Source organism: Piliocolobus tephrosceles, chromosome 5 (genome assembly GCF_002776525.5).
Source record: "Piliocolobus tephrosceles isolate RC106 chromosome 5, ASM277652v3, whole genome shotgun sequence".
NCBI lineage: Eukaryota > Metazoa > Chordata > Mammalia > Primates > Cercopithecidae > Piliocolobus > Piliocolobus tephrosceles.
Window position 1 is genome coordinate 160,208,616 of NC_045438.1, and position 64,583 is coordinate 160,273,198.

General features: G+C 41.2%; 1 protein-coding gene across 2 annotated transcripts; it reads left to right on the forward strand.

Moving 5' to 3' along the window:
• Positions 1-35,921: 35,921 nt before the first annotated feature.
• EEF1E1 (eukaryotic translation elongation factor 1 epsilon 1) lies at positions 35,922-59,368 on the forward strand. 2 transcript variants are annotated; one of them, XM_023221171.2, is made up of 4 exons: positions 35,922-36,094; positions 41,030-41,230; positions 48,144-48,239; positions 58,720-58,764. In XM_023221171.2, the coding sequence occupies exons 1-4, from the start codon at positions 36,008-36,010 to the stop codon at positions 58,741-58,743; spliced, it is 408 nt and encodes a 135-aa protein (XP_023076939.1). In that variant the 5' UTR covers positions 35,922-36,007; the 3' UTR covers positions 58,744-58,764. The 2 variants fall into 2 exon arrangements, with proteins under 2 accessions (XP_023076939.1, XP_023076938.1); XM_023221170.2 differs by having other exon boundaries at positions 35,924-36,094; positions 58,739-59,368.
• Positions 59,369-64,583: the final 5,215 nt, after the last annotated feature.

Below are 64,583 nucleotides of genomic sequence, written 5' to 3' on the forward strand. Positions count from 1 at the left end.
TATCACAAGAAGAGAAAACCAAACACCGCATGTTCTCACTCATAGGTGGGAACTGAACAATGAGCTCACTTGGACTCGGGAAGGGGAACATCACACAATGGGGCCTGTCATGGGGAGGGGGGAGGGGGGAGGGATTGCATTGGGGAGTTATACCTGATATAAATGATGAATTGATGGGTGCTGACGAGTTGATGGGTGCAGCACACCAACATGGCACATGTATACATATGTAACAAACCTGCACGTTATGCACATGTACCCTAGAACTTAAAGTATAATAAAATAAATAAATAAATAAAAAAAATAAAAAATAAATAAAAAAAAATACAAAAATCTAGCCGGGTGAGGTGGCGGGCGCCTGTAGTCCCAGCTACTCAGAAGGCTGAGGCAGGAGAATGGGGTAAACCTGGGAAGCGGAGCTTGCAGTGAGCTGAGATCCAGCCACTGCACTCCAGCCTGGGCGACAGAGCAAGACTCCGTCTCAAAAAAAAAAAAAAGCCTATAATACAAAATTTAAAGTTCTACAAATATGGACTGTTATCTATACAAATAAGCAGTGCAATTTTCTAATATGTGTATTAGAAAATTATATATATATCATTTTATATGTATATAATAATATATAATAATTTTAAAATTATATATATTTTAGGAATCAAAAGCTTAGTTCTTCTATTGACATCTGTGTGACCTTGGACAAGTGATTTAACCCTTTTGAGCCCAGTGTTTCCTCAGTTGTAAAATGAGAGGAATGATACAGACATCAAAGGAAACGCTTAAGGCATAGTAAACATTAAATGAACCTGAAGGCTCTTCACTCTTTGGTCCCCAATGGGAGTCCAAGAGGAAAAAGAAATCACTTTGAAGAGAATGGAAGTGGATCTGTTAACACAATGGCTTCTTCCATCCAGATTGCGTGTTGTGACGCTCATGTTGTTGAAATGGTTAGTGTTTCCATAGGAAAGGCAGTTCTTCATTCCTTTCTCCCTGCTCTCATCCCTCTTCAGCTGCAGGATGAGTGAAGATGGACTATTTCTCCCAACCACTGCTCTTTACTGAAGCCCATAGAGCAGAGACAGAACCTGGCTAAATGTCTCTAGAATTCGAGCTAAAAAAGAGTCCTTTATCCATGTGCCTCTGTTTCCCAAGTGCCAAAACTGCTGTACACAGTGAACTTCCATCCCATAAGTGACAAAATGCATGACCAGAGAGAGAGAACAATCACATTACAACACAGGGCAGTGCAGCACATTTAATGGTGATGTGTTTATTGATTAAACCTTGGTTAACCAAATAAAAGTGGTTTTATTTGGTCGTTGTTCAGTGTTGAGAACATTCTTTCCCAAAACTCACATCAAATTAGGCTGACTTGATGATAAAAACATAGTTGCCCAGATAATATTAGTCAAGCCTGGGCTATAACAAACATCCGTCACTGTTCAAGATGACGGGCGCTGCTTGTTGGCTACAGTCCTGTCAGTTGGTGTTAATAGCAAAGAGAGAGAAATTCTTTTAAAGTCAAAACAAGGCCACTCTTTTGGTTAAATCAAGGAATCACAATATTTTGTCCTTCAATAAAATGAATCAGATGTGAGAATTAGGAATATCAATAAAATATGTTATTTTACATGTGTATTATTTTTACTTGTTCAAAAAAATACAAGGGCATATTCCAACACGTAGATAACAAGCACTCAAATAAATTAAATGTAAAATAAAACTCTCTGGGGTTAGACGTAGGGCCTTTGCTGTTAAGAGTTAAGGAAGAGGTTTTCCTTAAAAATGTGTTTGAGTTTCAGAGATATTTGATAATCATAATAAGAAATAAATAGAACAACAAAACTTCCTCCTAAGTAGAAGCAACCTTAACTGAAAGCAAAGTAAGCAATCATACCTGTGATGGTTTAAGTATCCCTGCACAGCCCTCAGGAGGGGAGAAGGATGATGGGGGAGGAGGATGGAAATCAAGTTATTCATTTAAGGATAATGACCTGAAATCCATGTGTAAAAAATATATATATATTTTTTACCTCAAAGCACTGATCCCAGTTAAAATGCAAACATTTCAGAAGGGTTGTACTTCAAGGCTTTTATTAGTCGTTTATCACTTAGTATAAGCTAGCTCCCAAAAGCAAAATTTGAAAACACAAATGGGCCTGACACGGTGGCTCGTGTTTGTAATGCCAGCACTTTGGGAGGCTGAGGCAGGCAGATCCCTTGAGTTCAGGAATTTGAGACCTGCCTGGCCAACGTGGTAAAACCCCATCTCTGCTAAAAAAAAAAAAATGTGAAAACTAGCTGGGTATGGTGGGCACCTGTAATTCCAGCTACTCGGGAAGCTGAGGCAACATAATCGCTTGAACCTGGGAGACAGAGGTTGCAGTGAGCCAAGATCACATCATTGTGCTCCAGCCTGGGCAACAGAACAAGACTCTATCTCAAAAAAAAAAAAAGAAAAAAAAATGAAAAGAAAAAGAAAACGCAAATGTGTAGATGGGGGGAGAGCAGGGAAAGGATGGGGTGAAGGAATTAGAGGCACTAGTTCCTTCAAAGGTTATATCCACAACACTAAGAGGAAATTTATCCGAAATGATATTTGGCCTTCTGAAGGTCAACTTCTTTAGTTTTACATTTTTGCCAAGGCCCAATACAAATGTTAAAAGAATTAAACAATTCTCAGGTCTTAAAAATCAATTTAATACTGTCCACTTATTTTTTTCAAATATTGCTTAAATGAGTGATGAAAAATGCTCACACACTTCCTGACACATTGCACATTACTTTTTATTAGTTGGGCAGAGAAAGCAGAAAGAACCAGAAAAAGTCCCCTGGATACGTGAGGGAAACTGGAACGGAATGTCATCAAATGCTATCCCCTGAAGGAGTGGTACCATCTCTGCCTTCTTCAGTGCTATACTCCCAGCGCCAAGCACAGACCCGCGGGATGGTCTTAGGTGACCTTCGTTACCCATAAATCATCTGACCATCATTTCACCCCCTACCAAATAAGCAGGATGGCATCATTTGGCCAATGGGAAAGCTGAGACTGGGAGAAATTTAAGGATTTCCCCCAGAATCACACAGGAACTTCACAAGAGAGCCAGGATGAAAACACAGGCGCTCCCGATTCTGCAGGCAGACCCGAAGCTGAGTTCCACATCCCACCATGCAAATTACTTCGACCAGCTGGGTGCTTCCAAGTTTACCTTACATTTATCTGATCCACTTATCACTGCCTAATGGACCACCATATTTCATAAAATCTAAGACACTGTGGATTGTGGCACGCAGCCACATTTTATATACCACTAAGAGAAAAACCACTACTAACTCTACAAGGACACCGTGCTTTCTTACTACATAGAAAATCATTTTATGCTCATTGAAAGAGCTTTTTTAGAGCTGACTGGGGATAGATTTTATCATGTAGCACCCCTGTGCATGCCTTTTGAAGACATGAAATAGATCAGTTAAGATATTCCTAAAACAGTCCGGGTGCAGTGGCTCACGCATCTAATCCCTGCACTTTGGGAGGCCGACGTGGGTGGATCACCCGAGGTCAGGAGTTCGAGACCAGCCTGGCCAACATGGTGAAAACTCATCTCTACTAAAAATATAAAAATTAGCCAGGTGTGGTGGTGCATGCCTATAATCCAAGCTACTCGGGAGGCTGAGGCAGGAGACCTGCTTGAACCTGGGAGGTGGAGGTTGCAGTGAGCGGAGATCATGCCACTGACTCCAGCCTGGGCAACTAGAGCAAAACTCCATCTCAAAAAAAAAGAAAAAAGAAAAAAAGGTATTCCTAAAACTTTCTCACAGAATCCCACTCATGTGACTCATTTTTTGACTTAGAGCCGTCTTATGTTTACATTTTGCCAAACAATGTCACCTTCGGTACCTTAAGATCATTGGTTTTGCAGCATTTCTTAAAATAAATTCATAAGAGACCATAAAGTCACCAATGCTGGCCTCCTGGCCGGCTACACACGATGCAGTGCAGGACAACTCAACTCCCACTTCCAGGAGGTTGCTACGTTCTGCTAATTCATTGCTGCCCTGACTTCCACCCCCGAACCATTTGTTCATAGATGCTAAGAGAGTGGGCCACGTTGTCTCTGGGATTTTCCTCCATGCTCTTGATACCTATCTGAAGTTTTGGTGTCACACGTTTTCAGGCAGTGACCACTACAGACCAACAGTGACCCTAAGATGCGTCCCAATATCAGACGTACTCTAAAAATGTGTATGCATTTGGAATCCATGAAATGCTGCACGTATTGATTTGCTACTTGTTGTTTATGTCTCTCCACTAGAATGTGAGTGCAGGGAATGTGCCTATTTTGTTCACCCCCATGTCTCCAGCCCTAGAACAGTGCTGGTATGGTAGGCAAGCAATATTTATTGTATACATGACTGGATTCATTAATTCCATTAAGTTGCTAATTTGGGTGGGGGGGTTCTCTTTGTTAAAAAGCAGTATTATAAGCCGGGCACAGTGGCTCACACCTATAATCCCAGCTCTTTGAGAGGCCGAGGTGAGTGGATCACCTGAGGTCAGAAGTTCAAGACCATCCTGGCCAACATGGCAAAACCCCGTCTCCACTAAAAATACAAAAATTAGCTGGATGTGGTGGCACATGCCTGTAATCCCAGCTACTCGGGTGGCTGAGGTGAGAGAATCACTTGAACATGGGAGTTGGAGGTTGGCACCACTGCTCTCCAGCTTGGGCGACAGAGCAAGATTCCACACCCCCCCCCCCAAAAAAAAGCAGTATTATAGTATAATCTTTCTCTCTATATATATATTTTTGTAAAATATGTTTACACCTAAAAAGAAGTAAAGAAGAGATAAATAACTCTATATTAAGAGCTGCATATAATTGGTTTTTCTTCCTTTTGTTTATACTTTCTAAATTCTCTAGCATGAACATTATTACTTGCTAATTTGATAAGAGCATAACATCGGCACATTATTTTAATTTGTATTGCTTTATTTTTATGTGGTAAAAGGTGAAAGCTTTCTGTACTGCATAGCAAAAATACATTGTGAATTCAATTATTTTTACATCAATTCTGTTTTCAATAAGTTAACCTTACAACATCTTGGCAGAAGAATTTCTTTAAAATACATATCTAAAGCCTGAAGACTGGTCGCAGTGGCTCACACCTGTAATCCCAGAACATTGGGAGGCTGAGGTGGGCAGATCTCTTGAGGCCAGGAGGTCAAGACAAGCCTGGCCAACATGGTGAAACCCCATGTCCACTAAAAATACAAAAATTAGTTGGGTGTGGTGGCAAATGTTTGTAATCCCAGCTACTAGGGAGGCTGAGGCACAAGAATCACTTGAACCCCGGAGGTAGCGGCTACAGTGAGCTGAGATCACATCACTGCACTCCAGCCTGGGCAACAGAGCCAGATCCCGTCTTGAAAAATAATAATAAAACAAAATAAAAGCCGAGGAGACACACTTCAGTCAGAGAATCAGCATCTCAAACTGATCAACTTCAATCCAGACCAGTGAAGGGATGGGGACAGGGGTAGAGGCTAAATTATGTTTCCCCCAAATTCTTATGTTGAAGCCCTAACCCCTAGTACCTCAGAATGAGACATATTTAAGATAGAGCCTTTAAAGAGGTGATTAGGTTAAATGAGACCACTGGGGTGAGCCCTAATCCAAGCTAACTGGTGTCTTTATAAGAAGAGGAAATTCGGACAAGGAAGGGGTAGCAGGGGTGGGAGCACACAGAGGGAAGACCACATGAGGAGAGAGTGAGAAGGCGCCACCTACAAGACAAGGACAGAGGCCTCACCAGAACCCAGCCCTGCCTGCACCTTCCTCTTGGACTTCCAGCCTACAGAACTGTCAGGAAATAAATGTCTGCTGTTGAAGCTGCTCCGTCTGTGGTACTTTACGATGGCAGCCTCGGCAAACTGGGGATAGCCAGTTAATGACCCTGGGTCAGCAGGACTCTTCTTTTAACAAAATTTAAACTCAGAGAGCTTTATCTGATCACCTGTGGTCCATGAAAGACTGTACATGATTCTCAGTAGTGACAGGAAAGGCAGGCAGAAATGCCTTCCACCTGCAGTGAATTCCAAAGCACTTCTTACTTTTATTCTCAAGCTTCTCCCATATCAAACCTCCATAATTTCTAACACTTGGTGACTGAGAGACTGATTTGAAACCCGCATTTCACCTGGGACTCCTTGATGGTCCAACTAGATGAAGGGCAGGTGGCAGAAAGGACATGGGAAATGAGAAGCTTGGAAAAGGCACTGCTTGGTTAATCAACCCCTTATAGATAGTGCTGAGTTCATTGTACCTAACAAGATGTAACGGAAGCTTATTGCATAGGAAAAGGAACTGATGGATTATTAGCCTGACACTCTCCATTTGCTAAACGTACAGAACAGATTCATTACCTTTGTCCCCCCGCCTCTTAACAGTATGGGTTTGATTGCCCTCTTGCCTACAGGTAATTCTCCATCAAAATTAAATCCGTCAGCTAGTTCTCAATTTTACAAACGATGCAGGCAGGGGGAGAGAGGAGGTCGGGCGGAAGCCGGCGCTTGGTGGGAGGAAGGGCATCTTTCCCAGGGCTACAACGCCAATCCAAAATTCTTCTAATCCAAGGGCGCCTGAAGATGCCTGTATTCACGGTCCCATAGTGACACCAGCTGGTCAGTTTCCAAACAACAGCTTAGATGGAGAGGAAATGGCTCAGCCCCCTGCTCCATGCTCAGATGATAAATTGACACTCTGCCTGTTCCAATTTAAATGACATATGCCATATAAGGCATAAATACATTTATAGAATAAATACATAATACATAAATGTGTAGATACTTTGGCTGTTACAAGCTCCTCTTCTCTTCCCCAAAAGATCAATGACACTGTTGATCCTTAATTGTCAACCAGCGTTTTCCTCCGTAGCAATTACACACCCAGTCCTATGAGCTGGTGCAGACTACATCGGGGGAGGTCCTTGCCGGTTTACCAAGGTAGGGAAGGTGCACCTTTGGGAGAGAGAATGAGGCCTGAAGTTCAGATAGTATGTGACAGATGTGGATTGCGAAGGCCAAAAGCACCTCTAGATTTGTCCATTTCAGGGCTGCTGGAGCTCCAGAGTCTCTCTCCTGTGAAAGTGTCTTCCCCAAAATGGGGCCTTAGGGATGTATTCCCTTAAATATTCACTTTGGCTCCTGATTTTGTATTCTTAATCGTGTAGTCTTTTCCTTTAAGGAAAAGGCTCCTTCAAATTGTGTGAGCTTCAGACTTTGAAAAGCTGGGGTCCATAACTGCAATACTGTATACAGTGGATGTACTGGTACAAGTGTTGGATACCTACTATATCCTCAGCACTGTGCTAGGTGCTGGGACATGTCCCCGGGAAGGAGCAGGAAGCTTCCTACTCGATCAGTTAACCACACCAGCATGCAAAATAACTAGCCAGCGTTGCAATGCAATATGTAATTAAAGACTAAATTGTGTAATCCAAATTATGTGCACGGTAGCCTGGAAATTCACAGGGGGAAATAGAGATTATTAAAGGATGTCAAGGAATTCTGGAATGCTTCATTGAAGAAGTTTTAAGTGGAGCCAGAAAAGTGTGGGAGAAAGTAAAAAGAAGTATCTAATCAAGGGGGAGAAGGGAAGTGAAAGCCTTGATGTGGGAATGAGGCTTTTTTGTTTTGTTTTGTTTTGTTTTGAAAGAGTCTCGCTCTTTTGCCCACGCTAGAGTGCAGTGGTGTGATATCAGCTCACTGCAACCTCCACCTCCTGGATTCAAGCGATTGTCCTTCCTCAGCCTCCTGAGTAGCTAGGATTACAGGTGCATGCCACCACATCCATCTAATTTTTGTATTTTTAGTAGAGATGGGGTTTCACTATGTTGATCAGGCTGGTCTCCAACTTCTGACCTCATGATCCGCCCACCTCGGCTTCCCAAAGTGCTGGGATTACTGACGTGAGCTACCGCACCCGGCCAAGGGAATTAGGTCATTTTTAGTGAGCAAGAATGAGAGCAGCTTGACAGAGCCAAGCTGCACATTAGGAAGTCGTGGGAGACATTGGGCTGAATGAGGTGGGAATCAGTTACCAAGGACAAGGACAGCCCCTCAATAATTTTGACTCGACTTTGAGATCTCAAGTGAGAAAAACCAACAAAGGTCACTCTGTTGGCATTTTACACAATGCTTGTGCACGTTTTTCTCATAACTGGCTGGAAATAGAATGAGCATTGCAGCACCATCAGACAGGTGCCTGACTCGTTGTAGATGTCTGGACAGTGCTGTGATCATCCTCGCCCGCTGTGGCAATAGCAACCTGGATCCTGCAGCCAGAAGAAGGATCCAATCATCACCTCATCCTCATGCTGTGCTGATGAGCCTCCGTGCAAAACTATTGACCTGTTTTGGGCAGGGCAGATAAGTCCCAGCTACAGAGCTCATGACACACAATTTTTACCTGAAATTCTACTTTTATCCACGATACCTATTCCCCTTTCACAGCCTTCCTAACTTCTTGGCTCTTAGAATGTCCCAGCTTCATGCCCTTTTTAAATACCTGTATAAGGAATCATGTCTTTAAATAAGGAGAGGGTGCTTTACATGTTACCATGTAAAGGTTTGTAAATAGTCCCTTAAAGAAAACGTAAATATCTCTCTTAGTAGCCTATCAAAATGCCAGACTTCTCAGCATTTCGTGTCATTTCCTGTGGGTTAACCCAGTATCAACGTCAAGCTTCTTGAAGACAGAATGATGCCATTTCCTAGCATATCCCAATGCTTTGAATTTGCCTAGCACATAGGAGGTGCTCCATAAATGTTTGTTGGATGGATGGATAGATGGATAGGTGAGTGGGTGGGTGGATGGATGAATCTTCTGTTGGATACATTTAAAGTAAAATGAGACATCTTGGCTAACATGGTGAAATCTCGTCTCTACTAAAAATACAAACAATTAGCCGGGTGTGGTGGCATGCGCCTGTAGTCCCAGCTCCTTGGGAGGCTGAGGCAGGAGAATTGCTTGAACCTAGGAGACAGAGGTTGCAGTGAGCCAAGATCGCACCACTGCACTCCAGCCTGGGAGACAGAGGGAGAATCTGCCTCAAAAAAAAAAAAAAAAGTATAATGAGAAATTGGAAATATGTATATGTCGGTTCTGATAGGAATGGACCCATCCCATTGCCATTGTTGTCAGGATCTGCTTCAGCAAGACATTGGCCAACTGGGATAAAGAGAAGAATAAGACTCAAACACTGACAGGAAGAACCAAATACTCCTGAAGACCAACTTCACTGCTCAAAGTGGCCTGGTGCCAGTCCTATTCAGGAATTAGATGAAACTGCAGCATCACTGAACCACCTCACAATTCCATGTGCAGACAGGAATGCCCCAGCAGATCCCAACAGGATGCTCACCCCATGGAGGGACAGGGTGGGCTGATCCAGCCAAGTAATAATGCTAACATTTCTACAGCGCTTTCTTAGGTGCCAGGCTCTGTTCTAAGTGCTCTACTTACATTAGCTCCTTTAGCTAGCCCTCGTGACTAACTTTAGAGGTATGTAGTACTATTTTAGAAATAGTCCATTTAACATTGAAACTCTGCAACACAGAGATGTGAAGTAGCTTCACCCGGGCTACACTCCTAGTAAGTGGTAGGAAAGAGAACGCCACTGGGAGCCTGGCCTTGGATACCTGGATTTTCCCCATCTGCCATGCCGCTCTTGGGTCCTAGCTAAGGGTAGTGCAAAGATAGAGGGCCTCGGGCCAGGCGCAGTGGCTCATGCCTGTAATTGTAGAACTTTGGGAGGCTGAGGTGGGCAGACCACGAGGTCAGGAGTTCGAGACCAGCCAGGCCGATATGGTGAAACCCCATCTCTACTAAAAATATAAAAAAATTAGCCAGGCATGGTGGTGGGCACCTGTAGCCCCAGTTACTCAGGAGGCTGAGGCAGGAGAATTGCTCGAACCTGGGAGGCAGAGGTTGCAGTGGGCTGATGTCATGCCACTAACTCCAGCCTGGGCAACACAGCGATATCCCATCTCAAAAAAAAAGAGAAAAAAAAAGAAAGATAGAGGGCCTTGCGCAGTGAGGCCAGGCGCAGTGGCTCATGCCTGTAATCACAGCACTTTGGGAGGCTGAGGTGGGCAGACCACGAGGTCAGGATTTCGAGACCAGCCTGGCCAATATGGTGAAACCCCGTCTTTACTAAAACTACAAAAAAATTAGCCAGGCATGGTGGTGGGCACCTGTAGACCCAGTTACTCAGGAGGCTGAGGCAGGAGAATCACTTGAACCCAGGAGGCAGAGGTTGCAGTAGGCCGAGGTCGTGCCACTGACTCCAGCCTGGGCGACACAGTGATATTCCATCTCAAAAAAAAAGAAAAAAAAAAAAGATAGAGGGCCTCAAGTACACAAAACCACTCCACATCCAACCACACCTGAAGCTAACTACAGCCAAGAATCACCAGGTAAATGTATTTTTCCAACCTTCACATAAGCTACGTTCTCAAAGAGTATTTTATAATGATTCCTTCAAACAGGTAATATTGGTAGTTGGTAGTCAGTGCAAGTTGAAACTAAGCTTTCAGAAATGGGAATTTTTAAACCTTCCAGGGACAAGTATGATCATGAGCCCAAATAAAGAGCGCGACTTTCATAGTTCATGAGTAAATTTTAATTTTACAATATAAGGTAGAGACTGCAGCTCAGTGTAGATGGATTCTCAGACAATATTAAGACATAAAAGGCTCCTTTTAGAGAGATGCACAGCTATGCCAGTTAGCCTAGGCCTGGTGTAAACTAAAAATACAAGAAAATTAACCACCTAGGCCCCATATAAACTAATAATACAAGAAAATTAACCATTCAGTAGTGTGGCCGTAAGAAAATATAGCTGAGTCGACCTTAGTCCAGACGTCCTCCTTCACTGACTTAACAGAGGAAGACCTTTTGATAGGAATTTTGACAAGGCGCTGATAGTTTCTTAACCCTGTGTTTTGCTTTTTTTTTTTTTTTTTTTTTTCTTTTGTCACCCAAGCTGGAGTGCAGTGGCATGATCTTTGTTCACTGCAACCTTGACCTCCCAGGCTCAGGTGATCCTCCCACCTCAGCCTTCCAAGTAGCTGGGACTACAGGTGTGCACCACCACGGCCAGCTAATTTTTTGTAGAGATGGGGTTTTACGGGGTTTTGCTATGTTGCCCAGGCTGATCTTGAACTCCTGGTCTCAAGAGATCCTTCCACATCAATCTCCCAAAGTGCTGGGATTACAGGCATGAGCCACCATACCTGGCCCACTGTCCTAACAATATGGGAGAGTCTGATTGAAGCAGAACATAAATGCAGGAACAGGAGGCTGACAGGTAGGGAAAGAAAAATGGTGAGTATCATGCTTATACCCTGAGGAGGGCAGAGAGGAGATGGGGGAAAATTGTTGGGATCATTGGATTCATTGGATCCCAAGAAACAGTCTAAAACCACCTACTATATTTTTTAAAAGATGGGATCTCCCTATTTTGCCCAGGCTGGCCTTGAACTCCTGGGCTCTATCGATCCTCTCACCTCAGCCTCCCAAGTACCTGGAACTACAGGCATACACCATCATGCATGTCCTAAAACGTCCTCGTATCCTGAGGAGAAGAAATCAGATGACCAAGTCTTGGTTTTTTAGATCCAGGGGTACATGTGCATGTTTGTAACATGAGCATATCGCGGGATGCTGAGGTTTGGGGTATGATTGATATCATCCAGGTAGTGAGCCTAGTTCCCAATAGGTAGTTTTTCCACCCTTGCCCTCCCTTCCCCTTTTTGGAATCCGCAATGTTTATTGTTCCCATCTATGTGTTTGTGTATATCAAATGTTTAGCTCCCACTTATAAGTAAGAACATGTGGTATACGGTTTTCTGTTTCCGCATTAGTTCACCTAGGATAATGGCCTCCAGCTACATCCATGCTGCCGCAAAGGACATGATTTCATTCTTTCTAATGGCTGTGTAGTATTCCATGGTGTCTATGTACCGCATTTCCTTTCTCCAGTCTACCACTGATGGACATCTGGATTTATTCTATGTCTTTGCTATTGTGAATAGCACTGTGATAAACACGCACGTGCAGGTCTCTTTGGGGGTATATATATTTACCTTTGGGTATATACCCAGTAATGGGATTGCTGGGTTGAATGGTAATTCTAGTTTTAGAAAGAATTCTCCAAACTGCTTCCCACAAAGGCTGAACTAATTTATATTTCCACCAACAATGTATAAGCATTCCCTTTTCTCTTTAACCTTGCCAGCATCTGTTATTTTCTGACTTTTTAATAATAGCCATTCTGACTGGTGTGAGATGGTATCTCATCGTGGTCTTGATTTGCATCTCTGTGATGATTACTGATGTTAAACATTTTTCATATGTTTTTGGTCACTTGTATAGGTAGCCAAGTATTAAATGAGATAAATGAGGCATGCAGGAAATTATTTATTTCTTAATTAAAGGTAAACTTGCTTTTAAAGGTGAAGAAAATATATTGGTAAAGGAAAATGGGGGGATGATTAAAACTGAAAAAGTCTTAAAAATGTAAAGTGCTGTCAGGCACAGTGGCTCACACTTGTACTCCCAGCACTTCGGGAGGCTTAGGTGGGAGCATCGCTTAAGTCAGGAGTTTGAGACCAATCTGGCCAACATAGCGAGACGCTGTCTCTGGAAAAAGATACAAAAATTATCCAGCCATGGTGGCATGTGCTTATGATCCCAGCTACTCAGGAAGGGGCTGAAGTGTGAGGATGGCTTGAGCCCAGAAGGCAGAGATTGCAGTAAGCCAATATTGTACCACTGCACTCCAGCCTGGCCAACAAAGCAAGACTCTGTCTCAACAACTATAAATAAATAAAATAAAATAATAAATTTAAGTGCATTGGCATGTTGTATTATCATCAAAACACAATAAATTATTGAATAATTGAAGAATTTATTTTCTCTTGCATGGAGTGACCAGGCTCTTATTTGTAACTACTGCCTACAGCAAAGATTTCCTGATCACTGTCTGTATCAGCCACGGGTCAACATTTGTTCTGATCTGAGTGCCTTCTTTCAAATACAGGCTGAAGAACCCCCACCCCAACCCCAATCTGGGGGCATAATGATCTTGTGGCAGAGAAAAAAGGTTTAAGGCCAAACCACCCAATAGCTCTTCAAGCTTCTTCTCACATTTCCTCAACGAAAGTAAGTCAAATGCCCACCCCTGACATAAGTAGGGCAGAAAAGTATAATCCTCACTTAGGGATGTACTGCAAGCCACATGGCTAGAGACAGGGATATATCGTCTTCTTATAAGGGAAGGCAGAAAACAAGTAGGAACAGTAATACAATCTACCCTTCCACTATATACTCACCATCTCACACATCTTGTACAAAGTAGATGTTCAATAAATGCTTTGAACTAATATATGAATGACTTAAGTTGACCATAGCCTCACAAATGTAGATTGATTCATCTTTTCTGGTGTAGAGTTTTATCCCCTGGTATGTTACTCAGTAACTTTCCCTTTTCTTCCGTAAATGTCCTACTAAGAATGAATCTCACAAGCATAATGTTAAGCAAAGGCAGCCACATGCAAAAAAGTACTAACAGAGGAGTGGATAAAGAAATTGTGGTGTGTCCAAACAACAGAATACTAAAGAGCAATAAAAATACAAACTACTGATACACGAAATAGCATGAGTGCATCTCAAAATAATTATAGGGAGCGAAAGACCAAAAAAAGAATACATTCCTTATGATTCCACTTCCATCAAATTCTAGAAAATGAACACTGATTTATGGTGACAGAAGCAGATCAGTGGTGGCCTGGGGAGAGTAGAGGAGGGGCAGGGAGAGGGTAGATAAGGAAACTTCGGGAGTGATGGATGTGGTCATTATCTTGATTGTGGTGATGGTTTCATGGGTATATTCACATGTCAAAACTCATCAAATTGTATCCTCTAAATATGTGGAATGTATCATACATCATGCCTGAACAAAGCTTTAAAAATAAATGCTTTAAAAAAGCTACTTACCATATAACTATGTTTATATAAAGTTTTAGCAACAAGCAAAACTAATCTATAGTATTTGAAGTCAAGGTGGTGGTTACTTTTAGGATCAGTAACTGGAAGGATTAGAAAGGGGTGCATGAGCGGACGCATTTTGATCTGGGTGCTGGTTACACAAGTGTGTTCTCTTTGTGAAATGTTGAGATGTATGTTTACAACTGGCACACTTTTCTGTGTGCAAGTTGTGCAGCAATAAAAACTGTTTAAATGTGCTATTGTTTTTTTTAGATGGAATTTCACTCTTGTTGCCCAGGCTGGAGTGCAGTGGCGCAATCTCAGCTCACTGAAACCTCCACCTCCTGGGTTTAAGCGATTCTCCTGCCTCGGCCTCCTGAGCAGCTGGCATTACAGGCGCCTGCCACCACGCCTGGCTAATTTTGTATTTTCAGGAGAGACAGGGTTTCTGCATATTGGTCAGGCTGATCTCGAACTCCCAACCTCAGGTGATCCGCCCGCCTCAGCCTCCCAAAGTGCTGGGATTACAGGCATGAGCCACAGCGCCTGGCCAAATGTGCTATTTTCTTTAAAATATCAACCATCTTAAAAAATATCAAAGACCATCCTCATAAATTGTTTATGATGACAGAAAAATAATTGTGTGATTGCATTCATTTATGATCTGCTTTTGAAATTCAAAGACTATGAGTGGATTGTTCCTGCCAGGGTCTATGACAGAGGACAGACCACAGGGCTTGTCAGTCATAGACACCAGGACCGAGCAGTTGCAGGGACAGTTGGAGAAGTGCATCAACTACTGACACTAAGGTGCCAGTGTTTGTCTCCAGATATGTGCCAGTTCTGATGCTTCTGTTCTCTCTTGTGCCCTTAATCTGAATTACTGTTGCCAGCACTCTCCTCTTGCACAGGGGCGTATGGGAAGCTACATATATGGACAAATGGCACATGTGCACATAAAACAACTGAAAAAGCAGGCAAGCTATGTCAAAGTCCCACAGTTGGGATTACACTGTTGCAGACAGCTGACCTAAGATAAGAAATGAAAATTCCTAGACACTTTTATGAAACCATCATTTTTACTGTTTAATATATTAAAAGAAAGAAAACCCTGTTCCTACTGATTGATTACTTTAATGAATAAATGTACAGTCAATGATTTGGTGGTTGGGATGGATTAAATTTCCCTTGCTGGCAAGAATGGCCCTAAATAAAAATGAATGAAAGGTTTATCTTTTTCAACAACCTCCCGTTATCTCCCCCCAAAAAGAGAGAAAATCAGTCTGAATTTCAAATGACTTTGGTCTCTGTGTTTATTTTATAAACTATTACCTGGCCCCTGTGAATGTCCTTGTGGAATAAAAACAAATTACAGTGTCTCAAATTGTGTGCTCAAGTAATTTTAAAAGAAAAATTTTTCAAAATGTCATTGATCTGTTGTAAAAACTACGACTCTCTTTTCATGCAGAAAGCTTTAAGATTCCCCACTGGACCCCATCTAATACGAAAACATGAAAATAACCATAACTACCTATGCCCATCATTTAAAATGTGAAAAAAGACAAAAATAAAGAACTGAAAAATATAATTCTACAGCAAATATCTGCGTCTACCAGGTGCTGTGCTACGGACTACATAGACAAGTTAAAAACAGATTTTGGGCCAGGCACACTGGCTTACACTTGTATTCCCAGCACTTTGGGAGGCTGAGGCTGATGCCTGGCTCTATTTGCCACTTACAGTAAAATGTAAGTAGAGAAACAAACTGAACTAAATAAAGTAAAGAAAGAATTGTTAATATAAAGGAGCTAGGTCTTGCTAGGTTTAAAAATAAAACTGTTTTCCTTCCTTGGCTTTCCAGATAACAATACAAAAAATACAAAAAGTAAGAAATACCTTCCAGACCCAACCCTCCCCTATGCAAAAACAAAACAAACAAACAAACAAAAACCTCCAGGGCACTATCAGGGAAGCATGAACTAAAGATGAAGCCAAGGATGTAACTGTAAAACCATGTGTTATGGTCTCGGAAGGCGTTGCCCTTCCAAACAGAAAAAAAGTCCCGTAAGATGAGTCTTCATGTCGTTGTCCCTCAGATGCTTTACATCTCTAGTCTAAGCTAGAGATATTTGGGAAGAGATTTGTGGCTTTTCTAATGGAATGAATTACAAATTGATTCACACAATAAAATACAACACTTTCAAAGGAATACCGTTACTTGAAATAAAAGGGATAGATAGTACAAAAGTAAAATGAAGCTTTTAAAACCTCAAATTTTGTGAGTAGGAAACAGAATGAGAAAATTACTCAAGTGTGCACAGGGGCCACATTTTATGAAAGAACAAAAAAAAAAAAAAAAAAAGAGGATTTCAGAAGATGGAGCCAAGAGCCACAGTGAATCCTAAGGCCTAGTGTTCGACCTAGACATTAGGATTGAGCCCTAATCACAGAGCTGGCAGCACATGCTGGATTTCAGAATTGTGTGCCAGAACTGCTGTGTGCCCTTACCCCTTTTTTCTTTTTCTTTTCTTTTTTTTTCTACATTTTAGAAAGCAGTTCTGTTGACGTAACTGACATAGAAAAACTACAGTACTTAAATTGGACAATTTGATAAGTGGCAACTGTGAAATCATCACCACAATCAAGATAATGCACATGTCTCCCTCATAGTGTGCTGTCAACACGTCTTCGTCACAAAGACATCCTTTCACACGGCAGCCATCATTTTTGTCTTGCTAGTAAGCCCAAGGAAGCCTCATCATCCTTTCCAAGTGATCCTGATCCACTAACTGTCCAACTGGGTGAAGTCTCCTCACCATACTGCAGAACCCCACACCTGCCCACTCCCCTGCCAGAGAAGTACTTTCCTTGAGTCTAACACTGAGATAAGGTAACACCTCCCTCACATCTCTGCATCCAGGTGAAAGGTGAGTTTCAGCCCACAGATGTTACAGTATCTTCAAATCAGACAGCTGCTTTGGAAAGAATGTGGTTAGGACCTTACCTCCCTGGTGAGGAAGCTTAAAGCCACATAATGACTAAAGTTCACTTTAGTTCTCTCTCTCTCTCTTTTTTTTTCTTGAGATGGAGTCTTGCTCTGTTGCCCAGGCTGGTGTGCAATGGTATGATCTTGGCTCACAGCAACTGCCACCTCCCAGGTTCTAGTGATTCTCCTATCTGAGCCTCCCAAGTAGTTGGGACCACAGGTGTGTGCCACCACACCCGGCTAATTTTTGTATTTTCAGTAGAGACCATGTTGGCCATGTTGGCTAGGCTGGTCTTGAACTCCTGACCTCAGGTGATCCACCCGCCTCAACCTCCCAAAGTGCTGGGATTACAGCCATGAACTGCACCCAGCCAGTTCTCTCTTTCACCAGCGCATTACAAGCACATTTCCTTCCCTCAAATAAGTCTAATTCAAAAATTATCTACCCTCCACTCCCTTGGTTTTCACCCAACCTGACCCAGCCTTTAGTCTTTGGGGAGATGGGATGGAGCAACGGGAGGAGCCAGATTTTAGTTACTTTCTGCTGTTGCTCTGAACAAGAGTTTCCCTGGAAATGGAGATTTTAGGATTCCAACTGAGGGCTAGAAAAAAAAGCAAGTTAGAAACGTTTCCTGAAGAAAACAAGATAAGATGGCTAAGGTTGGATTAAACATAAACCCTCTAAACTCAGATACTTCTTTTAAAGGGAGTCCCTTCACTCTTTCTGAACAGGAGTATCTATAGTGGCCATTCCAAACCTATCCCACCATTGCATGTTGAGAAAGTGAGACCCAGATAATGTGCCACCCTAGTTACAGGTCTTCCAATCAAAAGGAACAGCTCTCAAGGAGTTATTTGAGAGGAACAATATTTGAAGAACCTCATCCTCACTTGGACCTGATTTAAGTGTTGGGAGTCTAGACCTTGAGACACAGCCTGAAGTCCAAATGGGATGAAGCTTTAGGGCAAATGTGTTTTGAATGTGTGAGGGATATGCATTGCTGTGGCCAGAAGGTAGATGGTAGCAGATTGCATTTTTCAAAACTGGCTGAAACAATAGTTGTAGCCCCTTTGTGCCCTTCCAGAATCTTGCCACCACTCTTTCTTTTTTCTTTCTTTCTTTTTTTTTTTTTTTTCTTTTTTTGAGATGGAGTTTCACTCTTGTTGCCCAGGCTGGAGGGCAATGGTACGATCTCAGCTCAGTGTAACCTCTCCCTTCTAGGTTCAAGCAACTCTCCTGGTTGAGAGTAGCTGGGATTACAGGCGCTGGCCACCATGCCCAGCTAATTTTGTATTTTTAGTAGAGACAGGGTTTCACCACGTTGGTCAGGCTGGCCTCGAACTCCTCACCTCAAGTGATTCACCCACCTCGGCCTCCCAAAGTGCTGGGATTCCAGGCGTGAGCCACTGCATCTGGCTGCCACCACTCTTTCAAGAGGTAGAATCTATTTCCTTTCTTTTTAAATTTGGGCAGCCTCAGTGAACAGCATGTGACAGAAATGACACTGTAAGACTTCCACTTCTGGGTAATTTTACAAATAAATTTTGCAAAATGTCATCGATCTGTATAAAACAGCAACTTTTTTTCTCATGCATAATGCTTTCAGATTCCTCCAGTATTCCCCACCAGAAGAAAGAAAAAATCAAAACCATAGAACCATGATTGAAATGTGAAAAAGACAAAAATCAAACATTAAAAGTTCAGGCCTAGCACAGTGGCTCACACCTATAATCCCAGCACTTTGGCAGGCCAAGGCAGGAGGATCACTTGAGCCCAGGGGTTCAAGACCACCCTGGGCAACATAGCGAGAGTTCATATCTACAAATAAAAATTAAAAATTAGTCAGACACAGTGGCATGCACCTGTAGTCCAAGCTACTTGGGAGGCCAGGTGGGAGGATTACTTGAGGCCAGAAGGTCAAGGCAGCAGGGAGCCATCATGGTACCATTGCACTGTAGCCTGAGAGGAGAGCAAGACCCTGTCTCAAAAAAAAAAAAAAAAAAAAGTAAATGTTCAAGTTAGCTTTGGATATCTACCATTTATCTGGCACTGTTATAAGACCAGATATACACAGATAAATAACAGTCTCTATCCTCATGTAGTTCACCGACAGGCAAAGATGACATGATATAAGCCATTAATATAACATAATATAAGATGTGCTGGAGGCTGGGCATAGTGGCTCACGCCTGTAATCCCATCACTTTGGGAGGCCGTGGCAGGTGGATCACCTGAGTTCAGGTGTTCAAGACCAGCCTGGCCAACATGGTGAAACCCCGTCTCTACCTAAAAGACACAAAAAATAACCGGGCATGGTAGTGCATACCTGTAATCCCAGCTATTCAGAAGGCTGAGGCAGGAGAATCACTTGAACCCAGGAGGCAGATGTTGCAGTGAGCCGAGATCGTGCCACTGCACTCCAGCCTAGACAACAGAGTAAGACTCCATCCGAAAATAAAATATATAGATATATATGTGCTGGAAAAGATGGCTGCAAACAATACGTTAAACAAGAAATAGGAGAGTGAATAGTTCTATCGTGGAGAAGACAAAAAAGTAGTTAGAGAGTTTATACTGAGTTGAGTGTTGAAGAATAAATAAGATTTTGCCAGGTAGACAAAAGACATTCAAATAAAACCTTTGAGATAATTAGGACTAGGTTTAGCTACATATGTGGCAGAAAAAAAACCCACAAAACTAAATAGCATAAACAAAACACATTTTATTTCTTGATAACATAGAAAAAGCTTGTCCAACCTACGGCCCTCAGGATGCATTCGGACAGCATTAAATGTGGCTCAACACAAATTCATAAACTTTCTTAAAACTTATGAGATTTTTTTGCAATTCCTTTTTTTAGCTCATCAGCTCTTGTTAGTGTTAGTGTACTTTATGTGTGGCTCAGGACAATCCTTCTTCCAAAGTGACCCAGGGAAGCCAGAAGATTGACATGGAGGCATCTGGCACGTGATCAAGATCGGCATATTTCATCATATCAGCCAGGCCCATCCAACCTTTACTCTCTGGGGAACAGGGACAGGGGTAAGGAGGGGAGCTAGGTTTCAGTTGCTTTCTGCCCTTCCTCTAGATGGGGCTTTTCCTAACAATAATGGTTTTCAAATTCTCACTGGAGACTAGAAAGAAAACCATTTAGACACTTCTTGAAGAAAGCAAGATGTGGCAGCTCCACAGTCATGAGCGAGCCAGGCTTCTTCTCTTGTTTTTCTGCCACATTCATGTACGGCTTCCTCCTCATCGTCCAACATGGCTGTTGCGGCTCAAGCCATCACATCTGCTTTCCAGTCAGCAAAAGGAAGAAGGTCAGACAAGGGAGGGCTCATTCACATGACACTTTGGCCTAAATCCCACTAACCAGAACCAAGCCATATGCCTCACCTAGATGCATGGGAGTTGGGAAATGTAGTCTTTCTTATGGACAGTCATGAGTCCATGTATGAATCAGGGTTTCCATTACTAGGGAAGAAGAAGAGAATAGGGGAGGTAGCTGTGCTGGGAACTCAGTCTGATCTGGATCTTCCAGGAGCAGTGGTGACGAAGCTTTAGCATCTGGTCTTGAACGTCACAAGGGCCAAGTAGGATTGCAGTAGTATTGCTGGAGTAAATTCAGTTTTCTGCAGATAACCGTAACCAGTACAATATTCTCCTGATAAAAGGGAAGTGCCTTTTCCCGTTTGCACTCCTGGCCTAAAAAGGCACATGCAATGGAGGTACAGCAGCCATCTGTCAACCATGAAAACAAGAGCAACATGTTGGAATGACAGAGGCTGAAAACAGAAAGAGCCTGGGCTCTAAAGGCAAAGAAAAGCAACCATGGACTGCCATGGACTGTCATCAAGAGACTTCTTATTATGTGAGAAACCCCTTTGATGAAGCCAATGTAGTTGAGTTTATGACATAATCAGCCATTAGTATAACAATCCTAATCCCAAATGATAGACCAAGCTGTGTAATCCTACACCTGCACCCCGTGGATGGCTTGCAAATTCATTTCCCTGCAGCCATTCATTCTGCCCCACCATCCTTTCTTCACATGACTACCAGTATGATCTTTAAAAGTGTACAGCAAATTACATCATGCCCCTGCTTAAGGCTTCTGAAGGCTCCCCAGTGTATTTGAAATAAAACCCAAAGACCCCATCATGGCCCCTGATGTCCTGATCCTTACGCATCACTCTGACCTCATCCCCTATCTCTCCCCATCTCTATTCACCAGGTTCTCTTCAACCCCTTTTCAATCAACATCTGTTGTGCTTCAGAATCTTCTACTTGCTATACCACAGAAACCTTCTTTCATGTCATTTAGATCTCACTTCAATTGCCACCTTTTTAGAGACCTTTCCTGAACCCACCTCCTAACATAAATCTCTGTTTTATTTTCTCAACAGCACTTATCACTACGGAATCATTTAAATTATTTACTGTTTGCTTATTTACTGCCTCTATCCAGAAGACAAAGTCATGCTGCGTGTGGAGAAACTCATTCTTTCAAGAATAAAATTAAATGGAAATATTAATTCATTCTATTTCAGAGACCCCAGAAGCAAGCCATACATGGGTAGGGGTGATACCATGAATAGCTGAGGTTTTGAGTCATGTATTACTAAAAAATAAAGTCACTCCTTTCCCCTTAGTCTCTTCTCCCCAGATTGTACAGTTGATAATTTACTTTAGCTGAGAACCTCATGAAGTCATTTCAAAGTTTGTTACTCATTTAGGGATTTACAGAGGTGGGTCGTAAAGAGATATTTGCTCAGTAATGAGACTTTCAAAAAAAAAAATAGCTGCAGAACTGGGGAAGACAAATTTGAATGCATGGGGAGGATATTTTTTAAAACAGGACCTACACTTCTTAGGATAAGAAGCAGACAATAACACTGGGGTGCTAACAGAGCAGTCAGGAAAATATTGCTCTTCTTTATGGTTTAAATCAAGGCTCACAAATTCAAATGCCTAAGGGGCCAGGTAAGAAAGAGAAATGGGCTGGTGCAAGATGATAAAAAGTAACTAATTCACTGCCTTATTTCTGGGGAATACTAAGGAGAAAATGAGGTCTAAGTCGAACTAGAGAGATCACCCTTCTTCCAGAAGAAGTAGAACCCGCTCACCTGCAGACACTTGGTTCTAAAGCAGGAATGAACGCTCAGTGGCCAGGTTTTCCTATTCCTCAAGAAAAGCCAGAAATCTGGATTTTTATGTAAAATCTCTCAGCTTTAAGGGTTGCCAACTATTCCAATTTCTTTTAACTATATAAGCCAATATCATACTGGATAAACAAAACATATCCACATACTAGGTCCAATTTGCCGGCTACAGAGTTTGTGACCTTCAGTTTCAAGTATACAGCTTAAACGCTCCTTAGGAAATGGGTAATTACATTTGTTTATCCTTAGGAAATGAGTAATTATGTTTGTTTTAACAGTTACTCCTTGAATAAAATGGGGAATAAAGGGAGATAGTGGCCCCGCTGGTGAGGGTGGGCTTGGAACATTCCTATCTCTTTGAACTACTCCATGTCATTGGCAAGACAAGGCCAAAATCGACTGTCATCCTGGAGCCCTTCTTCTGGAGTGGTATTCTAAACTGAGTAAGTCAGACCAGCCTTGGCGAAATGAACTGACTGGAAGAGAGAGCTCAATCTTAGGGTGTTTAAGAGGTGGTTTTCTGAAAGACCAATGGACAACCACATCATGGAAGTTTAGCAAAAAGAAGCACCTTTATGAAATTGTGCAAATCTGTGGACAGAAGAAATGAAATTAGGGTCTGTGAATGTCCGTAAGAGGACCCCTAGGGACAGGTATAACTTCTGGATGGGGCCAGTTCTTGAGTGAAAGGGACAGTCAAATTTGGAAGGAAATTTTAGGCTTTTTCCTTTTGCTGTCATTCCCTGCAGTTGCCTTAACCCTTCAGTAAAGCCCAGTGGATTTTTTTTTATTGTATGGACATACTATGTTTATTCATTATCAGATGATAGACATTGAATGGTGTTCACTTTTTGGCTACTGTGAATAATACTACTATTAACATTCAGATACATGTTTTTGTGTGGACATACGTCTTCTGTTTTTCTTGGGTATACGTGCAGGAGTAGAACTGCTGGGGCTTATGGTCTTATGTTTTACTTTTTGAGGAGATGCCAAACAGTTTTCCACTGAAGCTGCCCCATTTCACATTCCCATCAACAGTATGTATGTGTTCCAATCTCTCCATATCCTCAACAATACTTATTTTTCCTTTCTAAAACAATCATAGCCATCCTAGTTACTGTGAAGTACACCTGTGATTTTCATTTGTATTTCCCAAGCAACTAGTGATGTGGAGCATATTTTCATGTGCTTCTTGGCCATTAGTACATCTTTTTTTTTTTTTTTTTTTTTTTGTGAGACAGAGTCTCACTCTGTCACCCAGACTGGAGTGCAGTGGTGCGATATGGGCTCAGTGCAACCTCTGCCTCCTGGGTTGAAGCATTGTCGTGCCTCAGCCTCCTGAGTAGCTGGAATTACAGGTTTGTCACCAAGCCCAGCTAATTTTTTTTTTTTTTTTGTATTTGTAGTAGAGATGGGGTTTGACCATGGTGGCCAGGCTGGTCTCGAACTCCTGGCCTCAAGTGATCTGCCCACCTCAACCTCCCAAAGTGTTGAGATTACAGGTGTGAGCCACCATGTCCAGCTTTGTATATCTTCTTTGGAGTGATGTCTGTTCAAATCCTTTGCCCACTTTTATGTTGGGTTATTGTCTTATTATTATTGAGTTGTAAGAGGTCTGTATTCTGGATTCTAGACTCTTTGCAGATAAATGATTTGCAAATAGAAAAAAAAAAAGTAAAGCCTGGTGGTGTGGAAGGAAACAAAGCAAGAGAGAGAAAAGGGGTGTGACGCCTGCTCCATCTTCCCCCTCCATGGTCACCATGGAGAAGGAGCAATATTTATCCAGGAGTTATATCTAGAACTTTTAGACATTAGCCAGCAGGGAAACAAGTAGTTGTCCCCAGCAAAGCTGGGAGTGGAGACTAAGAAGACCAGTGACCGAGAGGACAGCTCTGGGGGACAGGGGGAACAATCAAAATATCTTTCAATTTCCATTAAGAAAATGGCCTGCAAGACAGAAAAGCTGACCCTTATATTGCCTCTAAAATAGAATTTGGGGGACTTCAGACATCATCCAATCCAGAAGCTTCTAAACTTGTTTTTAGCGGTGGCACTGTTCTTTAAAAGAAATGTTCTCATTGCTGAAATTGGGTGATCAGTAATAAGGGTTCATTATATTGTTATCCCTACTTGTGTGTATATTAATTTTCCATACTATTTTTTAAAAGATTATGTTTATATTTAATATGTAAAACAGATTAATGTATGTAGTTTAAAAACTACAAAGTATTCTTCCAATATTCTGCGTGCTTGCAACGAATCATTTCCAAAGAATCTTGGCAGATGATCTCCAACTGCTTAAATACTTCCAATGACAAACAGTACACTAACTTTGAGGCAGTCATAGTTGGATGGCTCTGCCTGTGAGAAAATAATGTTTATATTGATACAAAATATGCCCCTTATAACTTTGAGTGAGAATCAGACAATTCCTCCACCATACAAGTATTTTTATCTTCTTTATTTTTATTTTATCTAGTGCCTTATCAAAGAATGCCAAATAACTGGCAGAGTTTGGTATTCTGTATCACACTAACATATGCTACACAGTCTGCTTGAGAGATGCTAAGGGCTATGTTCCCATCCTCTGGGTTAAAAAGATATGAGCAAAATATTTAAGTAAAATTAAGATACCTACAGGCAAAATCTGACAAAGCGTTGCACATTGTGCTACATAATAGATTGAGTTTTTTTTTAATATCATGGTTCTCTCCAGTTTCACCTGCCTGTCAGCTCTACATCATTTGTTATTAATTTAACACCAGAGAGCCTGGAAAAAGCTGCAAGCTAGTGAGCACACACAAATCAGGCACAGAGATGGCAAGTGCTTGGTCTTGTTCACAAACTTTAAGGGAATTTGAAAAATGCCCGCCAATTTGCAGGATGCGTGATATGAAATCAAACAAAGTAGAGAAACACCAGTTACAACTGCCTGATTTAACCGCAGAAACTGACAGCAAGATACGAGCAGCTGGGTCATCTGTGGAATTCCACGCAGCACTCTGGGAACACATACCTCTCCTCCTGACTCCCTTGGCATCTTCCTCCTTAATGACCTATTCCCAGCAACAGCTGATTCTGAGACACACACATCTACGTGCATCTCAGCAGGATGAATTGGAGAGGGAAATGCATCTAGTTTGTAGACTCATTTTTACAGCAGTACTCCTTCGCTAAGAATTACTTTGGGCTGGCTGAGAGCTGTGGCTCACGCCTGTAATCCCACACTTTGGGAGGCTGAGGTTAGGAGTGGTGGGGTGGATCACCTGAAGTCAGGAATTTGAGACCAGCCTGGCCAACATGGTGAAATCTCATCTTTACTAAAAATGAAAAAATTAGCCTGGTGTGGTGGCATGGCCCTGTAATCTCACCTACCAGGGAGGCTGAGGTGGAAGAATTGATTGAACCCAGGAGGCAGAGGCTGCAGTGAGCCAAGATTGTGACACTGCATTCCAGCCTGGGCAACAGAGCAAGACCCTGTCTCAGAAAAAAAAAGAAAAGAATTACTTTGGTCCCTACAGTGAAAATTTATATAAAGCATGTTTGTCCCCAGTTAGCCAAAGCCCAGTTTCAGATGAGTAGTCTTCATCCCAATGTTCAAATGCCATTTTAATCTCAAAAAGCATCTGAAAGCAAAATTTTTCAATATGAAAAAGACCCTCATCTACTAAATTTCCTCATAAAAGTCCATCTACTTTCATCAGTACATGTATTTTACATATATATAAGTATATTTATATAAGACAAATGATGTTGACCATATATATCCACATTCACTGCAAACCAAGGATAAAACTTAAAAATTGGCACTGACCATAATGTGGCAGCAATTGACTAAATGCTCACCAAACCAGTTCCCTCTTCTTCCCATATCCATCAGGTTTCCTGCAGGAAACAGAATCTGACTCTGATGCTTCAAGAGACTCTAAAGATAGTACTAGATACAGAAGCATGGAAAGCATTAAGAAAATCAATCCGGGAAGCTGAGGTGCCCATGGACTAGCAAGAACAGAAAGCCATTACCACTTCTAGGTTACCAACTGCTCTCTGATAACACAGCCTGTTTTCTGGTCATTCCACCAACAGGGTACGGACTTCTTCCCAATCAATAGATCAGATGTGGAGACTAATGACCCTCCTTCACGCACCAAGAGAGTAAGAAAGAAAATCTATTACTAACACACGGAGGACTTCTGGGGAAGGGCAGGTGCAAGCTGGATGAAGCTGAGGGGTTCAAACATACCACTACATCAAGAGTTCAGGAGCTTGGGGATGGCGAGTTCCTTACATGAAGTCCCAGATGCGTGATGGTGGGCAGGGCAAGGGTGGGTGGAGGCCTAAATGCTGTGAACAGTCAAACATTACAAACAGAGTCAGACTCTACTGCACAGCCAAATGCAGGAAGGGAGAGAGGCATAAATACTCCAAACTCGTGCTCTCCAATCTCTTAACTATGCCTCCCACACTGAACCTATCTGGAAGCCAGAAGGTAGGAGACCCTGGGTAATGTCATCCACAGAGTCAGTCTTCTGTGTCAAAGAGCAGGGCCAAGGAGAATGGAGAATAAAACTGTGTGGCAGGTGCAGAATAACCAGCAGACACACAGATCAGATCACTTCACTCAGCCTCCCTTTAGCCAGGTGTGTCTTCCTGACTGAGTTTCAGCCAATGAGACGTGGACAGAAGTGATGTGCAACATTTTCAGACCTAGCCCATAATACTTAGTTAGTCCTCAATGGTCTCCCTCTTGCCTCATCTATAGTTCAAATGACAAGAGCTTAGGGCCCAGAAAGGGACTTTGAGGCCTTAGAGGATGATGGAATCGCTAGACTGTAAGTCTGAGTTCCTAAAGGACTGGCAATCAGAGACCCACATTGAACTGTGGCATGAGTGTTCTATGTGCTAAGCCCCTGAGACAGTGGAAGTACTTGTTATCAAGACAACTGTAACTAATACACACATGAATGTTATGGAGAAAGAAAAAGTCTAAAATGAACTGAAGCTTACAAAAGATTCTAAGATAAGTCTTTAAAAGCCATTTGAAAAATTTTTAGCAGAGAAAGGCCATGAAAGAATAAGTTACCGACTTGGGACCAAAGTTATCAACCTTTGTTTTATAACCTTTGCCCCTGTACTTCCTGGCAGTAGTATGCAAGCTGTGCTCCATTATATGGTAAAAAGGAGAGGAAAATAGCTTTGGGGTAGGAAACCAACAGTCCCTGTCACAGATGGGAACACGTGGAGCCCTTCAACATCAGCGTGTGGATGGCTAGTCCTTGAGCCTCTATATTGCTTTGTTTCTTTTTCTTTTTTTCTTCTTCCTTTCTATTCTTTTTGTGTTTGTTTTGTTTTTTGGGTTTTTTGTTGTGGTTTTTGTTTTTTAGGACAAAGTCTTGCTCTGTTGGCCGGCTAGAGTGCATTGGCTATTCACAACACAACCATAGCCCACTGCAGCCTTAATCTCCTGGGCTCCTGCCTGAGCCTCCCAAGTAGCTGGGGCCACAGGTGCATGATACCATGCCCAGCTGCCTTTGCACCACTCTAAAGCCCATTTTCTTTTTCTTTTTTCTTTTTTTTTTTTTTTGAGACAGGGTATCACTCTGTCATCCAGGCTGGAGTGCAGTGGCATGATCTCAGCTCACTGCAACCTCTGCCTCCCAGGTTCAAGTGATTCTCGTGCCTCAGTCTCCCAAGTAGCTGGGATTACAGGCGTGCGCCACCACACCCAGCTAATTTTTGCATTTTTAGTGGAGACAAGGTTTCACTATGTTGGCCAGGCTGGCCTCAAACTCCTGACTTCAAGTGATCCACCTGCCTCAGCCTCCCAAAGTGCTAGGATTACAGGCGTGAGCCACCACACCCAGCCCCATTCTCTTTCAACACTCCTCTGTCCCTCTAATATTTCACCCGAATGATTACTATTCATTTAACCTTCATTTACTCATTCTAGAAATACTATTGAATGCCTACTCTGTCAGTTTCATCTCAAGTGACTTAGAGTCCATTTGGAAGAGTCCAAAATGTGAATAAATAGGAAGTATGGCAAATTTCTTTGTAGGGAGCAAATACAGGGTTTCAGCAGAACCCACAACACAGATGACCAGTGCTGCCTGGGTTGGGGGTGAGGGTAGGAAGGGATTAGGAAAGTCTTCAGAGAGAAGGTGACCCTGGGCACAGTCTGAAAGGAGGTAGTTCTCAGGACACATGTCCCTCCAATGGCCTGTGCTGCTCTTGATCAGAAAGAATTGGCCTGTCACCAGCCTGCTGGCCCCAGGCTGACTCTTCACCTGAAGGGTGGCACCAAGGACATGCTCCACCCTTGAGCCTTCCTCCAGAGAGCGTGGGCAAGATGTTCTGCTGCTAAAAATCCTGTGACTCTCTGCTGTCATTGTCCCCAGGGCTGTGGTTGGAGCTGTGCCGACAGCTCCCCTCACACCTCCTCTGCAACAATCTCAGTGACACTGTGCCGCAGGGTCCCCAGCGTGGCTCTCAAGCCAAGATCCACCCAAGCCTTGATGAACTGGCATCCCCCGAGTAGAGCCTGGAGTTCTAAATGGAGTCGCCGCTGAGTTGGAGAATTAGGAGGCTACAGAGAGGATGTCAGGGCAGGCCTCATCATCTGGGGGATACTTTGTTCTTTTCTAAGATATTTTTCTATCTGTAATGCTCTGAAAATTCATTTTCTTACCCTTCTTGGAGCCTCAATTTCCTCATCTATAAAATGGGGATAACAATGGTATCTGCTTCAAAGGCTGGTGCGATAATTCATGAGTTAATTCGAGAGCTTAGAACACAGTCCAGCACACAGCAATGATCAATAAATGCTTGATAGCCGGATACCGAGAGGGAGAAGAATGAGGATGATGGCGATGATGATGGTGATAATGTAGTAAATGGCCACTTCCTGAGCCCAAAGAAGGTGGTTTGGGGGATCAATGAATGAGTGTTTGGGAGACTAATGAAAGAAAACGATTTTTCTTTCAGTACATTGGTTGCCCATTCCTGACTTGTAGTTTTGAGTCATTTTCATTTGCACTGGTCAACCCATCACATAAGGGTTTTTTAATTTTTGGTTTTTAATGTTTGCTTAAAGATGAGACTGTATAATATCCTCACAGTTCGCCTGTTAGTTGTTTTGACCCACTGACCTGGCTTTCAACATCATTCCATATGTTTGCATGATTCTTTATTCATTCGGCAAATGAATGTATCCAGTGCTCACCCTGTTCCAAGGCTGGTGCCCGGTGCGATGACTCAGGAACAAACACGATGCGGTCTATATTCTCAGTCAGTGTGCCAGCCAGGGCAGGCAGATACCAAGAAGGCAGCCTCAGCACACTGGGGTCTGTCTTGTATCGGGAGCATTCCCAAGGCTGTTTTGAGTGCTCAGATTCAGCCCTAATAGAGGAAGGGGGGCATTCCTGCTGGAGTGAACCAGAGACAGAAAGGCCCAGAGACAAGAGAATACTTTGGGCTCCTAGGAACTGTGAGGAGATGGCCAGGGCTCGGGCACAAAATGCCAGGCAGGAAGTGTCTAGAAGTGAGTGTGAAAAAAGCACAGAGATCAGGTTACAAAGGACCTTAGCTCCCAGATGAAGGAGTCTGGACTAAATTCTAAGTGCTGTGAAGAACCACAGGCATGTTTTCTGGAAGGAGTCACCAAATAGATTGGCAGCTAAGAAAGATCACCTGAGGCCAGGCATGGTGGCTCACACCTGTAATCCCAGAACTTTGGGAGGCTGAGGTGGATGGATCACTAGGTCAGGAGTTCGAGACCAGCCTGGCCAACATGGTGAAACCCTGTCTCTACTAAAAAATACAAAAAATTAGCTGGGTGTGGTGGTGCGTGCCTATAATCCCAGCTACTCAGAAGTCTGAGGTAGGAGAATCACTTGAACCTGGGAGGCAGAGGTTGCAGTGAGATGAGATCACACCATTGCACTCCAGCCTGGGTGACATAGCAAGACTCTGTCCCCTGCCCCCCGCAAAAAAAAAAAAAAAGTTTTTTAAAAAAAGAAAGAAAGAAAGATCACCTGAGCTGCAGAGTGAAGGATGGATGAGGCAGGGTACTAAATAGATATTGGGACCTCGGGTGGGAGACCACTGACAAATTTCAGATGGCCCGTGATGGTGGGTGTGCTAAGGCATGAGCAGTAGGGATGGGAGATGTGACTGTAAAGGCAGCCATCAGAGGATCCACAGAAATCAGAGGAAGTCTGGGCCCAAACACAAATCCAGTGTACAGACTTCTAGCCAGTCTTTCCATGCTGGGGTGGCAGGATGAGGAGGATTTCTTTGTCATGGGGCTTGAGTCCATTCACTGTTGCCTGCATATAGGACGTGATGGAGGAGAAGAGTTAAGGATGGCATGTAGACTTCTGATGTGAGGAACTGGTTGAATGTCAGTTAGCAAGATCAAGACTAGCGCAGAAGGAGCAGCTTGGGGGAAAATAATAGTTCAGGTCATACATGAGTCTGAGATGCCTAGGAGGCTTTAGAGTCCCCCAAAGAAACAGAACTAATAGGAGATACAAACGGCGAATGCAATACCTAAAGATATAGATACATAGAGATAGGTGTATATAAATAATATGATTGTAGACAAGAATTGGCTCACGCAATTATGGAGGCTGAGAAGTCCAGTGATCTGCGATCTGGAAGTTAGAGACCCGGGAAAGATGGTGTGATATGGTTTGGCTGTGTCACCACCCAGCTCTCATCTTGAATTATAACTCTCACAGTTCCCACATGTTGTGGGAGGAACCTGGTTGGAGGTGATTGAATCATAGGGGTGTGTCTTTCCCATGCTGATCTTCTGACAGTGAATAAGTCTCACGAGATCTGATGGTTTTAAAAACGGGAGTTTCCCTGCACAAGCTCTCTTCTTTTGTCTGCCACCACGTGAGATGTGCCTTTCACCTTCCGCCATGATTGTGAGGGCTCCCCAGCCATGTAGAATTGTAAGTCCCATAAACCTCTTCCTCTTGTAAATTGCCCAGTCTCAGGTATGTCTTTATTAGCAGTGTGAAAACAGACTAATCCATGGGGGTACCATTCAAAAGCCTGAGAGCTGGAGAGCAATGGTGCAGATTCCCATCTGAGTATGAAGACCTGAGAACCAAGAGCACTATGGGCAAGAGAAGATCAGTGTTCCGGCTCAGCAGTCAGGTCGGGAACAAATTCCACCTTCCTTCATTCTTTTGTTTCATCCAGGTCCTCACAGACCAGATAATGGCCACCCACACTGGTGAGGGTGGTCCTCTTCATTCAGTCCACCAACTCAAATGCTCATCATTTCTGGAAACACCCTCACAGACACACCCAGAAATGATGTATAACCAGATATCCAGTCATCCTGAAGCCCAGTCAAGGTGACACACAAAATTAACCACCAAAAATAAAGGATGCCCAGATGCCTCTAAAAATTTTTAGAGGCATCATTCAAGGACCTTTCCGATCCAGCATCTGCTTACCTGTCTAGCCCGAACAGTTACTCCAAAGAATCATGCTCTCTTCCACTTTACAGCCTTTGCACATGCAATTCCCATTGCTCAGAACTCTCCCTCAGTTTTCCACCCCACCTCTCACCTGACCAACTCATTCATCCTTCAAGTCTCAACTTGAACACCATGACCTCCTGGAAGCAATCTTTTTTTTTTTTTTTTTTGGAGACAGAGTCTCACTCTGTCACTCGGGCTGGAGTACAGTGGCACCACCTTGGCTCACTGCAACTTCCCAGTGAGGTTGAACCACCTCCCAGGTTCAAGCAATTCTCTGCCTCAACCTCCCGAGAAGCTGGGATTACAGGTGCCCACCACCACACCTGGCTAATTTTTGTATTTTTAGTAGAGACGGGGTTTCGCCATCTTGGCCAGGCTGGTCTTGGACTCCTGACTTCATGATCCACCCACCTCAGCCTCCCAAAGTACTGGGATTACAGGCATGAGCCACCACACCTGGCCGGGTGCCTTCTCTGCATTCTTATCATGCCTTCCACTTCCTGATCGTTGCCTTATCACAAAATTTTTCTAGTGTCTTTCCTCTCAAGATACTCTAAGCTTGATGGGGGTTGTTCATCAATGGGTCCCCAGTGCATTGTACAGTGCCTGGTGCATAGTAATGGCTCAATAAACAAGTGTGATAAATGCAAGACATACATAGATATGAGAGGTATCTATAGAGAGAACAAAATGCATGTATGGCACCTGCATCACTTCACTTACCACATATTTAATATCATTCACACCTAAGTTTAAAACCCTACCATATTCTGAAACAGAAAGTTAAACTCTTCTAAAACTGAAAATTTGCAGATGATGGCATTGCTAAGAGCAATCTGATACAGTAACAGTTTCTGGCGTATGCAGCTCATTTTAACGGATGCCTGTATGACATACAGAAAGCTGTCAGGCATGCTCCAAAAAGAAAAGCCATCCAGTTCATGTTCCACTTGCCAAATTAATTTCATTTGACATTTAATTTATATCCTAAGGTACTGTGGATTTAAAACTTGACTATGATAATAGCAGATTAGAGAAGTGTTCTATTTGACAAAATCAATTCATCAAGTTACTTTTATTATGAGTAAGGCTGTCTTGATATAGATATCTCTGGATCAAATATGCAGATCATCTAAAAATACATTTATTGATTCTTTCTAATAAAATATAATCTTTCTCCTCTTTCTTATGTCTAATGTTATGTGAAGTAAAGCTTGTACCCGCTCACCATAACAACAGAGAAAGGAGACATTAGAAAGTCAGAATGGTGTGGGTTTAAAAGCCAGAAAGCAGAGTTGAAATTCTCCATCAGCCATAGGGGGTTTCAACCCCGGCCACATATTAGACTCAAGTGGGGATTAAAAAAATAATAATAATAGCGCTTGGTCCCACCCCAGATAAAGTGAGTCAGAATCTCCAGTATGACATGGATTATTTTTTTAAATCCCCAGATGATTCATGCACAGATCTATTAGTTATGTGAATTTGGGCATGTAATTCAATATCCATAGTATATAAAATGGAATGTAATAGACATCGGCCACAATCATGACGTGACAACCCACTTTAAAAAAAAAATTAACAGTTCATTAGTTGGAATCAGACTTGAAAAAAAAGATTTATACGTTGCAATTGGTTGACAGTTCCTTTATAACGCTTTCAACTTACAGGTTCACCTCTCTCTGCCTTTTCTTTTTGCTTTGCAATTTACTTGTTGAAACAACTGGATCATTTGTCCCATAGTTTTCATGAACTAGAATTTGCTCATTGCATGTCCATGACATCATTTAACATGATCCTTTTTCCCACTATTATTTCTTGTAAATTGACTGTTAGATCAAAAGGCTTGGTCAAATTCACATTCCATTGGCAAGACTGGGCAATGATCTACCCCTCTCTCAGAAGCACTTTATGTCTGCTTGTCTCTGTTTTTATGATGTGAATAGTTATTGATAATTGTTACCTAGATTCATTATTATATCAGTAGCTGCAAAACAATGATATTCTATTGTTCTGTTGTTATTAGTTAGAATTCTATAAAGACATTTTTCTCATCAGAGTTTAGTTTCCCTGAGAATAATCATGAAAAAAAAGTTGGTTTCTTTATGTGTTTTCTTTATAATTTTTCAAAATAATGAATTGGATCTCTAGTATCCTCCAAAGGTGACCAATGAGGGTTATTTTGATTTTGTTCTTGTTTTTCTTAGTATCATTATGAACTATAGATTTAAACATATTCAACATGTTTCAATTCATTGCAATTATTCTTATTGACCTTCAACTTGTAATGACTATTATTGACCCTCAAGTGATCTGATCCTACCCTTTGACTCCCCTCATTACTCTTAGATACTTTCTTTCCTTTCTACTACAACAAGGTGGTCCAGACTGATCTCCTGCCCAGGTATGGATTCAGCCAGTCTCCAAGGAGCCCTCATTTATTTTTGTGGGAAACAGTATTTGAAACCAGAATATCGGTGCTGGGGTGCTCATTGCTATTCAATGGTCCTTGTTTCTAGGCCTTTTAAGTAAACAAAACTAGGTAGGAAATACTTTTCATTTTCCTTAAGATAAAAGCGTCATAAGTTCATATTGATATTAGAATGCAAATTCAGGACCAGAAAGTTTTGATTTAATGTCGTCTACCTTACAACTGCTTCTGTTTTTGGCAACAACAAAAACCCTAATTCCCAGCAACACATGATTGCGTCTTTGCTTTATTCCACAGTACATATGTAGCACCATACCAACACTGACACTGCCAAGATGCCAACCAAACCAACAAACAAAACGAACCAAAAACAGTTTTTCATGAATTTTGTCCTTAAAGCATATCTTACTAAGAGCATACAATTAAATGACTGTGCTATAAAGTCACTTAAAAGAGGTCCACACTGGGTGATGATGTCATCAATTTGATGTACAATATGCTTTGTTCTGCTTTCAGTTTTTTACAGATTTCTTTTTTAATTTGATATTCTATAATTATGTAAAGGCCAAACCTTATTTTAATTATACCACCCGTTGGCATTGGATAAACGTTAAGTTTTTTAAAAAAAAATGTTTTATTACAAGCAAGAAGTGTACCTAGACACTGAAAATAGATACGTGAATTATCTTAGAGGGCTGGTCTTTTAAAAAGTAGTAGAATAGTTATTCAATTATCTGAATATGGAAAGTAATACAGATAATTAGTGCATTAACAATCCACTTATACTGAAATTTATTTTGTATTTTGTTATGTTGATTTGGCAGAAGTTTCTTTTCCTTATGTTTACTTCTGCTGCCAGAGTAAACTCATTAAGTATTCTGGGATAGGGAAGGTGTAACACAGTAACAACATTCCCCACTAAACTTTGATATTTCTGACTCAATGATGAATTACCTTGTAGGATTTTTCTATTTCTCTCAGACTAATACACACTTTGTTTATTCATTCTTCAATGTGGAAAATATTTAGTATTTTCACAAATCTTTTAGAAATATTCAATATATACTACTAATATACTACTAATTTTCTTTCTTTCTTTCTTTTTTCTTGAAGATACAAGAATGTAGCAAGTTAGTGGCACAAAGTTATGCACCTTGTTTATATACCAAAACTTCATAAATTATGTAACCAGCTTTCTGGTACTGCAAATAAAGATCATTAATTCCATTAATGGCTGATTTCCTTGAACTATAATTATTTGACCCCTATCTAACATACTCCGTGCTCTGTGAATAATCTTTAAATGTATAATTCTACTGCTAGTGTTGAGCTGTAGATTAACAGTAGAAAAACCAGTTTTTCGAATTCACCATTACAACACAATTAAAATCCTCATGAATTATGCTACACGTTAGAAACTCCTAATGGATTGTGAACTCTTTGCTATTCAATTTGATTGTTCAAATGTATAGATTTCTGAGCCAAACTAAGGTAAATTTCAGTTCCCATCATACATAAATTCTCTTAGACTAGCAAATGAGTTAACGAGTTACCGCTGGCAGCCATGTCAATAGATTGCTATTTAGAGATCCAGTCTACTGCAGCCACCGAAGCCCGGCCCTGGGTCCGCTCTACCAGTAGCTCCCCAACACTTCGAGTGGAAATTTGCCATCATATCTCCACCTGTCTCACACCCCGCCCTCAGCCCCGCCCCTTCCACTGGCCCCACCTTCTGCGCTTTGGCCAGCGCTCCCCACGCCCCTTCCGTTCAGCCAATCGCCGCTGAAGTTTGCAGCAGTGGGACTTCCGTTTCCACCAATGCGGGAGGTTCTTGTTCTGCAGGTCTCGCCTCTGCCAGGAGCTGCGGCCGAAGATGGCGGCGGCCGCAGAGTTGTCGCTGCTGGAGAAGTCCCTGGGACTGAGTAAGGGGAATAAATACAGTGCTCAGGGCGAGCGACAGGTGAGAAGGAGAGGCGGCGCAGAGGGGAAGAGGTGGACGGGAGCGGGGCCTGCCGAGCCCTGGCAGTACCCGGGCCGGCCACCCGATACCGGCGGAGTGAGGATGCTGCTACCCAGCTCCCCACGTGTCTGCGCCGCGAGCAGGCTGGCGCCTCTGGACCTCGGCCCCTGCCGCCCTACCTCTCGGAGGGAGGGGGTAACCAGCTCAGGTCGGGCTCGGCCTGAACTTCACCTCCTGAGAAATCATCCCATTATGAGGAAACGAAACCAGTTGCAGGAGGGTTCTCACAGGGCTCTTAGACCAATCTGGAAGCCCCGCGTTTGTATTCGGTATTAACTGGCTGTTTTTTTTTTTTTTCTTTTTTTTTAACCGTAATCGCACCTTTCATTCAGTTATTACGCAGCGATTCCGTGATAGCTAACAGGGTGCCAGGTAGCACTGTGCTGGGCCTGGGGAATACAGTGCTGATTTAGGGGAACAGGCTTCAACAGTCTTGGCCCAATCAAGGCGATGCGGGGAAGGCGTTTCTAAAGCCTTGGGGTATCAGTTTAAGTGTGCGACCCACAGAGAGTGAGGGAAACATAACAAGGTATGAGATTTCTGGTGAAGCACTGTTAGAACGTTTCTGTTTTACAGTTGTTTGTCGTAGAGGGAATGTATTGGAGGAGGAGATTACATCACAAGGTATGAGATTGCCTGGTGAGGCACTGTTAAAACGTTTGTGTTTTATAGTTGTTTGTCGTAGAGGGAATGTATTAGAGAAGGAAATTGGTTGTAGGAAGACTACTTTGGATATGTTTTTTTCGCTCCTTTGAGATCTTTTTCCAAATGATATTTGTTTTTTGTCTTTAATTTTTTCTCTTCTTCATTTGGTCCATGTGAAGGTCTTGTTTAGAAAGCAGTAGTATAGTTTTTATTTAAGTTAACCTGAAGCCTAGAGAGGTTAAGTGGTCAGCCCTGTGATTGGTGGCAGAGTAGGCATCGGAGCCAAAGTGACCTTCTTTTGGTGTTTCCTCTGCCCCAGTGATGATTCTGTCCCTTCAAGCCCCTACTTGCTAGTTTAGTGTATATGTTACATAATACATATATAATATAAATATAAGATATATAGCCGAGTGGACAAACATTGCAACCATTTAAATTGAAAGAGTGCCATATATATACATACATATATATATACACATATATACACACACACACACATATATATATATATTTGAGACGAAGTCTCGCCTGTTGCCCAGGCTGGAGTGCCGTGGCATGATCTCGGATCACTGCAACTTCTGCCTCCCGGGTTCAAGCGATTCTTCTGCTTCAGCTTCCCAAGTAGCTGGGATTACAGGTGTGTGCCACCATGCTTGGCTGATTTTTGTGTTTTTAGTAGAGATGGGGTTGCACCATGTTGTCCAGGCTGATCTTGAACTCCTGACCTCAGGTTATCCACCTGCCCTGGCCTCCTAAAGTGCTGGGATTACAGGCGTGAGCCACCGTGCCTGGTGTAGTTTATATTTTTTAGGGACCATTGCCAAGATATGAGTATTATCTAGTATGAGAAACAATCATCAGCAAATAATTTAAAGCACAACATAATAAGCACTTTATGGACTGTTGAGGGTGAGCAGCAACTCTCTGGGGCTGGTGGGACCAGGGTAAGAATTCACCAGGACAGCTGTAGGTAAAGAAAAACAGATTTATTAGAGAAATATGAAGATACGTTGCGAGAGTGCAACAGGCAAGTTAGTAAGAGAGGAGCTAACTGCAAGGAAACAAAGGCTGGCTGGGGATTTTATGGAATAGTACTTCTGCTGTGTGCTGAAGAGGGGTTTGTGCAGTACTGATAACACTAAGGTTGCAGTGAGCTAACTTGAGTTTTCTAGCAGCCAGAGGTCCAGTGATAGCTGGACACGAAAAGATTATTGGGTTATTTGTGCAGAAGGGCTGTGTCCTGGACCATGAAGAAAGGCAGACTTGTAGCTTATCGGCCTTCTCTTTTTGCTTTCCCTTGGTCCCCTCAACCTGACTTCTTTTCACTAATTAGGACTCCACATGGAGGAAAACACTGTTGAGGAGTGTGAAAAAGGAAGTTAATTCTGACTATAAAAATGGATTTATAAACTCACGGAAGAGCTGGCATTTAAGGGATTATGCTTTGAAAGATGTGTAAAACCAATAAATTATGAAGGATTGGGAAGTTTAGGGCAGTAAGTAAAACAGTATGAGGAATGATGCAATGCAGGGTAAACCCCAAACCACATATTGAGGCCCAACTGTGAAGACTTTGGAGTTCAGAGTGTGGTTTTTAATTTTATTTTAATTAAAGCATTTTAGCAGTGAGCAGCTAGTGAAAATTTCTGTTTGCTTGTATGGGGAAACGGCTGGCCATATGTGATAAGATTCAGCCATTTTTTGGGAAGACAGCTGACAGCAGTGAGCCAGCGATAAGGCATTCTCTGCAGCATTACCAATCATAGTTAAAAACTGAAAGCAGTTCAGAGATCCTTATCCAGGAGAATGATTCTGTAAATGATGGTACATCAGCATGTTGACATACAGTCACGTGTTATTTAAAGACAGGGATATGTTTCAAGAAATGCATTGTTAGGCAATTTCATCATTGTGTGAACATTATAGAGTGTTCTGGGGTTTTTTTTGTTGTTGTTTTGTTTTTTTGAGGCGGAAGTTTCACTCTTGTTGCCTGGGCTGGAGTGCAATGGCGCGATCTTGGCTCACTGCAACCTCCGCCTCCCGGGTTCAAGCGATTCTCCTGCCTCAGCCTCCCGAGTAGCTGGGATTACAGGCATGCGCCACCACGCCCGGCTAATTTTTGTATTTTTAGTAGAGATGGGGTTTCTCCGTGTTGGTCAGGCTGGTCTCGTACTCCTGACCTCAGGTGATCCACCCACCTCAGCCTCCCAAAGTGGTGGGATTATAGGTGTGAGCCACCGCGCCCAGTCTTAGAGTATTCTTAAACCTAGATAGTATATCCTACTTCACAAACAGTAGGTATATGATATAGCCTATAGCCTATTGCTCCTTCAGGCTACAAACCCGTACTGCATGTGTTACTGTGCTGAATAATGTAGGCAGTTGTAACACAATGGTAAGTATTTGTGCATCTCAATATATTGAAACATGGAAAAGGTACAGTAAAAATACTTGACTGTAATCTTAGGGGACTGCCATTGGATATGCCATGCAGAATATCGTTGACCAGAACATCATTATGCAGTACACGGCTATTGCATAATGCAGCCATTAAAAGTAATTACTTTGAGGACTATGGAACCTTAAAATGAATGTGAAAATAGTATATGTCTCATAATTGCAACTGCATAAGAATTGTGTACTTTAGGCTATGTAAAGGAAAGAAAATGGACGTTTAAGCCAATAGGACTTTATTCAAACACTGGCTCTGCCATTGCAAACCTAGCGACCTTGATTTTTATTATCTGTAAAATGAGGATGAGATTACTTACCTTATCTTACAAGATGTAATGACTAGATGAGAAGGTAACTGGGAATTTTTTTAGAGCATGGTTGGGTTGTGGATAATTTATTTTTACAAATAATTGTCTTTAGAGTTAGTTCTGTCCCCTCCCGCCCAGCAATTGTGAGTCATTTGATTTCTCTTTTTTCCCCCAAATATACCATACATTCAGGACACACATCTTGATGTTACCACAAAGTTAACACACTCAGGTGACCACCCAGTCAAGGAATAGGACATTACTGGCACCCCTCAGAGGGTTCCATATTGTTTTCTTTCACTACGTTTAATTTATCGGTGATCTTAGAGATTGTGGTTTCATTTGAGTTGAAGGCAGAAGTGAGAAGTCAAGGAGCTAGGAATAGTGAATGGAAAGTGGAAAGAACTTTTACCATCTTTACTTTGAAGATACCTCCTGACTTTGAATCTGTATCCTATAGAGTATTAATCTCCTTGTAGACTTCACCAAGTCCTGTTGATGTAGGTGTATAAAAATGCCTTGCAAAGTGTGAGTCATTACAGAGAACAAGATATAATTCGGCTGGATGCGGTGGCCCACGCCTGTAATCCCAGCACTTTGGGAGGCCAAGGTGGGTGGATCACGAGGTCGGGAGTTCGAGACCAGCCTGGCCAACATAGTGAAACCCCGTCTCTACTAAAATTACAAAAAATTGCTGAGTGTGTTGGCACGTGCCTGTAGTCCCAGCTACTGGGGAGGCTGAGGTGGGAGAATCGCTTGAACCCAGGAGGCAGAGGTTGCAGTGAGCTGAGACCGTGCCACTGCACTCCAGCCTGGGTGACAGAGTGAGACTCCTTCTCAAAAAAAAAAAAAGATACTATTTCATTGCAGAAAAGAGCAGCAGTCTTACCAAAAAGCAGTTATTTTTTCATTTGCTTAAGTCATTGAGATTGTATACTTATTATTTGTGTTTGGTCAGTCTTCCCATCAGGTAATACTTTCCATTTTCTTTTGCATTTCTCATAATGCATTATGCTTATTTGTGTATCAAGAAAATTTAAATTAACTGTCAATGTCTTATACACAAGCAAACTTGTGTTGCTGTTGTAATAGGGGAAACATGAAGTCAGGTTTATTTAAATATAATCACTTTGCTATATAATAGGGTGCAGGTAAACTTGATTGAAATTAATACTGTTTAATTAGAGTTTCCATTTTCTCTCATTGTACATAGCTTACAATTATTGTAGTAATATTATACTGATTTTTGCAATGTTAATAGCAGTTTCATCATCAAGCATCTGTTACCACATTGTAAATTATTTAACTGCTATTTTCCAGACTTTCATTTGTATGTAATTTAGTATCTTAGAGTAAAATCCGGGATTATTTCAAGAAACAGTTGAGGGATTTTGTGGTTACTTAGAAGTTGTAATCATGATGTGGTCTTTGTTTTTTAAATTCTGTGAACTTTTTTTTTCTTTTTAAGATTCCAGTTCTTCAGACAAACAATGGTCCAAGTCTAACAGGATTGACTACTATAGCAGCTCATCTAGTCAAGCAAGCCAACAAAGAATATTTGCTGGGGAGTACTGCAGAAGAAAAAGCAATCGTTCAGCAATGGTTAGAGTACAGGGTCACTCAGATAGATGGACACGCCAGTAAAAATGATATCCACACACTGTTGAAGGTATCGTGACTTCTCTTATAGGCTGAAATGCGTGAACTGTTAATCAGAAATCTCTTTCCCCTCAGTTTAAAAAGCTGCAGCTGTTAGCTTTCTTCACCTCTTTCCTTCTGCCTCAGTAGTTTGCATCTGCTATTCCCTCTGCCTGGAACAGACTCTGTCCTCCCCAAGCACCTCCCTCCCCCTCAGATCTCAGCTGAGGTACGCTGCCTTGGAAACTTTCTTGACGACTTCTCTCTCAGCTGGATGAGGTTCTTTGTTCTATATGCAGTCACAGCACCCTGTGCTTTTCCTTCAGAACCCTTGTCATAGTAATTACAGTATTATAATAGGACTTTTCTGGTTTTTTTAATGTGATGCCCCACTCGACAATCCTGATTCTCTAAGAGGTAAAGTACTTTCTCAGAGGCAAGAGAGAATCAGAATCTTTTAGGGTTGTAGTTTGAAAAAACTCTCATCTGAGAAAGCTCACCTTTCCCTGTTTTGAGAATCATTGCTTTAAATTTTTATTTTCAAAGGCATCAAATAATAAAATAATCTACTGGATATAGCTTCAGAGTTACCAAGAATAAAAAAAATTCCAAGCAAAGTTATTTTTGTTAATTTATTTATATAAAAAGAAAGCAGATTTTAAAAGATTTTGTTGAAGCTTTAAATTTGAGAGAAACTTGAGAGATTATCCAGACAACAGCATATCGCTGTAGAAATTCCTTCTGTTTCTTAATTTTATTGTGATTGTTTTATCATGGCAATAAAAGTTGCGCAAGAAAGGTCTTCCTTTATCACGTTGGGCAAAATGGCTCAAACTGTATTCTTGATAGATGCCATCAAGAGAACTGGTAGAAAGTCAGTTTCAGAACTTGGCCCTCTGTATGTCTGTCATGATCAACCATTTATTCTTAATACCATATTGGTCATTCACAGGGACCCTTCTCTTGTGCCCTACTATTGACAGTATTTCCAGGAGGAAGCGGTCATATCCTCCCTCCAAGTGAATTTGAGATTTCAGGCAAATAAAAAGTGAACACAACCTTCTTTTATAGTTTTCCAAAGGAAAGGATAGTAATGAACTTGATTCTGAAAGGTAGGAACAGAATTTCAATGAATTGGGTTTATAGGGTTCAAAAGTTACATTGATAGATGTGGTATTAGAAGCATAGAAGTAACTTCCGAAGTGTTATCTCTGAGACATGTAAATATTTAATTGGGAGCCTCTATTTAATGTATGTGGAGCTAGGCAATTTGCATTGTTTTTGAATGTATGTGAAGCTGGGCAATTTGCATTGTCTTCCTTGTTTGACCGCAGTCTGCTCATCTGCACCTACAACATCAGCACTTGCAATGCACCAGGATGCAGTTCTAAGGGCTGGTGGTGCATTAGACACAGTTTCTGCCCTTACAGAACTCAGACTGACAGGAGAGACTGAGTATGTATAGCGTGGATTGCAATGTGATTTTGGCCACATGCACAGATGAGAAAAGGGTTGTTTTGTTTTGTTTTGCTATTTTAAAACAGTGTTGTTTTTATTTTAAAAGCAGTAAATATTACAGAATTTAGGAAGTAAAAATAAGCAAATGGAAGACATTTGAAACATCCATAGTCCCACCAGCAAGAGAGAACTATTTATAATGCTTATGTTCGGCCATCAGATATTTATTAAACCCCTTTTGTGTTTTTTCTATGTTTTTTTTCCTTTTGTATGTACGTGTGTATGTATTTAAAAAAAAAAAAAAAACGGCCACCTACTGGGCGTGGTAACCTGTTGAGTTTTCTTTTTTTTTTTTTTTTTTTTTTTTTGAGATGGGGTCTCACTCTGTCACCCAGGCTGGAGTGCAGTGGTACAATCTTGGCCCACTGCAGCCTCCGCCTCCTGGGTTCAAGCGATTCTTGTGCCTCAGCCTCCCAAGTAAATGGGATTACAGGCACGCTGGGATTACAGGCGCGCACCACCGTGCATGGCTTATTTTTGTGTGTGTTTAGTAGAGATAGGGTTTCTCTGTGTTGGCCAGGCTGGTCTTAACTCCTGAACTCAAATGATCCGCCCACCTCAGCCTCCCAAAGTGCTGGAATTACTGGTGTGAGCCACCTCACCTGGCCAGTAAACTGTTTTTTTTGTTCACTGACAATGTGTTGTCAACGCCTTTTTACGTCAACAAGTATTCACTTACACTCTCCTTTTAATAACATGTTAGTGTTGCATCATATACAATGCAGGGCACTGACTCCCTGAGCAGTTGAAAATCCATGTATAATTTTGATTCCCCAAAAAACTCAATTGCTAATATCCTGCCATTAACTGCAAGCCTTACCTGTAACATAAAGCAAATTAATACATAGTTTGTATTTTATGTGTGTTATATACTGTATTCTTAAAACAAAGTAAGCTAGAGAAAAGAATATTATTAAGAAAATCATAAGGAGGAGAGAATACGTTTACTATTCATTAAGTAGAAGTGGATTGTCATAGAGGTCTTCATCCTCATAGTCTTCACTTCACACGGAGTAGGCTGAGGAGGAGGAAGAGCAAGGGTTTGTCTTGTTCTCTTGGGTGGCAGAGGCAGAAGAAAATTTGTGTTTAAGTGGACCTGTGCATTTCCAACCTGCGTTGTTCAAGGGTTAACTGTAATTGTACCACAATTTAAATTATGTATCCCTGGGTAGTTACTAGATTGTAGCTAAATATTTGAGCACATTCCCATTTGTTTCCTTAGCCTTTTTGTTTTTTGTTTTTTTTTTGAAACAGAGCCTTGCTCTGTCACACAGGCTGCAACCTCTGCCTTCCAGGTTCAAGCGATTCTTCTGCCTCAGCCTCCCGAGTAGCTGGGATTACAGGTGTATGCCACCACACCCAGCTAATTTTTTTTGGATTTTTAGTAGAGGCGGGGTTTTACCATGTTGGCCAGGCTGGTCTTGAATTCCTAACCTCAAGTGGTTTGACCGCCTTGGCCTCCCGAAGTGTTGGGATTACAGGAGTGAGCCACCACGGCCGGCCTCCTTAGGCTAAATTCCTACCAGATAAACTGCTAGGCTACAAGCTGTATATTTTTAAGCTATGTTGTGCATTTGTCCTCTAGAAAAGTACATCATTATAGTATCGCAGCATATGAGAGTGGCCTCTTCCCCAAAACTAACATGGTATTACCTCTTTCTCCTTCACTTCCCCAATTTAATTACCAAAACAAGAAAATTTAAAAATTATTGTTTGAGGCCGTGCAGGGTGGCTCACGTCTGAAATCCCAGCACTTTGAGAGGCCGAGGCAGGCAGATCACTTGAGGTTAGGAGTTCGAGACCAGCCTGGCCGACATGGTGGAACCCTGTCTCTACTAAAAACAGAAAAATTAGCTAGGCGTGATGGTGCACACCTGTAGTCCCAGCTACTCAGGGGGCTGAGGCAGGAGAATCACTTGAACCTGGGAAGTGGAGGTTGCAGTGAGCCAAGGTCACCCCACTGTACTCCAGCCTGGGCAGCAGAGCAAGGCTCTGTCTCAAAAAAAAAAAAAAAATTATTTGCATATGTTTTTTTGAATACAATTATTAATGTGTCATTTTCATACTGCTTATTAGCTATTTTATTATTTTTAAAGATTTACTTACATGTATTCTTTGCCTGTGTTTATACTGGGCTGTATAGGTTTTTATTATTTATTTTTAAAACTCTTGCTTTTAGGATATTATGAAAGGGTTTAATTGTTATTTGTCAAAGTTCCATTTCAGTGTTAAAACCACAATGCTAAGTTTAAATGCCTCATAAATAAGGTAATATATAATTTCAAAAAGCAGGCAGTGCAAAACACTTAACATGTGTTGAGTCTAGATGGAGGGTATGTAGTTGTTTATTTTACTGCTTTTTCAACTTTTTTGTATTATTAGAAAGTTTAATAGATGGAAGGAAAAATAAAAATCAGGTGGAATTGTGGGGGAAGTATTTAAAAAGTTTGACAATAGCATCAGAAAGAATTGTAAAAAAAAAAAAAAAGGAAACAAACATCAGACATAATTAGTTCTCACCTGTGAATATTTTGAATGTGTGAAACTGTCTTTTGGTAGGAAAAATTTTAGTTATATCATGAACCCAGAAAATATTACCTAATCATCGTTTATAAAAACTACATTTTTAAGAGTCTTGGCCGGGTGTGGTGGCTCACGCCTGTAATCCCAGCACTTTGGGAGGCTGACGTGTGCTGATCACGAGGTCAGTTCCAGACCAGCCTGGCCAACATAGTGAAACCCCCATCTCTACTAAAAATACAAAAAATTAGCCGGGCATGTTGTGTGCCTGTGGTCCCAGCTACTTAGGAGGCTGAGGCAGGAGAATTGCTTGAACTCTGGAGGCGGAGGTTGTGGTGAGCCAAGATCGTGCCACTGCACTCTAGTCTGGGCAACAGAGCGAGACTCCGTCTCAAAAAAAAAAAAGGGGGTCTTTATCTCTAAAACATGGATATAGATTCTGTTTTTGGAAAAAATAAACAAAACTGTTATTGTTTCAGGTCTTCTTGAAATTAAATGAAGATGTATTTATTTTATTTGAAGTTTAATTAAGATATTTAATTTCTTATACTTTCTCAAAGTTGATTTCTCTGAAGATATTTGGAGAGAAATCATATTCATTCAACAGATTACCATAAAATTTAAGTGGTAGTCCCTAATAGACCCATACATTCTACCCTTTCCACTGAAATTTTATTTTGATTCTTCCATGCCTTCCATTTGTGTCTGTATTCCTTTATGTTCTCATCTGTACCACTTTTAGGGTCCATATTCATATACTGTTTTGAAAATGACTGTCTTTAAATGAAAATTGTAAGAGAAAATGTGTTTACTCTTTATTAAGTGGAAGTAGATTATCATAAAGGTCTTCATCCGCATTATCTTCATGTTGAGCATGTATCATGTTCACTTTGCAAATTCAAACAGATTAAATTAAATTCTGCAAACATTTTTTATTGATTGCTGAACCACTATATTCCAGACACTTTGGGATATTGCTATGGTCTGAATGTTTGACTCCCCCTCCCCAAACTTACTAACCCCCAAAGTGGTGGAGTTAGGAGGTGGGGTCTTTGGGGGTGATTAGGTCCTGGAGGCAGAGCGTTCATGAACGGAATTATTGCCCTAAAAAAAGGCCTGGGAGAGACCTCACCCCTTCCACCAAGTGAAAAGACAGCTGCCTGTGAACCAGGAAACAAGCCCTAAAACACTGCATCTGCCATCACCTTCATCTTAGACTTCCAGCCCTCAGAACTGTGAGGAATCAATCTCTCTTGTTTACAAGCCACCCAGTCTATGTATTCTATTACAGTTGCCCAAGTGGACTAAGACAGATGTGATTTGAGAATCGGAACAAAATGCCCTCTCTATAGTTTAAGGAATTCTTCTGGAATAAATGCTGTTGATCACTGGACAGTGTTTTATATCTAGTCTTTAGAGGAGCCTCAAAGAATATCTAATAATGGTTCATATAACTTATTTACAAAATCTTCCTCTGAAGGCTTTATGAATCTGTTGTTTCACTTAATTGACTGTAATTCGATGTAAATTCCTGTTCTGCTAAATTTAAGTGTTAATTTTAAGAGAAGCCAACATTTTCCATCTCAGGAAATTGATGTATTCATGCTGCTCTGCCAGACAATACTAACCTCTAACAAAAGTAAAACTAGATAAATTGGACTATGGCAAAATTAAACATTTCTGGACATAATCAAAGGAGACAACAGAGTGAAAAGGCAACCCACAGAGTAGGAGAAAATATTTGTAAATCATATGTGTGATAAGGGGTTAATACTCAGAGTATGTAAAGAACTCCTACAGCTCAGCAACAAAAAACCCAATATCCTAATTTCAAAAGTGGCAAAGGACTTTAGTATACATTTAGCCAAAGAAGACATATCAGTGGCCAGCAAGCATATGAAAAGATGCTGGAATCACTAATCATTAGGGAAATGTAGATCACGTTTACAATGGGATATCATCTCACACCCATTAGGATGGCTATTACCAAAACAAATCCCGCAGAGTAACGTGTTGGTGCGGATATGAAGAAATGGTAACCCTTGTGCATTGTTGGTGGGAATGTAAAATGTACAACTGCTATGAAAAGCAGAATAGCACTTCCTCAAGACATTAATAGAATTACCATATGGTCCAGCAATTGTGCTTGTAGGTATATACCCAAAAGAATTAAAAACATGGTTTTGAAGAGATGTTTGTACGCTCCTGTTCACAGCAGCATTACAATAGCCAACGCGGAAATAACCATGTCTGTTGGCACAGGAATCGATAAAATGTGGTCTATACATACAGTGGAATATTATGCAGCCCTAAAAAGGAAGGAAATTCTGACATGTGCTGCATGCTACATGGAGGAACTTTATATTCAGTGAAACAAGCCAGTCACAAAAGTACATATATTTTGTGATTGCTGTTATATGAGGTATCTAAAGTAGTCACATTCATAGAAACAAGGTAGAATGGTGGTTGCCAGGACCTAGAGGCAAGGGGAAATGGGTGAATTATTGTTTCATAGATACAGAGTTTCTTAGAATTCTCTAAAGAGATTGAAATTGTTGGGGAATTTTTTATATTTTAATGGAAAAAATAAGTGTAACTAATGAGCATGAGTAACAAAATGTTTCTAAAAACAAAAAGCTAAACTTTAAAATGATCATAGATGGCACTTTGAATATCATTTTCTAATGTTTTCTTGTTTCTCTAAGACTAGTAATGTTTAGCCTATTTTTTTAAAATAAGGTGACTGGCGTATGATTTGTGATTTTGAATGAATATTAATGTCAAAGAGTAAATTTATTAAATGGTGATATTTTGTTCTCTAGTAGCCTAAATCTTTTAAGTTGTTTAATTAACTTTATTATTACTGTTTTTTACATTAATATTTATTTGTTTTTTCTTTTTTCTAGGATCTTAATTCATATCTTGAAGATAAAGTCTACCTTACAGGGTATAACTTTACCTTAGCAGATATCCTATTGTACTATGGACTTCATCGCTTTATAGTGAGTATTTGAATAGTTACTGGCTTTTTTTCTGTAGTGTTCAGAATGATTTTTAAAACTTTGTCTTGAATTTAAATCAGATTTGCATTTTCAGCTTATCAAATAAAAATGAAAGGAATTACTGTATACAAGGTGCCTATGTAAAAACTCCTTTCACATATCCAGTTAACACAATTGCTTCCTTTTCTTTGACCTTGATTTTCTTCCTATGCTTCTGCTCTTCTTCAACAGTGACTCCTCTAGCCATACTTTAGGTTTTGTCGTCATCCCCTGGGCCCCATATTCCTACCATTCCACTCTAGATCTTAACTTCAGTACCCGTATCTTCTGTGTAACCACTTGTGATGGTTAATACTGAGTGTCAACTTGATTGTATTGAAGGATGCAAAGTATTAATCCTGGGTATGTCTGTGAGGGTGTTGCCAAAGGAGATTAACACTTGAGTCAGTGGGCTGGAGAAGGGAGACCCAACCTTAATCTGGATGGGCACCATCTAATCAGCTGCCAGCGGACATAAAGCAGGCAGAAACACATGAAAAGGTTAGACTGCCTTAGCCTTCCAGCCTACACCTTTCTCCCATGCTGGATGCTTTCTGCTCTCAAACATCAGACTCCCAAGTTCTTCAGTTTTGGAACTCAGGCTGGGTCTCCTTGCTCCTCAGCCTGAAGATGGTCTATTGTGGGACCTTGTGATTGTGTGAGTTAATACTTACTAAACTCCTTTATTTATGTATTTATATATTCCATTAATTCTGTCCCTGTAAATAACCCTGACTAATACATGGCTTATCTTAGCTCTTTTAATCTCCTAGTGTCTAATTTCTATCAGATGTAATTTGACTCCTCTTTTCCAAATCCGTATACTTTCTTCCCCACCCAACCTAGACCCCCTTTTGTGTAACTTCAGCTATATCCTCTTAGTATCTTCAGCTCCTTTGCTTTACCGTACAGTTACCACCTTTTCCCTGTAAGTTCCCAGCTCTTGGCCAGTCCAAATAAATGTCTTCATTCTTACATCCAAGATCCAAGCTGAGTTCTACTGGAGAAATTACAACACTGCAGATTACTGCCACTAAAAATATTTACTATCCAGTTGCAGGTGGGCTCTCATACTGGATCATCTCCTTTTTTTTTTTTTTTCTCCCAGGGATACTTCCAAACCTTTACTTCTTTCCTTAAGCTCCTTCCTTCTCCCTCCTCCTTTATCTTTAGTCCTTATCACCAAGCTTTCCTCCATTATTAGACTAGAAAAATGGAGGCTATTCATCTGAATCCCTTCATTTTGCAGCCTGCCTGATTGTGCATCCTTGTCTATCTTGTCTCCTTTTCCTGGTCTCAGCCTTGCCTTTTTCCTAGGCCAATCCATTTGTATTAGTCCATTTTCATGCTGCTGATAAAGACATACCTGAGACTGGGTAATATATACAGAAAAAAGAGTTTAATGGACTTACATTTCCACATGGCTGGGGAAGCCTCACAATCATGACGGAAGGCAAGGAAGAGCAAGTCATGTCTTAAATGGATGGCAGCAGGCAGAGGGGGCTGGTGCAGGGGAACTCCCACTTATAAAACCATCAGATCTCCTGAGACTTACTGTCACAAGAACAACACAGGGAAGACCTGCCCCATGACACAGTTACCTCCCACCAGGTTCCTCCCGTGACATGTGGGAACTGTGGAAGTTACATTTCAAAATGAGATTTGGGTGGGTACACAGCCAAACCATATCACCATTCATCTGACCTCTTACCTCAGTCTCCTCTCCACCTCCTGCCTGCTTTCTGGATCTTTGCTCCAGATTGTATTTCCTTTCTTTTTATTTCAGTCTTGCCTACTACCTACATGGTCAGTCTCTTTATTTTAAATTTGTTCATGAACAATGACATAATATTCAGTATGTTCTTGGCACTGTTCTTTATGCTGTATAAATGTTGACTCATTTAGTCCTAATAACAGCCATATAGGGTAGGCACTAATATTATCAGCCCCATTTTACAGATGAGATAACTGAGGCATAGAGAGGTCAAATGTTTTGAGATTGCCTAAGTAAGTGGTGGAACAAGGTCCAGAAACCAGACACTTTGGCCCCAGAGTGTGTGCTTTCTCACACCCATCTCTGCCTAAAAGCTTGGCTCAACTCCCCATCACCCCAACACCCATCTTCCCCCTGTGGAAAAAAACAAACTCATGCATTTTTGTGCATTGTGCACCTCAGGCATCCAGTCAGTCAGATCCTGATTTCCAGCTCCTGAATGCCTCTCACATCTGTCTTTTCCTCCGATCCCGATGACATTGCCCAAGTTCCAGTATTTAGAATCTTGTTCATCTAAAGAGGATGGACTGTAAGACATGAGTTTGGTGACCCCTGAAGCAGTCTTTCTCATGACCATGTCTTTTTCTTTCTCAAAATAATTAACTCGGCTGGGCGCAGTAGCTCACCCTAGCTACTTTGGGAGGCCAAGGCGGGTGGATCACCTGAGGTCAGGAGTTTGAAACCAGCCTGGCCAGCATGGCGAAACCCCATCTCTACTGAAAATACAAAAATTAGCCGGGTGTGGTGGCTCACGTCTGTCATCCCAGCACTTTGGGAGGCCAAGGCAAGTGGATCACCTGAGGTCAGGAGTTCGAGACCAGCGTGGTCAACATGGTGAAACCCCGTCTCTACTAAAACTACAAAAATCAGCCAGGCATGGTGGCATGTGCCTGAAATCCCAGCTACTCCAGAGGCTGAGGCAGGACAATTGCTTGAACCCAGGAGGCAGAGGTTGCAGTGAGCCCAGATCGCGCCATTGCACTCCAGCCTGGGCAACAGAGTGAAACTCTGTCTCAAAAAAAAAAAAAAAAAAAAAAAAGCCAGGCATAGGGGCAGGGCAGGCACCTATAATCCCAGCTACTCGGGAGGCTGAGGCAGGAGAATCACTTGAATCCAGGAGGCAGACATTGCAGTGAGCAGAGATCGCACCACTGCACTCCAGCTTGGGTGACAAGAGTGAAGTTCTGCCTCAATTCGTCTGACTCTTACCTCCCTTGCTATCCTCCTCCTGTCATTCTCTCAGCCACAACATGTGCCCCAGAGCCTGCTGGATGCTGGGCTCTTTCTACCCAGCGTCCTTGCATTGCTCTTCTCTTTTGCTCCCTGGTCCCAGCCCTTCCTTTCCTCCCTACTTCATTTGCATTTTCCAGGTATCTCTCTGTTCCCACTCATTCCTCTACTGAATCCCTCTCAGGCCCCTAAACCATATTGAGGTGCTCCTTCCTGTGTGTGTGTTTGTACCTCATATACACCTTAGGTCTAGCTTGTTTCACTCTTACTGTAATTCTTTGAAAATCTCTCTCTCTAAATTATAAGCTGCTTGACTCAATGATTGTAGCGACACATATTTGTAACACCATTGTCTGAGGTAATTCCTGGCACGTGTATGTAGTCGCCCCTCCATAAACACTGAATAAAATTTTAAATGTATTTCTCTATGCTTTTCAAGGAGTTTCCTATATACTTTCTCATTGTGCCTCATCACTAAGAAGGAAATAGGACCAGTGTTATTAGCCTCCTTTTACAGAGAAGGAAACTGATGCTTAGGAAACTTGAGGTTTAAAGGCACAGCGCTCAGTTTTTGGAAGGGCCAAACTAGATCTTTTGACTGAAGTGTCTTAATGTGTGGGGAAGCTCTTTGTGTTATAAACTATAAAATACCGTAATAATTGAGGCCTGCGCAGGCCCCAACCTGTCCATGGTTTGGGGCTGCTATCTGCCTCATAAAGCAAAGTGGAGGGTTTGTCTTTTGGAAAAACAAAGTCGTTTTCTCCTCTGAAAAAGCCTCCTACATAGTTGGCTTTGCCATTTGCCAAGAATAAGAGGGCACAGATTGAGGCCTCATGAGTCTGGGGTTTCAGTTGAGGTTGAAGAGAGAAGACAGGGATTGTAACCAGAAAATTCAGAATGGAATGCAGTTTCCTCCAGAACTCCTGGACTTCATGACAGTCGTAGAAGTGGATTCCTTTTAGTTTCCCCTCACCCCACAAACAGATCGTAATAATGCATAATACAGTTATTAGTCCCCTACTCGAGCTATAATCCCTCGGTTTGAATGTACTTGACTTTATTGTGAATTGTTCCTCCAAGATCCCTCAGTGATTATGTTAAATTCTACAACATTATTGTAATGACTTAGAATGATCCTTCATTTAGTGTAAGACTATTAAGAGTTTTAAATGCTTTATTGAGAGCCCACTGTGTATGCCCACTATTTTATACTTGGGAGGGAGACAGCAGAAGTGTAAAACTATTTTCAGGGGCATATTAATCTTATTGAAGAAATTAGACTGTTTAACATGAAAGCAATTAATGAAGTAAAGAAAATGGAATCCAGTGCTAATCTCTGGTCAGAATATTATGTTATTAATGAACGAGGCAGATGAGTAGAATATAGAATCATAAACTTGTCAGAAAAATATCTGAAGGTTTGGATGGCCTTGGCTATCTAAGGGAATTTTCATTGTTTTGGAAAGCTTATGATAAGTTTGATTACACATATTCTTTGTAAATAGAGTGACCACATGATTTCTCATCCCAAACACTTGACTGTGAAAGAAGGCCTATTAATAATTACATTGGGACAACAGGAGTGAAGTAGAATGAATGTTCCCCATACTTACAAAGAATATGATTCAATTTGCACAAAATAAGGGACCGGAGAGGACGTGTCTGATTTCTGTTCATCCCCTCTTGACTTTTAGCACAGTGCCTTGCACAGCTAAATACTTATTGAGATTAGCAATATTAAGTCTGGGCATGATGGCTCATGCCTGTAATCCCAGTACTTTGGGAGGCTGAGGCAGGTAGATTGCTTGAGCCCAGGAGTTCATGACCAGCCTGGGCAACAGGGCAAAACCCGTCTCTATTCAAAAAAAAAGAAAAAAATTAACCAGGCATGGTAGCTCTGCGCCTGTAGCCCCAACTACTTGGGGGAACGAGGTAGGAGGATCATCTGAGCCCAGGGAGGTCAAGGCCACAGTGAATCATGATGGCACCACTGCATTCCAGCCTGGGCAACAGAGAGACCCTGTCTTAAAAAAATAAATAAAATAATATTTAACAACTGGTACCCATTTATAGTTCCTATTTCAGGTATTTTATCTTTGTAGTGAAAGTGTAGTATAATTTAAGTAATGTTGGTTAAATGTGGAGAAAGTTTATTGGAGTTGAAATACATTGATTACTAGCTTCTTTTTATTCCATTCTAGGTTCAATGTATTTTAGTAGCTTTTGGAATTTAAAATGATGATGAGGAACAACTTACCTCATTTCAAAACGAAAAAGCCTCCAAGGTAAAGAGGATTTGCTGCTAAGGTATCTAAGCATCTCACTCCTTGGGGCAGCCTACACACAGTCTTTGAACTTGGGAGAGTCTATACTGGATTTTAGTAAGACTGTGCTGCTGTGAGCATGGCTACCCAACAGGGCTCCAAGAACAATTTCTATCTGAAAACCACAATAACAAACTTGTTGGCTTTTTAAAAAATACATATTTAAATGTGACATATGTTTTGACATTTAACTTTTTAAGCTTTATATTAGGAAAAATGTCATCAGTCATCCTGTGTGATGACAGCCAGCAGGCTAGTGAATGTCTCTTCAGACCCACAAGATCTGGCTTGCTGTGGCATCGGGCTGTCATTAAGAAGGAGAGTATTTTTGTAACCTCAGCAGTTTGGGAGACCGAGGCTGGCAGATCATGAGGTCAGGAGATCGAGACCATCCTGGCTAACATGGTGAAACCCCGTGTCTACTAAAAAATACAAAAAATTAGCTGGGCGCAGTGGCGGGCGCCTGTAGTCCCAGCTACTCAGGAGGCTGAGGCAGGAGAATGGCGTGAACCCGGGAGTCAGAGCTTGCAGTGAACCGAGAATGCGCCACTGCTCCAGCCTGGGCGACAGAGCGAGACTCCTTCTCAAAAAAAAAAACAAGAAGGAGAGTATTTCTCCATCTAATTAAAAAAAAAAAAAAAAAAAAGATGATACTGAAGTGCAACTCATAATCCAAGTGTGTAATTAAATTTTCCTTTCCTCTAGTTTATGCAGGTTTTGCAGTAGGGAAAGGAAATACTCTGAAAAGGAGGGAACTTCTGTGGAACTCCTTTGCCAGCAGAATGAACAAGGTCATAATCCTATAGTGCAAAATATTCATAGCACTATCTGCAAAGTTATTTAGTTACGAGTCTAAGTGCACTGGAGGGCACTTGGTTTTTAGGCAGGTTAGAAGTGTTTCATTCAGTACTGCATGTTAAAGTTAGGGTTACTTTAACAATATTTAGCACTCTATGTGTTAACGTTTTCTATTTTGGAATGTATGTCCTCTTCATATATACTGACTAGGATGTGATGATGAAAGATATCCTTATCTTTTTCAAAGTGAAATTGAATAGATTAATATGTAAATCACTGTTGACCATCCTTTTGGGTTCCTGTCGTGAGTCAAAGTATCTCTCCCACTCTAGTCCAAGTGCAGGCAAAGGAATCAGAGAAATAAACACCTTCTCAAGGAACAGGCCTCACAGACTAAAACCTACACAACGGCAGAATTGCACTGTGGTGGTAAATGGCATTCTTGTTCAGTTGGGTACAGATCCATGCAGATGTGGAATAAATGATTTCTAGGTGTTAAATTAAGGTAGGGTAGGTGTGAGGTGCAGATTGACCACCTGCTGATATTTACCAGGTCTTTGTGCTTTGTTTGCTTTGGCAGTATTACTTATTTTGGCCTCATGCATTCCTTCATGTGTTTGTTCACGTTATTCAGTACGGAATATGTGATCAGCACAGTGTACAAAACAGCAGTCAAGCAACCTTCGAGTCATCAGATAATCCCACTGTATTTTGTTTCATTGTGAGCCCAATTTTAGTCATGGCTGAGTTATTCTGAGATTTGGTCTATCTGAACTCCATTTGAGGAATATTATGTTGCCTTTCCTTTGTTCTACTGCCTGTTAGTGCGGCTGTTTATTATAACACCAGTGACTCACTGCTTTCTTAAAGTGATTTCACTAGTAGATAGTCATCCCTGTGAACAGACTGTTACTCAAGATTATTAAAATCCTTTGTAATATTATGTGCTTCTTGACTGTAAGATTGTTATCAACTGAAATACTTTTGTTCTGAAGTTTGGAGCACCATTGGAGGCATGTGGTTCTTTTATAAGGAAAGGAAAAATAAAAGAAATAACTGCAAAATAGTCCAGGAGCCCTGGCCCTAAAGAATGTCCCAAAGGCGGCAGCGTGGTGCCAGTTGGAAAGGTAACAAAGCAGCGTGTCACCCTGATCTGGAACGGGTCACTTAAAGTGTTTCTCACATGACTTCATGGAAAATTAGTGATTCAGAATATTATCTGCTTGGCTTTAAAGTTCAAAGTCATGATAGAGTGCCAATATAAATTAAAAGGAATTATTAGGCAGAAAGAGCCAAGCACCACTATAGACACACTGGCATGCAGACCGACATGAAGCAGGAAATGGTAACTAGAACAATTGCATTATTTCCTGTTGTAAGAAAGGAGAAAGAACTTTAGCTAGAAAGGGATGGTGGAAAACCAGTGTTGTAAGTGAAGTAGTCCAGGGGATCCCATCAGAAATGTTTTTAAAATCTGTAAATTTGGTGAGGGGAGAAATCTGTTCATTTCTTTGTTTACAGGAAGTTTATTTAGGGAATGTCTTCCAAAAAAGTAGCAGAGTTAAGAAGTCAAGGTCATTCATAATTATCTCAGACTCGAAGGGACAAGTTCCAAAGTTTAAACTGTAAAAAGAGGTGAAAGTGGTAACTGTAACCTCATCCTTTTTGAAAAACTCTGTGAGTTTCTGGCAAAAGTTTCCTGAGGGAAAATGAATAAATGTGCAGTCTCTAAAATAGATCATCTAAAAATATTGTAAAATGGATCATCTAGCTAAAAATTATTGGAGTAGGGGACTGGGTACAATGGCTCACGCCTGTAACCCAGGCACTTTGGGAGACCGAGGCTGGTGGATCACTTGAGGCCAGGAGTTCAAGACCAGCCTGGCCAACATGGCGAAACCACGTCTCTACTAAAAGTACAAAAAATTAGCCGGGTGTGGTGGTATGTGCCTGTAGTCCCAGCTACCGGGGAGGCTGAGGCAGGAGAATCACTTGAACCCAGGAAGTAGAGGTTGCAGTGAGCCCAGATCACGCCATTGCACTCCAGCCTGGGCAACAGAGTAAGACTCCGTCTCAAAAAAAAAAAAAAAAAAAAATCATTGGAATAAATTAGGAATTGTTAGAAGCTTTAGGAGCTCTTGGAATTTGTACTGTGGGTCTGTTGATAATCCTGACACTAGAGACTCCAAATGTAAAATGTTTAAGTTGGAGAGTATTTTGCTGTGTTCTGTATGTTATTATTGTTTTAAATAATAGACCTGTGAGCAACATATACTAGTCCTCTGTGACAGCAAATGCTGTTCTGAAATACAAATATCACAGATAACATTGCCCTTTTTACCTAGTTTAAAATCTGTGTGAACAACTTGAACATAAACAAGCATTAGTACTCTGTTGTTTGGAAGTGCTTTACCAAATAGCTGAGTGGAGAATTACCTGAAATGAAAGAGCTATGAAAGGACTAAAATGATAAGAAAGTGGTCAGATTTGAATCATCGTGTATTTCAGCAGCTAACATGAAATCAAGTTGGAGTAAAACTTATTATTACATCTGTTTGCTCTAACTATCAGCAAAGAGATTTGTCGAAGTTGATTTTGAATTTTATTCATTCATTCATTCATTTTTGGTAAGAAAGCTCCCATTTGTTGTTAGATTTGCAGCTGTGTTTATTACTGGTTGAGCTTTTAATAAATCGTACATTTTCTTTTGAAGTCCTTGGTGAAGTTTACATATGGTAAAGATTTAGAAAGAGAACAAAATGCTCTTTTACAAAATATTTTTCAAAATATTTTCAAAATATAGACTGATGCTCAGTTTAGTCCACACATGATTAAGTGCTACCTATGAACACACACCTGACAGGGAGATGCTCCTTTGCGTTTGAATCTACCAGTTAGCCTAATGTAATTCTTTACATGTGAAACCATGAATTTTCTTAATAAACATTTAACTTTTACGTTAAAAAAGACATTCTTGGCCAGTTTTCTTGACTGATGTGTTCTTTATCTTTGTGCCATGGACTGACTGTGTTATAGATGAGACAGTTATAGTAACATCTTTCTAAGTAGACACAACCTACACACCTTAAACAGATGAATATGTTTTTATGACGTGCTAGAGCAGCTTGTGTGTGGGACTTCAGTATATATCACTAAAACCTGGAACTCACATTTTTATGAAACAGAAGCAGTGAAGATTCTCCCTGCTAACAACTTAAGTAAACTGAGCCAACAAATATGAGTCCAAATGAACATTTAATGAGAAAATACTGCCTACTTTTTAATTGTATTGTTAATCTCCTTTTGTATTCTGTAATAATGATTGCATGTAGAGTGAGTTGTCTTTCACCTTTGGGGATCTGGTAACTTAGCAGAATGTTTGCCTGTAGAACAAGTCTGTGCTACATTCTGAAAAGCAAAAGGACATCCATCTCACTAAAAATGTCTCCCAACAAGCAGGCAGCTGGTGGGTTTGTACCGCTTGCGGGATGACTGAGTTATTTCTTTCTGCAAACACTCCTGTCAGTGTTATAGCAACTTGCACTATCTGTTTAGTAAATGTGACTTAGGAGAAGGAACTACACTACCCATTCATGGGTCGTGGCTGCAAGTTACTGCCCTACTGGTTTTCTCTTTACCTGATAACTCTCAGTAATTCCAAAATTTATCTTAGAGAAAAGTCTTTGAGTCACCTACTTCGGAATTTGAGCCCAGTGAAATGATAAGCACCTGCAGTTTGTATCACATCTCTCTCTGACCAAATCTCTGAGCATTCTTGTAGCTTGATAGCAAATTGGGTGAACTGCTACATTCACTAAAAGATTGAGTTCAGCTTTATTGCAAACAGAATTATGAAGATCTGTTCTCATGCATTTACTCAGCCTCCTTCATCTGAGTCACACGCTACTAGCAATAGCCCCCCCTTATATTAAGCAATATTCACTTGAAATGGATCATTTCCTTTTTTTAGGTTTACTAAAAAATACTAGAGAAAGAACTGTATCTTAATCTATCTTCCTTTCCAATGAAGTAAAAAATTCTTTGACCTCCAAATCCTCAGTTAATGTAAATTTTGCGTTTGTTGAAAACTTGATATTTCCCAGGAAGCACATCTGGTTTTGAACTGAACATAGCATTGAACATGAAGAACTTTTACAAGTCAGTGTTCACTGGGCTGAAACTTTTACTCCTATCTGAAGATGTTGGCTTTTGAGAACTCTTGGGGGATTGATGTTGTTGTTGTTTTTCAACTTCTATCTCCTACTTAGGTGATATGAATAGTTGTGCTTATGTAACATCTGTGTTGTGTGTATATGTTTTTAATCTCTATTTAGGTTGACCTGACAGTTCAAGAAAAGGAGAAATACCTTAATGTGTCTCGCTGGTTTTGTCACATTCAGCATTATCCAGGCATCAGGCAACATCTGTCTAATGTTGTCTTCATCAAGAACAGACTATATACTAATTCCCACTAGAAGCTGTCCACGCCATACAGAAGATCTATTAAAAATGTTTTCAATGGAAAATGTACTCTGGGCCACAGGACTAATGTAAATTAATATGCAGTCATTCATTATTTGTTGAAGTTGATAGAATTTTTGAAGTGTAAATTTGTGTCTGAATGTTTTATTTGTTCTTTAGTTGAAGTTTTGCAATTTTTATGTCAAAATTCAATTGCTCTTAAGTTGAGATCAAGTTATAAATTAACCTTGTTTTTAATAGATGACATTTACTTCAATAAAAGTTGCAAATCAGGGGCTTAATCTTAAAAATTGGTGGTCCTTTCAATGTTTGACATATTTGGCTATTTATTAATCTCTCTTTCATATTCTAAAATTCATTTTCCCCTTACGGATATTTATGGTAGTTTGTTAAGAACTGTGATAAATTGTGCCAAGGAAACAGGGAAGACAGATGGATTTGTTCTAAATATTTATGTGAGCTAGTAAATGTGGTTGAAAAAATATTTCTTGGTTGTTTCTTTCTTTCTGTAGTCAGTGTTCATTGGGGTGAAACTAACTACTGAGCTGCCCTACGGGATGCAAAGGAAAAGTTTTAAGGAAATTGAAAGTGCTAGCTGGGTGAGGTGGCTCATGCCTATAATCCCAGCACTTTGAGATGTGGGAAGATACATTCTTCCAGTTCCTCTTGAGTTAATGATTCTTTTTTGTCATTAGGCTTATTGTAATATGCAGTGGTCAAAAAGAGATGGGAAATTCTTCCTCCTGGAAGGAGGAAAATAAATATAAAAACAGATGGGAAAGTCTTACTGTCCCACTAATTTTGGATTTTTAATTACTAGATTTTTTCTAAACTGAAAGCCAACTCATGGAAAGAACTGCTGTTAAAGTGCTGTGTGAAGAACAGAGGCACTTCATTAAAAGATCTGTATATTTTATAACTCTTGCTAGTTGAATAAATAATAGTTATTGTAGAGCTAAAGACCTTATCTTTACAAATAATGAGAAAAATGGGGTCTTTGGGGGCTTTCCCGTTTAATGCTACTTAATGTTTTCATGTTGATGCTGAATCTGACCAGTGGACCCGTCAAAGTTCTAGCAGAAAGAGCAGATACTTGGGAAATATGCAGCACTCAGGTTGAGTCCTGTTTTTATCACTTAGTAGCTGTATGACTTTAAACAAAGCAGTTACTCATGTTTTCTTAATCTCCAAAAATAAAAAGATAATGCTAAATTAGGAGGATTAATGTAGACAACATGAAGAAAAAAGTCTAATACGTAGCTCTTGGCCATCAGTAAGGTTAGTTTCCTTTCTCTTCTCCAGGCAAATCATAATTTTGTTGTTTATAATAAAATGAGGACTGTAACAGGCCCCCATTTTTGCCTCTCAAGTTACTGAGTCAGGAGGCTTAACAGGCCAGGTGTGTGAACACCAGCACACCTCATTTTACTGCATCTTCAACACATTGAAGGTTTGTGGCAACCCTGCTTCGAGCGAGTCTGTTGGCACCGTTTTTCCATCAGCTTGTGCTTGCTTCATGTCTCTGTGTCACATTTTGGTAATTCTCACATTATTTTGAATTTTTTTCATTACTATATCTGTTACAGTGATCTGTGTCCCGTGACCTTTTTTACTGTTGTTATTATTTTTGGGGTGCCACAAACCATGCCCATATAAGACTTCAGACTTAATAAATGTGTGTGTTCTGACTGCTCCACTGACCAGCTGTTCCCCATTTCTTTCCTTTTCCTCGGGCTTCCCTCTTCCTCCAGACACAAGAGTATTCAAATTAGGCCACTTAGTAAACTTATGGTAGCCCCTAAGTGCTCAGGTGAAAGGAAGAGTTGCACGTCTCCCTCTCTAGAAATGATTAAGCTTCTTGAGGAATGCGTGTCAAAACCAAAACAGGCTGAAAGCTAGGCCTCTTGGACCAAACAGCCAACTTGGGAATGCAAAGGAAAAGTTTTAAGGAAATTGAAAGTGCTAGCTGGGTGAGGTGGCTCATGCCTATAATCCCAGCACTTTGAGATGTGGGAATAAATAAAAATTTATTCAATGTATTTCTTATTAAGAAATATATTTTGTAGGCCAGGCGTGGTGGCTTACAAAATATATTTTGTAGGTCCCAGCACTTTGGGAGGCCGAGGCGGGTGGATCACGACGTCAGGAGATCGAGACCATCCTGGCTAACACGGTGAAACCCTGTCTCTACTAAAGGACAAAAAATTAGCCGGGCATGGCGGGCTACTCGGGAGACTGAGGCAGGAGAATGGCATGAACCCAGGAGGCGGTGCTTGCAGTGAGCCGAGATTGAGCCACTGCACTCCAGCCTGGGCGACAGAGCAAGACTCCATCTCAAAAAAAAGAACAAATGCATTTTTGTAAGGCTGTAGCTGCCGTTATAGCTGCCGTAGATAGTGATTCCTCTGACGGAGAGGGCAAAGTAAATTGAAAACCTTCTGGAAAGGATTCAGCATTCTAGATGCCATTAGGAACATTTGTGAGATTCACGGGAAGAAGTCAAAATATACAACAGCAGTTTGGAAGAAGTTGGTTTCAACTCTAAAGGATGACTTAGGGGCTTCAAGGCTTCAGTGGAGGAAACAACTACGGATGTGGTGGAAATAACAAGACAACTAGAATTAGAAGTAGAGCCTGAAGATGGTACTGAATTGCCACAGTCTCTTGGTAAAACTTGAACACATGAGGAGTTACTTTTTTTTTTTTTTTTTGAGACAGAGTCTTGCTCTTTCGCCCAGGCTGGAGTGCAGTGGCGCAATCTCGGCTCACTACAAGCTCTGTCTTCCTGGTTCACGCCATTCTCCTGCCTCAGCCTCCCCAGTAGCTGGGACTACAGGCCCCCGCCACCACGCCCAGCTAATTATTTTTGTATTTTTAGTAGAGAGGGGGTTTCACCGCGTTAGCCAGGATGGTCTCAACCTGACCTTGTGATCCACCGGCCTCGGCCTCCCAAAGTGCTGGGATTACAGGCATGAGCCACTGCGCCCGGCGAGGAGTTGCTTTTTACGGGTGAATACAGAAAGTGGTTTCTTGAGGTGGACTTTATTCCTAGTGATGATGCTGTGAACACTAGAGATGAGAACAAATGATTTATTCTATTACATAGGCTTAGTTGACAAAGCAGCTGCAGGGTTTGAGAGAACTGACTTCAATTTTGAATGAAGTTCTACTTTGGTTGAAATGCCATCAAATAGCATTGCATGCTATAGAGAAATGTTTTTTGAAAGGAAGAGTCAATTAATGTGGTAAACTTTTTTGTTGTCTTAAGAGATTGACACAGCCACCCCAACCTCCAGCAACCACGACCCTGATCAATGAGGAGCCATTGACATGGAAGCAAAACCCTCCGCCAGCAAGAAGATTGACTTCCTAAAGGCCCAGGCAATCATTAATGCTGTTTTTAGCAACAAAATATTTTTTAGTTAACGTGCATACATTGTGGTTTAGACATAATACTGTTGCACACTGAATACACTCCAGTATAGTATAAACGTAACTTTTCTATGGACTAGGGAGCTGAAAAAGTTGTGCCACTCTCTTTGTTGTCAAACTCACTTGATTGTGGTGCTCTAGAAAGGAACCCACACTGACTTTCACATCTTCCTGTATAACAGATCAAGACAGTTTTTACATGATGTATTTCACAATTCTTTGCCCTCAGGAGTATTTTTAGTTTTATGACATGATCTTTAAATTAAAAACTGTAAATTTGTATGTTCGGAGACTACAGGGTTCAAATTAACTGTGGGAGTTGTTATGTGTCTTACAGGGGCAGGCCAAGTCTGTGTACCTTTCGCGCTAACCACTGGGGCTGCTGTAAGTACGCCTCATTATGGTTCACTGCTGCAAATTACGCCTAGCCCCAACACTTCTGTCTTCTCCTCCCAGTCAGCAGGAGGGTTGAAGCAGGACAGATAGAGGCAACAGGAAATAGGCCACCAAGCATCCTCATCCCAACTATTTCACTCTTTTCCTTCATTTTAGGTCAGCAGTGAGGAAAGGGCGGGAGGACAGAAAGGGAGATCACCTCTTTGTCAAGCGACCCCTCTTCCCACTTCTTCCTGTGTCTTAAATTCCTCTGAATCCCTCAGTCGGCTTAGGCAATTCTTTATTGTGCAAAACATTGATGGAACAGGTATTACTTGGTACCACCAAGTCCCAGGACTTCTCGCAACTAACTTAGATCTTGGAGGATGAAGGGATGGTCGAAAGATGAAGACCTGGCTTCTGCAGCCAAGGGTTAGGTCATCTTCTCAGCATCCAGATCAAAACAATTCATTTCCTTGTAGAATTTCTACTGTGCTTCTTGGGTCATTTCTGTCAGGCACTTGCCTGAAATGCCCTTTTCTTCTCACCTGACGACCTCTTCAGTATTCTACTTTGTCAACGTCCTCATGGACGGCAAGTCTGTCCCGCCCCTGGCCCCTGATTCTGGCACTGGCATCATTGTACTGTTTTTGATTATCTGTTTCTTCCGCCAGGCTTAGTAATTTCTTGAGAGCAGAGACTATATTTTCCCTTGCTTATCCAGCCCTCAGAATAATCACTGGCACGCCACAGTCGGTGCTCAATCTGTTAAAAGAATGTACTGTTCTTTTAAGTTCCTTTTGAGCTGACTGAGAAAAGTATAAGTGTAAATTACATGTATATGTTACCGGTACAGCTGTATATTGCAGAAAGACCCAATAACATCACGGTGGGTTGTTTTTCTCTCATGTAAAAGAAGTTAGGAAATAGTCCACCTTTGGTGTGAGCATCCAGCTCCTGTCTCTGCTGCTCCATGCTGAACGAGTGGTTTCCATTCTAAAGTTCAACGTATGGTCCAATATTAATGTCAGAGCTCCAGACATCAAATCTGATTAAGACCCAAAGAAAGAGCAAGAGGGGGACAGCAAAAGGCTTCTCTCCCAGCCTTCTCAATTCTTCTGGAGGGCCTTTCCTGGAAGCCCTATTCAGCTGTATTGATTTACAATTTTGGCCACTCCAGCTGGGAGGAGGCCAGATGTGTAGTCGGAGGGCACCCAGAATAAAGCTCTGCTCTGTCAATGAGAAAAGAAGGAAAAGGGATACTGCATAGGCAACCAGCTACCTCTGTCACAGTGAGTAACACTTAAATGGGAAAATGCCTTCTGAGTGCCAAATGATCAATTGTGTAAGATCTTTTGTTAATAAATTGCTGACGTCACATGGATCATCAGTTTGCAAAGAATTGGGATATAATACAATTTCCACTGACCACATTGCACTGACAGTTTAATTTTCATGATTCAGAGCTAATTTTAGGATTCTGTGGTATGCAGAGTTATGAAGATCTGTTAATGCTTTTTAAAATATCTTAAAACTTTTAATAACAACAATAATAGCTAACATTTATTGAGCATTCAGTGAGTATCAGTCACTATTCTAAGTGCTTTAAGTGAATTCACTCCTTTTTTGTGCCCTTTTGCCGATAAGGAAGCTGAGGCACACAGAGGTGGGGAACTAACCCAACATCATCCAGTCAATAGTCAAGGGACTGAGATTCAAACACAAATGTCTGCTCAAACTTCACCTGTAAACTACTTTACGGGGGTGCCATAAAATGCCGCTTAATTAACTTGTGGAATCAGTTTCTGCCAACCTAGGAAAAAGCTGCCCTAAGTATTAGATAAAATAAATGGGTACATAATTTTAAGAATAAATGAAATGGTTGCACCA

Excerpts from the sequence above, each read along its gene's own strand:
- EEF1E1 (XM_023221170.2), top strand. The coding sequence starts at position 36,008 with ATGGCGGCGGCCGCAGAGTTGTCGCTGCTGGAGAAGTCCCTGGGACTG. Across the intron at positions 36,095-41,029 it reads GTGCTCAGGGCGAGCGACAG|ATTCCAGTTCTTCAGACAAA; the intron begins GTGAGAAGGAGA and ends TTTCTTTTTAAG. Across the intron at positions 41,231-48,143 it reads ATATCCACACACTGTTGAAG|GATCTTAATTCATATCTTGA; the intron begins GTATCGTGACTT and ends TCTTTTTTCTAG.